The 71,516-nt window shown below is 44.9% G+C and overlaps 4 long non-coding RNA genes across 5 annotated transcripts in view; 2 read left to right on the top strand and 2 right to left on the bottom strand.

Moving 5' to 3' along the window:
• Gm40930 overlaps positions 1 to 1,320 on the bottom strand; it is a 4,078-nt gene extending 2,758 nt beyond the window's left edge. Inside the window, exons 1-2 of the long non-coding RNA XR_873338.2 lie at positions 1,250 to 1,320; positions 545 to 638 (exon numbers count right to left, since the gene is read on the bottom strand). This is a non-coding gene — a long non-coding RNA (predicted gene, 40930). The remainder of the gene's footprint in view (positions 1 to 544; positions 639 to 1,249) is intronic.
• Positions 1,321 to 25,620: 24,300 nt separating this feature from the next.
• On the top strand, positions 25,621 to 33,525 carry Gm34084 (predicted gene, 34084). Its single transcript, NR_167749.1, has 2 exons — positions 25,621 to 25,816; positions 33,174 to 33,525. It is a non-coding gene; the product is annotated as a predicted gene, 34084 (long non-coding RNA).
• A 1,695-nt stretch (positions 33,526 to 35,220) lies between these two features.
• Gm34020 lies at positions 35,221 to 38,928 on the top strand. Of its 2 annotated transcripts, XR_873331.2 has the most exons (4): positions 35,221 to 35,878; positions 37,259 to 37,353; positions 38,285 to 38,447; positions 38,540 to 38,928. It is a non-coding gene; the product is annotated as a predicted gene, 34020 (long non-coding RNA). The 2 variants fall into 2 exon arrangements; XR_382292.3 differs by having other exon boundaries at positions 35,221 to 37,353.
• Positions 38,929 to 48,380: 9,452 nt separating this feature from the next.
• Positions 48,381 to 66,221, bottom strand: 1700029N11Rik (RIKEN cDNA 1700029N11 gene). The gene is made up of 4 exons (NR_045489.1): positions 66,087 to 66,221; positions 50,657 to 50,736; positions 49,438 to 49,660; positions 48,381 to 48,507 (listed from the first exon to the last, which is right to left on the bottom strand). It is a non-coding gene; the product is annotated as an RIKEN cDNA 1700029N11 gene (long non-coding RNA).
• Positions 66,222 to 71,516: the final 5,295 nt, after the last annotated feature.

The raw sequence follows: 71,516 nt of genomic DNA, 5'->3' as shown, positions 1-71,516 counted from the left end.
GGAGTCCTAAGTGACTAAGTCAAATGAGGTGGGAAGCTCCATCATAAATGTGGGTGGCATTATCCCATGGGCTGGTGTCCCAGGCTGAATCAAAAGGGCAAAGTTACTGTTGCTGTCACCATATCCTAGCAAGTTACCTAATATCCTAATATCTAATCTAAACATTAAAAATCCAAAATTCTCTAAAGTCCCCCCTACAAACCCCCTTTGAGCATCCACTTGGTGTAGAAACTTTCACACTTAGCCTCAGGCTATCTGTTGTAGTCCAGGTGTAAGCACACCGGGGAAAACTGTATAAAAATACCTACAGGCTATGCATAAAAGGTTTATAGAAAACCGAAGTGGCCAAGTGTGGTGGTGCACAGCTGTGACTAACTCAGGCCTCAAGCAGCAGAGCTAGGAAAGCATTTTTTTGCCATTCCGTGCATCTGTCTATTGTGTTCTCTGTGGCGGAACAATTCTTCACTTTTATTAAGTTCAATTTGTGTATCTGTCCCCCCCCCCCCCCCCCGCCCCTTCCCTTGGCTATGTTTTGGTGACGTACCTAAGAAATCAACTTCAAGTCAAGGTTTAGAAGATGTCTTCTTTTCTTCTGCAAGTTGTTGTTTTACAATTCTTACAAGTGGAGCTTTGACCTGCTTTGAGTTAAATTTTTTTTTTTTAAGAGACAAGGTTTCTCTGTATAGCCCTGGCTGTTCTGGAACTCACTCTGTAGAGCAGGTTGGCCTTAAACCCACAAAGATCTGCCTGCCTCTGCCTCCCAAGTGCTGTGGGATTAAAGGTACAGGCCACCACCACTCGTCTTGAGTTAACTTTTACATATGATGTCAAGGGTCCAACTTCATTCTTATGTGTATATTTAATTGTTCTAAAGCCCGTTATTGTCCTTTTGCTATTGAATGGTCTTAACACTTTGCCGAAAACTATCCGACAAGGGTTTATTTCTGGCTCTGGTCTGTTTTATTGTCGGGTCTTTATGTCTGGAGCCAGCACCATGATGGTCTGGTTACAGAACTGTGACAAACCTTTGAAGGAGAAAGTTTGAAACCTCTAAGTTGGTTCTCCTTTTTTCAAGATCCTTTTGTTAGTCACTGCTGTTCTAAGACCCTGGTGACCCATCAGCCATAAAAATAAAGATATTTGAGCTTTTAATATTTCAAAGCTTAGGCCTTTCCTGGGCCGACTCTCAACTAGCTTATTTAAGTTAACCTGACCACGTTGTCCCATCCAGCCTCGTGACTAGTTGTACCTTCAGACCCAGAGTCACATTTGTCTCCTCTTATGTCTCCTGGTGAAAGCCCTTCCTCTTTCTTCTTCTTCTTCTCAGAGTTCTGTTCTCCCTGCCAGGAAGTCCCGCCTTCCACTTCCTTCCCCTTCCAGCTATTAGCCGTTAGCCTTTATTCTATAAAAAGCCACCATCCAGTCTGAATCAATCATTAGCAGGAGAGCTCCCAGTCCATCTCTTTGGGTTACCCTTCGGCTGGAATGAGGGCTACTTGGTAACTTTCATGACAGCTTGCTTTTTAACGTGATAATCTCAGAGAATCATCTTTTGGGCAGGTGAGGAAGGACAAACATTCACATATAGAAAGCTGGTAATGGGTTTCTGAGAGGAGAGAATATCAGGTATTCTGCCAGCTTTTCATTGCCAGATCAGCAATTAACAATTGAATATACAGAGGCACGCCTTAATAGGATAAGAATGAATGTCATCTCTACACATGGCCTCTTGAGAGTCTATATAAATTTTAGGACGGATTTTATGTTTCTGAAAAACAAAAGCCACTGGGGGGGGGGGGCAGGAGGGGGGGGGTTGATGGAGACAGCGTCCAACCCATAGACCATTTTAGATAGTGTTCCTAGCTTAACAGAACTGTCATACGATTCATGAAAATGAATGTCTATTTCTGCATTCTTTAGTTTCTTTTTAGTAATGTTTGCTTGTTTTCATTTTATACACCATTTTCCTTTTTGGTTAAGATCTTTTCTAAGTAGTTTACTCTTCTTGATGCAATTGTAAATGGATTTGTTTCTGTAATCAGCCCTGACATCTTGGCCTTCCATGATGGCCAAGTCTCCCTTTTCCAGAGCCTGGATGACACTAATTAGGACAAGAATCCAGGCCACCCAGAGGGTCACGTTTGTCTTAAGTCGGGACTGCTACTCTGAATCTGCCGAAGGGAGGAGTCAGGGCTAGTTTAGAGCACATCTGGGGTTGCTCAAGGACTTTGAGCTTTATAGACTCATTATTTAGTATGTTTTACGGGAGCCTAAGGACAAACAGCTTCCTCCCAAGTACTACAGTCAAATCAATGAGAAATGTCACAGCTGTTGGGAGGTCAGTAGGGTGGGTTGGTTTTTGTCTGTTTTTAAACTTTATGTATTATTATTATTATTATTAATTACTTAGTACTCACAAGTTCAAGAGTTCAAGGGCAACTCTCCATCACTGTAGACCCGTGGTTACCTGAGGCCGCTTGGATGGGGAATGGCCAGCGGTGGGGCCGTGCGAGTGTGATGTCTGCAGGCCATCCTCGTAGGCCATGACTGTGGACGTATGTCAGAAGCCATCCCTGTGACCACGATAGTAGGGATCAGACCCGGTTGATAATCTCGTCTACTGGGGAAGGCATGGAAGGCACGGGAAGCACAGAAGGCTAGGCCCTCACCTTTCTCCAGCACTATGGTTGGTGAGGGGAGGCTGGCAAACCTCAGGACCCGAGTTTCCGTTTTGTGTCCGGCAGCTCTGTAGAGCTGTCTGAGAAGAGAATTGGATACAAAGTCTACAAACACTGCCCTGGAAAAGGCACATTTGTATCTCTTTCTCCAGAAGCTCCCAGAGAGCCAAGCTTGGTGGCTTGCCAAACGGACTTTACTCCTTCTGTGTGATGTAGAGAATACATTGTAGGCTAGCATCCTTCTGTCCTTGTGATCCCGGTGGGGAGGAGAGGGGGCTAGAGGAGAAAGATTGGCCAAGCGCCCATTAGACAATGGGCTAGGAACACAAATAGACTTAGGTAGAGCAGAGGATGAAAAGAAAAACAAACAAACAAACAAACATAAAAACCCCAAAGGTAAACGCTTCTTCCTACTTCCTGTTTCTTCCTGTGTACCGAGTCTGTGTGGGAAGAGAAGCCGGGAGCTGATTACTGTTTGGGGGCCTCTGATTACAAACCCACACGTGGAAAGATTAGGATCAAGGGACTCTGAAGCTACTAAACCTTTCCTCCTGCCTTGCCACCTGCTCCTCTTCCCCTAGCTGGTGGGGTCCAGGGAGTTCTCTTCTTTAATCTTTGTTGACTGCTAATCCCTGTTTCATTAGGGTGGAGGGCTCCCTCTGCAAATTATGGGTTGGGGACAAAATTCCTTAGCATCCTGTCTCTGAGTAGGGACGGTCGGTCCTAAAATGTCACCTACCCAACGATCAGATCTTTCTATATTCCCTCCCACACCTAATTTTTTCTGCCACACAACAGCTGTCACATTTCACGGCCACCCTTGAACTGCTGGGTCTTTGGCTCTGTGTGTGTGTGTGTGTGTGTGAGAAAGAGAGAGAGAGAGAGAGAGAGAGAGAGAGAGAGAGAGAGAGAGAGAGAGAGAGAGAGAGAGAGAGATTGAGTGACATGAGCATCTAGCTCACTTCCAACTAATCCCAGAAACCTCCCCTTCGGAGTATTTTTAGCACTCTGACATCATCTTGCTGACTTCATCCCGATGTGCAGCCAGGCCCCCTAAGGGCATGGCAGGCACTAATACAAGGTTACCATTACCACCCTCCAGGGGTATTCAAAGTGACTGTCTTAAGGGTTTCTGGCCAAGAGTCAACAGACCTCCTCAATTGATACCCAGAGGCAGACAATACAGAGGCCACAGTACCACCCAAACTCTGACAGGAGAGCCCAACTGCTAAGCTCTGATAATAGGCTGAACAGAGGATGTGGCAGCTCCCACTTCCTGACTGGAGCCTCCAGCATTGTTGTGCCAGGCAACAGCTGCTTGGTATCAAGGCAAGGCCAGACTCCAGCTGGGGAGGGGAGTGTGCCTTGGCTTGCCATTTAGATGTATAGGGGCAACTTCTCCTGCTGGAGCAGGCTCATCCAACACTCACAGGCTGTCTCAAGGCGAGCGCAGGTGTTAAGAACGATAGAGCTCAGGAGTGTGAGATGGCCCAGTGGGTAGAAGGCTCTACACACACAGTGGAAGGAGAGAACTGTGCCCTTTGACCTTCACATATGCACCTTGGCATGCCTCCCAAGCCTAAAGATAAATAAAATGAAATTAAAATGTTAGCGTGGGAAGGAAGCAGAGCCTGATTTTAATTTTGCAGGTGAGGCATGGATGTTATTGTGGATAGACTTATTTGGCACGTCTTACCATCTGTCACACACTGCATGTGCTTTCTGGTTCTTTTTGCCAGAACCATGTATGTGTATATATACACACATACATGAATGTAATATTCATGTATATATACACACATACATGAATGTAATAATTCATTGTGGTGCTAGGAATTGCACCTAGTGCCTCTTTTTTCTTTTTTAAAAAAGATTTAATTATTTAAGTACACTGTACCTGCCACACAAGAAGAGGGCATCAGATCCCATTACAGATGGTTGTGAGCCACCACGTGGTTGCTGGGATTTGAACTCAGGACCTCTGGAAGAGCAGTCAGTGCTCTTAACCACTGAGTCATCTCTCTAGCCCTGCACTTAATGCCTTATGCATGACAAGCACGCATTTTACAGCAAACCTGTTTCTCTGATTTCTATACTGGACACTTACGATATCAGTTTCTCTCGTTATTGGTTCTTAATTTTAATGATGCTCTTGTATCTGTCTGCCAAATTTCTCGTTTGTGAAGCTGGGGTTTTCTTTTTTCTTTTTCTTTTCTTTCTTTCTTTCTTTCTTTTTTTTTTTTTTTTTTTTTTTTTTTTTTTTTTTTTTTTTTTTTTTTTTTTTTTTTTGAGGCAGGTTTCTCTGTATAGCCCTGGCTGTCCTGGAACTCACTTTGTAGACCAGGCTGGCCTCAAACTCTAAAATCCGCCTGCCTCTGCCTCCCGAGTGCTGGGATTAAAGGCATGCACCACCACCACGCCTGGCTTGGGGTTTTCAACGGTGCTTTGCTTGCTCAGAATTCGTGTGGCCCTGGGCTCCATCCTCGGCCACCAAAATGAACATGTTTGTATAATGAGTGGTTATCGTGTAAAGTCATACGGCAAGCTCTGCAGTTTCCTACAAACTTCTATCCGTCTGTTTTTGCGTCTTTAGGTGGCTCTCGAGTTATTACCACAGTGAAAATCATGTGCTTGTTTTCTGACTTTATTATTCACATGTATGGTCATCTTCTTGTCAGCATGAACCTTCTTGTCTCATTTGTTTATTTCTGTCAGTAGAGAGTTAGGGGTTACCTTTCCTTCAATGGTTTATAATCGGTAACTCCCTTTATTTATTTGGTTGTTCAAATTATCCATACTCCATAGATATGACTCCCATCCAGGTGGTTCCTGCTGAGTTTTCATAAGTCTATAGGCCTTGTGATCATTTGCATCCAGAAGGATCTGTACTTTTGAAGACAATGGCTGGCTGTTTGGACAAATAGTCATGAGTGTGTAACCGCCATGACCATAGCCAAGATGGGGAATGAGTCTATCGGCTGAGAGACTGTCCCTGAGTCTCAGGAAGACCAGTCTCCTCCGTGGAAATCCTGGTTCTGGTTGTCAGTGCTTCCACTCTTGTCTCCAGCTTTACCCTTTCAGAGTGGTTTTGATGACATTTTAGCTCAGTGCTAGAGCCCTTGGCATAGCGTGCTGAAAGAAAGGCGCAGATTCGATCGCTCCTCAGCACTGAGAAAAAAATGGGAAGAGAAGGGAGGTGGGAGTGGGGTTAGGGTTAGGGTTAGGGTTGGGGTTGGGGGTGAGGATATGATTGGGTGCCAAGATCCAACATACTTCACTTAAACATCGGAACTGCACGATACACAGTTGCTGTAGCATGATATGGATATGTGTTCTCTGGACCCTGCTGTCTGGGGATGCTCTGTCACAGGACACAGGTCGGCAGAGGAAAGTGTTCTTCCCAGTCCCTATTCCTGGGCATTTGGTGGTGGTTCCTAGCGGCTTCTGGACCCCACCTGCCCTTCAGAATCTCCAGGGTGGGCTGGCTTATACTCTTCTAATTAGAAAGGATTTCTTTCCCCAGGTATGGCAGAAGGAGGTAGTAAGAGCTACTGGGAGACTTATCTTAGTGAAGAGATAAGAACAATCTCAAATTACTACATTGACTTCCTGTAAATAGATGCTTCTAAAGGGCTGACAATAGCTTCAAAAGTTAAAAAGTAGCTAAAAAACGCCCCTTTGTAAGCCCTCTCCCCAAACTTAAGCAAGCTCCTACTGAGTTTCTTCTTTCTTTTCTACAAAGGTGTTTATCAAATTACTTTTCACATATTCTGAAAAACAACCAAACCAAATCAAATCAAACTACCACCAAGAACAAAAAGAAACTTGAGAATGTCCTCTGTTGGACTTAAAAAAAAATGTAGCAATTCCTGGACTCTTAAGTTAAAGAGTGAAAAGCATTGCTAAAGTCAAGCCGTTACCATTATTCACAAGGATATGTGACTCAACCCGTCATACCTTTCATGGATAAAAGATTTAAACAAAGATCTGGCTGTGATACTGGGGGAGTCATAGTTTTGAAGGGCTCTAGTTTTTGTAGAACTTTGACTGATATCTTTTGATAACCCCACTTTTCTCTGACAGTTGATACAGCTCTTTTTTGGACGGGGGGAATGTTGTTTTTGTAATTTGCATGTTGACAGGACTGCTGGAATACAGACTATGCAATTCTGTTTGCAATGCAAAAGTATATTAGGCAACATTAGGAAATCATAAAACAATGTCTTGCAAATTGCCTTAGAACTAAGATAGGGACTCTGTGATATGTTGATGTATGACGTTCATATATAATATAAAGTATATAGTATATAATTATAGCATATATATGTGCATATATGCCATACATATACATATGTTGGGGAGAGGGTCAGTGAGAACAAGGTGTGTGTACTGACTGGTTTTGTGTGTTAATTTGACACGGGCTGGAGTTATCATAGAGAAAGGAGCTTCAGTTGGGAAAGAGCCTCTAGGAGATCCAGCTATAAGGCATTTTCTTGGTTGGTGATCATGGGGGAGGGCCCACTGTGGGTCCCTGGGCTGGTAGTCTTGGGTTCTATAAGAAAGCAAGCTGAGCAAGCCAGGGGAAGCAAGCCAGTAAGAAACATCCCTCTGTGGCCTCTGTATCAGCTCCTGCTTCCTGATCTGCTTGAGTTACAGTCCCGACTCCTTTGATTAAACAGCAATGTGGAAGTGTAAGCTGACTAAACCCTTTCCTCTCAACTTGCTTCTTGGTCATGATGTTTTATGCAGGAATAGAAACCCTGACTAAGACAGTGTGAAAATACCATAATAATTTCCATGACTTTGTACACTAATTTTAAAAACTAATTAAAAATTCCTCCTGTTATTTTCTTAGTCTTTTGGGGTGGACATATCAGAATATGTGAAAGTGGAAGCTTTGTTCATTTATTCTTTAGTGTGAGTCTGTGTGTGTGTGTGTGTGTGTGCACACTCATGCATGCGGGCATGCACATGCGTGTAGGGGGTGGGGCTAGAGGGGCAACCTTTCGAGTCATTCCTCAGGCATCAAGCCATTCCTCTTGCTTGATTTTTGAGGTCTCATTGGCTTGGGCTCCATGGCTAGGCTAGGTTTGTCTGCAATTCCTTAGCACAGGGCTTCTAAATGTGGGTTCTGGGGTTGAACTTGGATCCTCATGTCTTCTTGGTAAGCACTGTACCGACTGAGCCATTTCCCCAGCACAAAACTGTGTGACAGATTTTTTTTTTTCACTGCTTTGGGGCTGGGAAGTCTGGGGCCTTGCTTATCTGATCTCTGGTGATGGTGCCTGGTTGCTATACAGAGCTGTCCCCTAACAAGGAAGAAGAACGAAGGGCAGAAGGAGCCTAGGAAGGGGTGCCACTCTGCTCACAGGACATCATCACTTCTTAAAGTGCCCCATGGATAAAGACGTTCCAACACAGAATGCTGACATTCAGACCATAACTTGCGACTACTAGGAAACCCAATGACAACTTTTGATGCCATCTTGGGCCTGGCCAAGCAAGCTCTCCAGAAGGTTCATCTTTTGCATTCCACGCTTTTCGTGTTGTCGGTTAGCTTGAAGATGCGGTGATGTAACGTATTCACATGGAAACTTTTGGTCATTAGAGACACAGATGGTTTCTGGCGTGTGGAAAAGAGCACCAGGGAGTGTGTACCTTTACAACCTCTGGCTCACTACCCAGTGTGACTTCTACCAGAGGAAACTTTGCACACCTGCTTTGACTGACGGCACACTTTGGGACTTTGGATTCTCCTCTGAAACAGCTCTACCATTGTGACTGCTTCCTTTCGGATAAGTACCACACATTCATTTATTTATTCCTTTAGAGTCAAGGCTTTCCTGTGTAGCCCCAGCTGGCCTCAGAGCAGAGCTTTCCAGTCTCCCCGGATCCATGGTATCGTCATCGGCGTGTATCAATGTATTAGCATGCCTGGTTCCCATTAACTTTAATCCATGCTTTGCCCCGTCAAATGTTAGCTTTTAAAACTTTTTGAAATGCTATGTCTTGTTTATTTCATCTTCAGTATTTAGATAACTGTGCTGGTTTTGATTATAAGAGACTTTTGACCCGAGAGTTTATTTTTGAGACAGGTCCTTGCTCTGTATACCCCACTGGCTTCCAGCTTGCAGCCCCCTTGCCTCTGCTTTCTGAGTGCTGGGATTATAGGCATGCATAGCTATTTCCAGCTTTCTGGTCTCTCCTTACTGCAATTGCAAACCCTATGAGTTAAATACTCTTTTCATATGTGACCATAGGTTTTCAAGCTGCTCTTTACTGTAGGCCATGCTATTCTACATGAATAATGTGTATAAACTCTTCTAATCCTACTTATGATCGCCATGATGAAATGGCAAAAGTAAGGCACAAATAATTTAACTAAAGTCTAGCCACACAGTAGGTGGCGAAACGGCGTCCAAAAGTGACCGATCCGGAGCCAGCCTCTTCACCGTGTAACATATGTCTCTAATTGAGCCAGCTCCCTGCCAGAGCCCTAACACACCCTGGGCAGGAGAATCGAGGGTGAAAATAGAGTGCTTTATTACTGGAAACATAATAAACTCTCCAGGGAAAGCTTTCTCAAGGGCTTGGCAGTAAGACTGAAGTCACTGTAGCCTTTGAGGCTCCTTTCTTTCTGTCGAAAGAGCTGAGCCTCTAGTGCACAAGGGGCTTCTCTGTAGTGGATGCTAAGAAAATGCAGGAGAACAACAGGCAGGGAACAGGGGGCTTCCTGGAAGCAGGAAGAGCTGGGGTGGAAGGACTCAGGGATGGCTAGGGGCGCAGATAGTACAGGTGCTCGTCTTGGTCCTTTAAGTTTAGGGGCTTTTGAGACTTAACGCAGCAAGATGGCACATCCTCTACCCATCTTTTAACTCTCTGCATTGATGGGGCGTAAGGAAGGAAGATGAAAATACATATGCCAAAAATGCATAGGCCAATAAACACCGTGCTTGACCCACGGCCAGGATGGAGAACCAAAGCAAGCGTCGGTCTGGGGAGAGGACTCAGTGGGTACAGGGTCTTGCCCCCAAGCCTGGATATTAAATGTGAGCTCCTTCTTCTTGTTTCCTCTTTTCTTTGTCACTCTCAGGATCTCCTGTTTTGTTTAGCTTTGTGACAAGGTCTCACCCAAGCTTGTCTCAGAGTGACGATCCTCTGGACTCAGCCTTGGGTAGGACAGGATTACAAATGCGAGCCATCTTCCCGGAGTTCTGCACTTTCTCTTACATCTCACATCTTTCACAGTCTCAATCTCAAGGTTTTTATCTCTCCCCTTGTAGGGAGGTGACAGTCCTTCATTTGTTGTGGCATGATGTTCCCAGGGAAATAACATTGCCCTGTCGCTCATAAGCACTGGGGTATTTTCCAGTTTGGGGCCTCTCTCTGGAGGACTCTTAAAGACACAGGGTGAGACTTGAGGGCCTTATACTGATGGGCGAAAGGCAGAGCACTGTAAAATGTGGGCAAAACACCGACTGACGCGTGAGGGGCTGGTTGTAAATCTGCTTTTATTTTTCCCTCACTGCCTGGAGAGATCTGGGAACTGTGGGTTAAAAGGTTTGGGAACAATATATGAAACACCTAACCTGGCACCACACTGGCATTCCATAAGTGGAAAGCTAGCCACATACCGTGTAGCCGTTAACTTTAACTTTATTTTATTTTATGTATTATTATTGCAGGGGGTGGGGGAAGTGCACACAGCGTGCGGCGTGTCTGGAAGCCAGAGGAGGAGTTTGTGGAGTCTGTTCTCTTCTACGTTTATTTGGGTTCTGTGGATTGAACTCTGGGCATCAGGTTTGGGCATCAAGCTTGTTTACTTACTGAGCCGTCTCGCCGGCCCACAATTAGCTTTAAGATTCAGTCTTTACATTGGACACAAATGGAGCACAGTTATGAGCAAGAGGAAAATGGAGGAAAAAGTTACCCAGAGCACAGCTGTGTGCTGTTAAGTGTTCTTCCTGGATACCACAAAGGCTTGATCCTAGTGCATTTAACTGCTGTAAGGCAGTGGCTCACGGAGGACAGAAACGTATTTTTCATAGCTAGAACAGCAAGGTCAAAATGCTAGCAGGTTTGGCGTCTGGTAAGAACTCGCTTTGTAGTTCATCTGTGGAGTTTCCCATGATGCTCTGACACGGTGGAGGGGGCGGGAGCTCCCTTTCTTCCTCGTACCAGCTGCAGCTGCATCCCATGTCCCCATCACATGTCCCCATCACCTCAAAAAGTCCCCCTTTCCTGGAATTATCACTTGGGGGACAGCATAGGAATTCGATATGTCAATGTTGGGTTCAAATGCTTAACTCATAGCAGGCCCACGGCAGATCTGAGACCTTCAAGTACAGGAGAAAGGCAAGGAGAACCCTGGGGAAAGTTCCAGCCACTCCCTTTGCTTCCAAGACACTTACATGGAAGCTTTCGGTTAGAAAGGTAGGACCAGGCCTCCGGGACAGAGAAGAGAAGAGATACACCTCATCCAAGGATGCTGGTGAGGATGGGAACACTTCAGGGTATGCATCAACTAAAAGGGTTGTGCTGGAATCAGGGCCAGGGATGTCCTGCGACTTTTGGTTCCCTTCTTAGATAGATGACTTTGTTCACCAAGTTGGAAGGAGAGTTGCGTGTGACTCTGGCATTTCAGTTCACTGCCAGAGAGGGACAGTCCCTCATCCATTGTTCCAAAAACCCAGGGGAAGATGCTCATTGGTCTGGTTGGGCTATATACTCCTCTTAGAAGGGATGGTAGTGTCTGTTTTTAATATTCTTTAGAATTATATTTCTCTTTTGAGTGAGATGAACAGTTGAGGAAGAGAGGGATGGAGGGAGGGAGGGAGGGAGGGAGAGAGAGAGAGAGAGAGAGAGAGAGAGAGAAGGGCCACAGAGGAAGCTACTAGCTATCCACTGTTTGTGCATATACTCTGGGTTATAAGTAACACATTCAGACTTAAACTGATCTAAACACTGGAGGCAAACTGCTGATCATAGCCCTTAAAAAGTTCAAGGGACACTCTGGCTTCAGGAGCATTTGATCTGGGTTCAAGTTCCTTTCCCCTGTGATTTGCGTCTGCTGGATAACTCCTGTCGGTTGTGTTGTGTTCAGCCTCAGGCTAGCTTCCAGAACAGGAAATAGTATTTATGCCTTCAGTGGACATTCTGAGACTTGTTTTGCCTGACTGGATTGGTTGAAGTGCAGCCTGGCTGTGTGCCTGCCATTCCTCTTTCCTTGTGGCCCAGGTCTCTAGGAATGAGCATTCTAAAAGGAGGAGCCACTGTGTGCTTCATCATGGACACGTTTCACCAGATATGACCAGACAGAGAGCTAAACCTAAAGTCACTGTGGTGTGGGTCTGGCAAGGTGGTCAGAATGGGAGGAAGCAGGTCAGGGGGCTGCTCAGGACACCCACCACAGTGACACAGGTCAGGGGCTGCTCAGGACACCCACCACAGTGACACAGGTCAGGGTCTGCTCAGGACATCCACCACAGTGACACAGGTCAGGGTCTGCTCAGGACATCCACCACAGTGACACAGGTCAGGGGGCTGCTCAGCACCACCACAGTGGCACAGGTCAGGGGGCTGCTCAGGACAGCCACCACAGTGGCACAGGTGAGGGGGCTGCTCAGGACACCCACCACAGTGACACAGGTCAGGGGGCTACTCAGCACCATCACAGTGACACAGGTCAGGGGGCTGCTCAGGACATCCACCACAGTGACACAGGTCAGGGGGCTACTCAGGACACCCACCACAGTGACATGCTCCTGTCTTCTTCACCAGAGCGTTTTATTTTATATATGGCCTTCCTCCTCCTCCTCTTCCTCATCCTCCTCACTGTTGTCCTCCCCCTCCCCCACCCCCATTCCCCCCACCCCCACCCCTCTGTTTCTCTCTGTGTCTGTGTGTGTATGTATACAGGTATGCTTTGAGGCCCAGGAAAACCTTGGGTGCTACTCTTCTTCAGATGGGATCCACATTGTTCTTTGAGCCTAGCTTGGAGCTTGCCCAGTGGGCCAGGTTGGATCTATTTGGTTTTGCCTCCTCGGTCTGGTATTGCAGACATGCTCCATCATGCCTGTTTTTGGAATTGTTTTGTTTTGAGACAGGGTCTCCTTATGTGGCTTTGGGTATTCTGAAACTCCCCTTTAAGACTAGACGGGCCTTGAACTTACAGAAGATTGTGTCTTGTCTCTGTCTCCTGAATGCTGGAGTAAAGGTACGGGCCGCCCATTTGAGCCATTTGATTATTTTTTAATGTGGGCTACATAGCCTAAGTGGGTCTGGAACTGCCTATGTAGTCAAAGTTGGCTTTAAATTCTTGGTCCTCCTGCCTCAGCCTCCTGGCTCAGAAGTCTCTTTTTAAACGGTTTCCTCATCCTTATCACCATTATCCTCTTCCTCCTCTTCCTCCTCCTCCTCCTCCTCCTCCTCCTCTTCCTCCTCCTCAATGTTGTCCTCCCCCCAACTCCTTCTCCCATTTCCTCCACCCCCACTCCTTGGACTCTGGTAAGCACTTTACCAGCAGAGCTATCTCCCAGGTACCTGATTTTTCTCTTCAAGGAAATTACTGTTCACAATTGGTCCACCCCCTGGATACAGTGTCGCAGGAGAGGTCTCTTCCATGAAGGGTCTGGGGAGCTGTGAGTCGGACAACTACAGAGTTGTTGATGGGGAGGGGTCTCCTGGCTAGGGGCAATTGCAACTTTTATTACCAATTGGTTTTCACAAACCATCCCAGTTGTATGCTTTGTAGCACAGGGTTTTATTGTTTAAACCCAGGCCGAATGCGGGATGGGCAGACTTGGTAAATAAATCCCACTTGGGCTTTACTTTGAGAACATCAGAGTTTGAAGTCATGGTAGGATGCCACGCGTTTTATCATTTTTCTAGACATCTAAAGTCTATGTTTATTTTTGGGTATTTTATTGAAGGGAGGGAGGGAGAGGAAGGAAAGGGAGGCGGAGGGACTGAGAGGAAGGGAAAGAGAGAGGGGAGAGATACTACCCAACCCACTCCACCCCCCACCAAGGTTATTTATGCTGTCAAATGTCTGACTTTGCTTTCCAAAGGACCAGCATTATCTACCGTCTTTGACTCGTTTGGTTATTCTTTTCCATTCTGTTGGTAAATTTAGCTGCTTTAAAATTAGCATCTTTCCCCTATAAAATGTATCGCCTTTGTTCTATGACTCTCCCCCTCTCCTTCTGTGGCAGGCTTTTAAACATATTCACAGTTCTAAGCCCCAAGGTTAAGAATTGTCAAACCCAACCTTCTTAGCCATCATCTAAATCTTGTTTGAGGGATGGGAAAGCTTTTGTTTTTATTTTCTGTTTCCTTTAGCTCCACTCAGCTCCACACATGAATGCTGTTTAGAGAAGAGTATCCCCTCCCCCCTTTCTTTTTTACTATCTTTTTTTTTAACCTCAACTCTCAGTCTGGGCTCTGTTCAGATTCTTTTATCTTCTGGCTTGGCATTTGGGAGGAGATTGTTCTGTTGCTGGGTAGCTGTTTTTCTGATTCTCATTTCATGGCTCAGATAGGAGAAGCAGTGTTGGAGTGTGGAACGCCTGGTGAAGCCTTGTGGTAAATGTTGTGTGCAAATACACTTGGTGGCTGGAGGACAAGTTTGGTGTCATTATTGGTACCAGAAGGCTAAGGTGGCATCTGTGTTTTTGCCAAAGTTTGTTTTGTTTTGTTTATTTATTTTTTGTTTTGTTTTGAGACTGGCCTAGAACTTGCTAGTCCCAAACAAAAATAACTATTAACAAGTCGTAAGTCAAATTTCTGTCTCCGTCTAGAAGTTACACATTGGGTACCTTGGGTACTGCCCCCTTTGGAGCACTGAAGCTGGAAAGCTACTAGGACATTTCTGGTAGCTTTCAGCATCTCTGGGTCTACAGAATGGCTCTCCCAAAGACTCCTAGAGAATTTGGCGTACCAGAAAGGCAGGTCCCTATCAGTCTCGCTGATGATTCTCCTTCTGTTTCATTTCTAAACACCCTGGACCGATGCCAGATTCTCTCTAACCTGGGCCTAAAACAAAGTCTCTACCTTGTGACTGCCTGCTGTCCTCTGCGTGTAAGTAGCAGGCATTTAGGAAGTCCCTGACATCTGTCTAGCTCTAGGCTGAGACAATGAAGGACATGGTTTCTCTTCTCTAAGAGTTTGTAAATTGAGGAACCAGAAATTCTAAACAATATCAAATAGAGGATCTAAATTAGTCTCCTGTAAACAGACTCCATGGGAATTCAGCAAAGGGGAGGTTTTAGGTGCCTCTGACTGGTGAGAGAAGCTACTAGGAGGGTAAGTGTTCTCCCAGGCCTTGGAGGGAGTGTGAGCACCAGAGTAAGAAAATACCCAATGCAAAGCCACTTAGTCCAAAACAATTTGTCCCTTTCTCTTTGGAGCAGGGACTTAGCTATGGTCCAGTGAGGCTGGGATTCCCAGGGGACTAGAAAGGGCCAGAATCAAGGACAGTAAGAGTGAAATTTGGGGATGTAGGGAGAATCTGGGGTGTGGGATGGTTCAGTCCCCTTCTTCCTGCCTTCTGGGAGGGCTGCTTCCCTGGCAGCACCGATTCTTCATCCATCCATGGAGTACTGGGGCTAACTCATATTGGCTTAAGAGAGCCAACTGGTACATTTTCAGGAATTTTGGGATCTGGCTATTAAATATGCCTATCCCTATAGATAAAATTCTGAAAGCCTTATGTGGTCTTATCATTTGCTTTCATTTGGATAAACAGCCCCTGAGGCCCATATAGTAGAGGCTGGGTCCTCATGGCTGAGGAAGACAGGGCTTTCCTGGAGCAAGCTGGCTAGCCAGACTAGCTGAAATGGAGAGTCCCTGGAGTTCAGCAGGAGACTCTAACTCAATATACAAGGGTAGAGAGGGGTCAAGGAAGATGTCAAGTGTTGTTGACCTGGCACCTGCTATATATCTTTCTACACACACACACACACACACACACACACACACACACACCACATGAGCACATGTGAGCAAACACTGAATATGAAGAGTTTAGACTGAGAAAGACCTAGTGAGAGGGAAGAAGCAAGAGATGAGGGGACTTAGTAGGATCCATGATTCCTTGAATATCATCAGCCAATCACAAGGAAATAAGAGAGATCACAGACCAGAGTGAATTGTGGCATTTGACACTCCCAGGAAAAGCTAGGCAGCCCTTACTCCCTGTCTTAGTCAGGGTTTCTATTCCTGCACAAACATCATGACCAAGAAGCAAGTTGGGGAGGAAAGGGTTTATTCGGCTTACATTTCCATACTGCTGTTGATCACCAAAGGATGCAGGACTGGAACTCAAGCAGGTCAGAAAGCAGGAGCTGATGCAGAGGCCATGGAGGGATGTTCTCTACTGGCTTGCTCAGCCTGCTCTCTTATAGAACCCAAGACAACCAGCCCAGAGATGGTCCCACCCACAAGGGGCCTTGCCCCCTTGATCACTAATTGAGAAAATGCCTTACAGTTGGATCTCATGGAGGCATTTCCTCAACTGAAGCTCCTTTCTCTGTGATAACTCCAGCTGTGTCAAGTTGACACAAAACTAGCCAATACAGCTGACCCCTTGTCAACTTGACACACAAACACATCACTAGTAAGCCTCAACCCTTACATTCTTATTCATCCCCAAGGTCTAAATAACTTTAAATGTCCCACAGTCTTTACATATTCTTAAAATTTCAATCTCTTTAAAATATCCATCTCTTTTAAAAATCCAAAGTCTTTTTAAATTAAAAGTCTCTTAACTGTGGGCATCACTAAAACAGTTTCTTCCTTCAAGAGGGAAAATATCAGGGCACAGTCACAATCAAAAGCAAAAATCAATCTCCAACCGTCCAATGTCTGGGATCCAACTCACGATCTTCTGGGCTCCTCCAAGGGCTTGGGTCACTTCTCCAGCCATGCCCTTTGTAGCACACGCGTCATCCTCTAGGCTCCAGATGCCTCTACTCCACTGCTGCTGCTGCTCTTGGTGGTCATCTCATGGTACTGGCATCTCCAAAACACTGCATGACCCCTTCAGTCCTGGGCCATCAATTGCAACTGAGGCTGCACTTTCACCAATGGCCTTCCATGGCCTCTCACAGTGCCAAGCCTCAGCTGCTCTGCTCAACTCCTTTATGCCTTCAAAACCAGTACCACCTGGGTGACCCTTACACGTTACCAAGTCCAGCCAGAGCACAAGGTACAACTTTGGCTATATCTGGAACGCAGCCACTGTGCTCTCAGAAAACACTTCCCAGAAGATGTCACCTCAATGATGCTGGTCTCTTCTTAATCACCGCTAATTTCTTAGCTCCAGCTAACCAGCATCAAAAGTCCCAGTAATGCAAAGTTTTTGCTTTAGTAGTTCTGGTATCTTGTTAATCACAGCTGATTCTTCAGCCCCAGCTAACCAGAACTACAGAATCTTCACAATCAAAACAGCAATGGCCCTGAAAAGAGTCTTTAATTTTCCCTCTGAAATTTCACAAACCAGACCTCCATCTTCTGCAGTGTTCTCAACATTATCTTCCAAGCTCCTACACAACATCTGACAGAGCTCTTAACAATGGATGGATCTTCAAGCCCAAAGTTCCAAAGTCCTTCCACAGTCCTCCCCAGAACATGGTCAGGTTGTCACAGGAATACCCCACTCTGCTGGTACCAATTTGTCTTAGTCAGGGTTTCTATTCCTGCACAAACATCATGACCAAGAAGCAAGTTGGGGAGGAAAGGGTTTATTCGGCTTACATTTCCATACTGCTGTTGATCACCAAAGGATGCAGGACTGGAACTCAAGCAGGTCAGAAAGCAGGAGCTGATGCAGAGGCCATGGAGGGATGTTCTCTACTGGCTTGCTCAGCCTGCTCTCTTATAGAACCCAAGACAACCAGCCCAGAGATGGTCCCACCCACAAGGGGCCTTGCCCCCTTGATCACTAATTGAGAAAATGCCTTACAGTTGGATCTCATGGAGGCATTTCCTCAACTGAAGCTCCTTTCTCTGTGATAACTCCAGCTGTGTCAAGTTGACACAAAACTAGCCAATACACTCCCCATCCAAGTAATTTCCCATTGTTGATGGTTTTGAATAGCACAGCGGATGATCTGTAAACAAACATTACACATCAGGACTTGATTCATGGCTCTGTCGGGTGTTCAGACAGTAGATTAGCAAGCTTCAGTCTGGGAGCCAACTCTGGGCTCCTGCCTGTTTTCATAAAAGTTTTATTAAGATGTGGTTACGGACAGTCTTTCATTTAACTGATGTTTGTGACTGATTTCTCACTACATTGTAAAGCTGAGTGCTTGTGACAAGCCTGCATGGCTCACAAAGTTAATGATACCCTCTTTCTCTCTGCTCCTTTACAGCCGAAGCTTGCTGAATCTTTAATCTAGAGTTAAAGCATGGGACAGTCAGCTGAGATCACAGAATGGGAGAACACCTTTGACTGCCAGACTTATAGTTGGAATCTCTAAACAACTCTAAAAATGAAACGCTGAAATCGTCGAATCAACACATGGGCAAACAGAGTTCATAGGTAATTCTCCAAAGAAGGAATGCAAATGGTCAACAAATGCTTGAAAAACAGTTCAATAGTTTCAGCCACTGGGAGATACAAATTAAAACTGCATTGAAATTTGATTTTGGGTTGGAGAGATGACTCAGTGGTTAAGAGCAGTGACTGCTCTTCCAGAGGTCCTGAGTTCAATTCCCAGCAAACACATGGTGACTCACAACCACCTGTAATGGGATCCAATGCCCTCTTCTGGTGTGTCTGCAGACAGTTTTGATGTACTCTTATTAAATAAACAAACACACACACACACACACACACACACACACACACATATGCACACATACATATATATTATTAAAAAATTGGTCTCACTTACTTAGGGGAACAACCTCATTGTCATCAAGGAAATAAGTGGGAAAAAGTGCTGGTGGGATTGGAAGCGGGATAAGGACCACTTATCCCAGGCTCGTGTAATGTGAACTAATATTAGTCCTATGGGAATCTGCACAGACGTTCCACAACCACTGTATAATCCAGGCGACCATGCCTGGGTGCCCATCTGACAGACTCGAAGTCACATGGAACCTTGTGCATCTGCGCTCACTATTGCTCTATTCACAAGAGTCAGGAAACAGAACCTGGATTAGATGTCAATCAACAAATGAGTGAATAAAGAAAATGTGCTACAAGGGGATTTCATTCAGTCACAGAGAAGACAGATATTTACTGGAAAGGACAGAAGAATGTCATTTACCGAAAAATGGACGGGTCTGCGGGTCATCATGTTAGGCAGAATAAGCCGAATACAAACAGACAGGTATCTGATGTGAGCATGTGAGCTCTCTTTCTCTCTCTCTCTCTCTCTCTCTCTCTCTCTCTCTCTCTCTCTGAAGAAGGAGGAAGAGAACTGATGGAAAGAGAAGGGGAATAACAGAGGCTATTCAAGGCAAGAAATAAAAAGTATTTTGTTTTCTGTCATCTGAATAAAAATTTAACTGTATGTTATATATATACACACACACACAGGACATGAAAGCAGAAGGCTATTTGAAGGTAGGGAGGGGATCAGGGAGAGGAGGAAAGGGGAGGAGGGCCTGAGTAAGCAAGGTATGATGCAGGACACATGTGCACAAGATGCCATAGAGAGGGAGGGCCAGCAAGATGGCTCAGTGACTCAAAGTGGCACAATTGTGAGCTCCTGAGTCAGACTCCTCAGAACCCACCCACAGACAGGCAAGGCAAAGAGCATCTATGATCCTAGCTCTCCTACTTGATATGGAAGGTGGAGATAGGATTTCCAGGAGTCTGTGGGCTAGCTTGCCTGGTGTGTACAAAGCTGTAGAACAAGACACCCTTCACTCAAGGTAAAGGGTAAAGACTGATTCTCAAGGTGGAAGGTGAGAAGCCGCACCCAAGATTGTCCTCTGATCCCCAAGGTTCTGCTGTAGCACATGTACACACACACACACACACACACACACACACACACACGTTAAAAAAATGAAATACGATAATGTAACATATATTTTTCACATTCCATAAAAAAAATAATAAAGAAGGAAAGATGGCTCAGGGATAAAGAACACTAGCTGTTCTTCAAGAGGAGACAGACTCAATTCCCAGTACCCACATAGTGGCTCACACTTGTAACTCCAATTCCAGGGGTCTGACACCCCCTTCTATCTCCAATGGCATCAGGCAGGCAAATAATACACAATCATAATTCAGGCAGAACACTCATAAACATAAAATTAAATTTAAAAAATCAATAAAGAAAAATAATAAATATTTTAAAGAGAAAGATATGGAGATAAGGTTAAAAATACACCTAAAATGTTGAAATGAGCACACGACTGTGTATACACACAACACACACACACACAGACACACAAAACACGTACAGGGAGGAGGAAATAATCCTCCAGGTTTTGAAAACTCTAATTCAGCAAAGTTGTGTTTGTCATTAACAGATGAGTGAAATATTAGCGTGGATCTTCTGAGCTTACATAAATAACTATCAGGGCTGGGGTGTAGTTTAATGGTAGGTCGATTGTTTATCAAGTGTGAGTGCCTGGATTCTTTCCTCATTACTACTGAAATAAAAAAGAGAGAGAAAAGAAAATATCAATCAATTATGCCATATTGAAGCTACACTTGTTCATTACTTGACACTGCAGGCTGGCCACAGATGGAATCTGTCAAAAGTCAATGCAAGCTTATATAACAGTCGGTGGCTATATGGGCTTTCCAGACTGTGTGTATCTGTAACAACAGTAAAACATATAGTTAACAAATATGTGCATATACCCACATTTCCCCCCTGCAGAAAGCACACCACTCCTCTGATGTCCATGCCACAAGCACCCACAGCTGGGCAGAGGGAGCCCCGAACGTCCATGGCTCTATGCTGCTGCTGCGGTATGACTTTGACCTTGATTTGCTTTCAGCATCTTGTAGATTTGGCTCATCTACGGAAGTATTCTCAGCAGGAACAAGTTCATTAGAAAAGCCCAGGGACGCCAAGGAACTGGACATGCCCGAAACCCCATTCTGGGTAAATGGGGCAGCTTACACCCAGCTTTTGCCTGCGGAGCAGGCCATCTGACAAAGAGGGCTGAATGCAAATGCAGTTTGGACTTGTTCCCACCAGCCACGGAAGCCCTTGAGCGAGGGAGCAACCGGAGTAATAGCAAAAGCGCTGATTTAAGAAGATGGGTTTGGAAACTACGGGAATGACAGAGTGGAATGGGAACACCCAGCTCTGGGCTGTTCCAATCTGTGCTTTAGAAAACAGAGCTCAGAAAGTCAATGACTCTGCCCCTCAGCCTGCTGTCTGGTAGTGTAAGGATGTCTTGCAAAATGTGCAGGCCCCGATCTCTGCTTGATATGGAAGCCTCCAGGGGACCCCAGAGCCTACAAAACAGAATAGCAGTCTGGAAAATGTTGTCGAATGGCTCCCATGGTGTCTCAGTCTCTCCAACCTGGTTTTGATCACCTCATCTGGACAGGAAACAGAGGCAAGCAGACGGTTTCACTCTGCAACCAAAGCCACGTGTGCCTTTGAAGTACGTTGTCAAGTCCATGGTTCTGTGGGGTCTGTTGGGGGTAAAGCCTCCCTGTATCCTTTGGCTTGGAAGGACAGATGCCAGTAAAGTTCCCTGCTATGTAGCAAAAAGCCCATCTGTGGCATTGCTGGCCCCTCTTCGCCCAATAAGGCAGAACCTTCCGTCAGCATTTTCGCAGACTAATAGCTTCCTCTTGTAGCTTCCTTCCAGATCACGCCTACCTTTAGGAGGAAAATGTCATGGTCTTCTAATAGGATAATCTGCCCAGTAGCCCCCTGTAAAGTCAGCTGGGGTGAGTGCCTTTTTTTCCAATATGGAGTGGCGCAGCCCTGTCCCTGGGGTCCCAACTCACTGCTACGGACCTCTGACAACTGGGTAGAGATCTTCTTTACACAAGTCCTGTGGCTTATAGTAATGCACCCTCATGCCCAGCTCCTAGCCCATTAGCCTTGTAACCTGCTGACAGACTCCCCTGCTAGGATAGTAGCCTACGATTGCCTCCCCATGTTCCATAGTGTCTTAGTTAGGTTTTTTTTTTTTTTTTTTTTTTTTTTTTTTTTTTTTTATTGCTGTGATGAAACACCGTGACCAAAAAGCAAGTTGGAGAGGAAGGGATTTATTTGGCTTACACTTCCACATCATAATCAGTCATCGAAGGGAGTCAGGACAGGAGCTCACACAGGGCAGGAACCTGGAGGCAGGAGCTGATGCAGAGACCACAGAGGAGTGCTGCTTACTGGCTTGCTTACAGTTTCAGAGGCTTAGTCTATTATTATCATGTCAGGGAGCATGGTAGCAGGCAGGTGTGGTGCTAGAGAAGTAGGTGAGTTACAGCCTGGTCCAGAAACAGAGGGAGGGAAAGGGGAAACAGAGGGAGACAGAGGGGAGAGAGAGAGAGAGAGAGAGAGAGAGAGAGAGAGAGAGCGAGAGAGAGAGAGAGAGAGAGAGAGAGAGAGAGAGAGAGAGAACACATACATGTGCACAAGTGCCTGAGTGAGCTTGGGTTAACCCAGAAACACACTTCCTCTAACAACTGCCAGACCACCTAATCCTATTCAGTCACTCCCTGAGCATTCAGCTCTATGAGCCTCTGGGAGCCATTCTTACTCAGACTACCACAGCCAGCGTGGTTTGCAGCTGGACTTTCCTTGTATTCTTTCGATGGGCTTTAGTTGGGCTTTAGATATGCAGTGAGAAGGACAAGCACCTTGAAGTCAGCCGATGGCATGTTTGGCTGCTGCTTCTTCTTCTTCTTCTTCTTCTTCTTCTTCTTCTTCTTCTTCTTCTTCTTCTTCTTCTTCTTCTTCTTTTGGCTTTTCGAGACAGGGTTTCTCTGTGTAGCCCTGGCTGTCCTGGAACTCACTTTGTAGACCAGTTGGCTTCTCTGAGGTCAGTAAGGTGGCTTCTATCCATAATCCCCGTGCTGGGAAGGTGTAGGCAGGAAGATTGGAAACTCGAGGCCATTTATCTATCTATCTATCTATCTATCTATCTATCTATCTATCTATCTATCTGGCTTTTCAACCAGTTCAAGGTCATCCTGGGTTATTTGAAAGCCTGTCTCCAAAACAAACAAATTTTGATGAATTATAGGTTAAATTTTATTTTTATTTTTATTTTTTTGTTGCTGAGATTTAAATGTTAAATATCCCCCAGACTTATTTATGAAAAGTTTGATCCCTAGCTTGTGGTGACACTGGGAGGCGATTGAGCTATTGGGAGGTTGGGCTCACATGAAAGGAAGTTAAGTCACGGGGTTTGTGGCCCTCAAATGGATATTGCGATGCTGGCCCTCTCCTTCGTCCTGACTCCTGTGAAGTGAGCAGACTTCCTCTTCCGCATTCTCTCACACAGTCACAACGTGCCTTGTTGGCTCAGACTCAAAGCAACTGTTCTGCGTGACCACAAACTACAACCTTTAGGCCCATAAGTGCACAGCCCCCATTTTCCCCTCTGAAGTTGATTCTCCTGTTATTTTGTTATTATGATAAAGGTCTATCACCTCTGTAATAAGAAGGTCAGAGTACTTGTGGCAGGTGGTTCTGAAGTTAGCTATGTTAGTTGGTATAGATATTAGACAGCCTCTTTGATGTAAGTCTAGCTTCCTCGTAGGATACTGTTTAAATACATCATCTGAGCCCATCACTGATGCTGGGATGCTGCATGTTTAACAAGCCCTCAGGTGATGCTGATGCTGGATCCTGACCACGCACAGCACAGGGAGATATGACATTGGTGTTGTCTATCTTCCATGTGCCTGCAGCCTCCAAACTTCGCTTATCCCAGAGGGAGGCTCCGATTTTAGATCAGAGACCCCGTGGTCCTTGCCCTGATCCCTCATCTAGCCTTGTCAGGGGATGATTTCCATGCCCCAGGGAACACATGTCAGAGGAGGAAGGGATGAAACAGGGCCGTGCGAGGCAGAGAATTGAAAATGAGAGCAGCGGACAGGAGAGCTGTGGTCACAGGTGTGTGGTTGGTAGGTCTCCGCGGAGACACTGAGTACAATGGCCTTGATTCAGAATGTCTTAGGAACTTTAGAGGCTTTTTGAAATTTAGGATTCATGAACGCCAGACGGCTAACATGTGGGAAGAAACTGGAGGGAGGTCAAGGTTTGTCCTGGAGCAGACACAAAACACGGAAAGATTACCAGCAGGAAGGCCAAAACTAACATGCTGCTTATGTGTGTCTGTCTGTCTGTGTTCTAACTGGCCTTCACGCCTGCAAATGTATCCTTCCTCTATTTTCTTTGCCTTTGGATGCTTCTGTGTGAGGCTTGGATGTGAGTCCCTCCTTCTCCCAGATGCCCCCTTTGCCAAGTTGTCCTTGTGGCTCTAGGTTAAGCCACAGGCAATGTGTAATGGGTTTTTCTCCTCTGCTCTGGGCCCAACATAAGAAGGTACATGCCTCTCTGTCTCCGCCAGTGGCTCTCCTGATGGACTATTGCCTTCTGCCAGCCTTGCCTTCCGTGTGGAGGGACGAGGATCACTAGTGTGCCCAGCAGTGTTTGTGGCTGAAGGCGATGACAGTGATTTCATTGTGGCTACCTGACACCTGGGCTTGGCTTCTATGGTTGGTACTCTGTCTGCATCAAGGAGTCTTCAGGGATGCCGAACCGCAAAAGAGTTTTATGAACAAGAAGCTATACAGCTCTTTTAAAACATTTTTTCTTCTTTAAAAATTTCAATTCATTCCTTGAGAATTTCATAGGGTGTCGTTTGTATTTTGATCTTGTTCAGCCCAACTCCTCCTCCTCCTTTCTCCCTATTTACCCACTTCCCTACCCCTGCCCTCTTTGTATTCTCTCTCTGTCTCTGTCTCTCTGTCTCTCTCTTTCTGTCTCTCTGTCTCTCTCTGTCTCTGTCTCTCTCTGTCTCTCTGTCTCTGTCTCTTTTTCTATCTCTCTATCTCTCTGTCTCTCTGTCTCTCTTTGTCTCTCTCTGTCTTTGTCTCTGTCTCTCTCTTTGTCTCTGTCTCTCTGTCTCTCTCTGTCTCTCTGTCTCTCTCTGTCTCTCTGTCTCTCTCCTGTCTGCCTTTTTAAATGGAATAGCTCACTGCCTCCAATTTGTATGGTCCATGTACTTCTGGAGTATAGGCCAAGCCTTACCAGAAACTGTATTCTTAAAAAAAAAAAAAAGATGGACCCTCCATCCATCTGTTTACTCCGTACTCTGCACATACATACCTTCTGCACTCTTGACATCATGGCTAGGCACCCAAGAACACCTCCCCAACCTAGATGCTCTGCAAAAAGTTGTTATATTGTATTGTTTTGGGGACTGTGACAAGGAGAGATGTTTGTAAGTGTTTGTTACAGGTGCCTTTTTCCCAAATATTTTTCTATCAATGGTTGGTGGAAGCCGTGAATTTGGAGCCTGTGGCTATGGAGGGATATTCACACAGGGTAGGGGAATTCAGCATGCCTTTGGACCATACCAGTCTCACAAAGCCCATCTCTTTCATGTGTCTTTATCACATTCTGTGAAGTAATGGGCAGACTCACCACTTTCTGTATCTCACAGACCCCAGGAATACAACCAAAAGCCATTTAATATCTGTGTACATATCTGAGCACTCATTTTTAACACTCTCCAAGCATGGTGATGGATATTCACGTTTTCTTCACTTTGGAAATAATTCCACTATATTGAAAGGTCAACCTGGCCTGGCCTGAGGAGTGGTCTTTTTCTATCTAGCAATGGTGGCGGGGCTGAGTGGTCTGGTGTTGTAACATGTGGGCCTTTGGTACAGCAGTTAAAAAAAAAAGTCACCAGTGACTCCAGAGGGAGAAAAAGTGGGAGGAAGTTAATTTGGCTCTTAGGTCATAAATACACACAGCTTTTCAGCTTCCTTCCCTCTTCGGCTCTCAGCCAGCTTGCCTTCAAGATCCTCATCTAGACAAGGCTTAAATTTGGCTTAACTGTTGGCTCCAGCATTACCGTTTCACAAGGACGGAGGTGCAGCCTGTGTGGTGATCCTTGCCAGGCGAAGGCACCAGGAAGAATCCTTATCCAATGACGGGGACCCTAAAACTTGCCCGCACTCTTTTGTGAGTTGGGTTGGGTGGGGTGACTGCTGTCCTGCTGCAGAAGGTGTGGCTGTCTACTGTCTACCTTTTCTACCTCTGAAATTTCACTTTGATGGAGTTGCAGCGGCAGGTATAACTGGCGGCTGTTCCCATGGGACATTTCTGTAGCCATATTTGGATCATAGTTCTCCCTCGGTGCCTCTCAGACCCTTGCTTCATTTCAATTGACTAATTAAGCATTTGGAGATATTGTCTAGGTAGCCCAAGCTAGACTTCAACTCACTTAAGTAGCCCAGGCTAGCCTTGACCTGGCTGCATGTTTTTCTCGGACTCAGTTTCCAAGTGCCGGAACTATAGGCATGTACCACCATGCCTGGTCCAAATACTCATTTAAAATAAATGCTTGTTGATCTTTCTGGCCCCATGCAGGAAGACTGGAGATGTGGTGTGGGCCTGTGCATACTTGTGTCAGTTACTGAAATCTTTGGCCTCAGCCTTAAAAAGTACAACCCCATGTTGTGGAGTGGGGAAAGAATTTTTTTTAATCTCTCTGATTTTGCAGGCTAATTTTTGCTGAGCAACCTATATTCTTCAGCTCAAAAGCTGCTCAGTTTCCTGAGGGGCAGGGAAATAGGAGCATTTTATTTTTTCCCCCCAGCCATACCTCCGGGACCCTGTAGCCACCTCAGAATTCATGTTTCCCATGGGAGGCACCTTATTGATTCTCATTCCTAAAGCTACAGTTCCATAGTAATGTTACTTTAGACGGAGGGCGGAGTGATGGGATTCTCTCGGTAGTTATCCATGTGTGGACTTGAAAGAGTAGTAAACTCAGTGCTCCAAGGTATGCTAATCATAAAACAGATAGCGACATTCCTCCACCCACCCGCTTCCTGTGTTCAAGGAGTATTCATTCAAAGAAAGTCACCCTGACCCACCCTGACCATTGCTGGAACCCACTATGCAAAGGTGCTATTGCAAGGGGCTCTTAGATTGTTAGGGGCTCTTAGAAACTGTCTTGAGAGATAACCTGACACTTGTGACTTTGTACTTCCTTGTGACTCTTAACTGGTATTTTTGGTATTTTCCAACAACGCCCTTCCCACCTCCTTGAGTTGTGGTTCCTTCCTTTAAATACCCCCTTATCCAGCTACTGGGGGCGCCACGGTCCTCTACCCCTGCGTGGTGTATGACCATGGGCCCGAGAGCGCTCTTGAATAAAAATCCTCTTGCAATTTGCAGCAAGTCCGTTTCTCGTTGGTGGTTTTGGGGTGTCGCCTCTCCTGAGTCAGAACGTGGGCGAGTCCTCACGTTATGGGTCTTTCAGACTAATGTTGACGAGATTCCTAGTATGTGCCCTGTGCCCTGTACTGAGACCACAGACTCAAGGATGCTTCTGTGTGCGCATGTGTGACATTCAGGGACCTGCCAGGGAGACCGTCATTCCAACTGCGGATTGTCATGAAGTGTAGGAAGAGTGGTGGTTGTGTTTGCAATGGGAGCTATTTCTAGGTCTTGCCAGCCCGTGGGTACAGAAAAGGTCGAACACACCTTTAGAAATTAAACCTTACTGGCCTGTGTTGTCCTTCTTGCTGAGCCCCCAGGCAGCTATTTTCTAGAGTCCCTAGAGTTATGTGCCAGCTAGTTTTCTGTCAACTTGACACAAGCTAGAGTCACCTGAAAGGAGGGAAACTCAGTTGAGGAAATGCCTCCATAAGATACGGTTAGAGGGCATTTTTTTTTTACTTAGTGATTGATGGGTGAGGGCCCAGCCCACTGTACTTGCTGTTCTCCCTGGGCTGGTGGTCCTGGGTTCTCTAAGAAAGCAGACTGAGCAAGCTGTGATATGCAACCCAGTAAGCAGCACTCCTCCCTGTCCCCTGCATCAGCTCCCGCCTCTGGTTCCTGCCCTGCATGAGTTCCTGTCCTGACTTCCTTCAGTGGTGGACTATGATGTGCAAATGTAAGCCAAATAAACCCTCCCCCCCCCCCCGCCCCAAACTTACTTGATCACAGCATCAGAAACCCTAAGACAAGTCATTTGTGTGTGTACTTTAGTTTCTGGCCCTTATGCGGTGTTTTGCTCTGAGATCCACTCCGGAACAGCATTCTCTAGCATGGCCCTAAGTTTCTGCCACAGGCTTCTCCAGGCTGGTGTGTGTCTCTGCCCTCAATATGCCTGAGCCGGAGGCACTCTCTCTGTTTTGGATGTGAGAGAGGAGAGCAGCTCACCTTTCTGTGGGTCACCTGGGTACAATACCAAGACCATGTGCTATATAGTCTTGAGAAAACATCTTCCTCCTGGCTTCCGTCCACCGCTCTTCTTTCTGCATTCCCTGGGACGGGTCTCAGATCCAGCATCTCCCACAAACGCACTAAGCACTTGCTTGGTGACAGCACACTTGCTTGGTGACAGTGCACCTGCGAGTGACTTTGAGACTTCTCACAGTTTCTTGACCTCACATCTTGGGCGGATGCCTTCTCTGCCAGCCGAGGGTCAGCTTGTCAGACACGCTCAGCCATAGGGTTCTGTGTCCTTTCCTCCTGTTGGGGTCATTTTATTTCCGGCCTCCCTGACCTTACTTAAACAGTTACCATAGTTTCCTTGTGGTCCTGTTGTTTCTTGTCTGTTTCCCTTCACCCTGTACTTACAGTCACTTCAAAAAGCGACCATCCTCCGATGGGGTCTAGTTTAAATCTCCCTGGCACACTTTTATTTTCGCTAGCAAGGGTGTTAGGGTCTCCTTAAGATGATATTGCCTCTTATTGGATTATTTTTAGATAGGGAAGCATGTGTCCCAGTATGACTTTATACACGGCTGAGCATGGCCTTGGATTTTGGATTTTCCTGGCTCTATCTTCCTGGTGCTGGGACCGTGTGTGCCACCACACCCCAGTTTTATGCTGTGCTGCGGTTCCAGTTTGGGACTTCATTTTTGCTAGGCAAACACTCTTAGCAATGGAGCTACACCCTCAGCTCAGTTTCATTGTTTTATACTTACTGTACTTTGTGGTAAGGCAAAGGCTGTCTGGAGGGATTCCAGTGGGCTGGGTCAGGCAAGGAAATCTCTGTGAGGGAAAGGGAAATTGCTTGTCTTTAACAAATGGACAGGCTCTAGACAGCCAGCGGCAAGCTGGCTCTCAATGGGGGCAAGCGTAGGAGACTGGGGTTGAGGCTGATGGGACCCTCAGACCGGAGGTCCGGAGCCTCACTACTGAAGAGGCTGCGTGCCGGGAAGGGGGTGGGGGGGGGGAATAGGAGCAGGAGCAGAAGCTTGAAGGCAGAGAAGGAAGCTTATTATGAGGGGCTGTGAAAAGCCAGAAAGGAGGTCTAGCTTTAACTCTGCAGGAAGCTGGAGGCCATGGAAACTTTTTCAATGGCAATGAAAGATTCAGAAAGGGAAGGCCTGACTTGCTTTGACTTGGGGGTGGGGAGTTGGTGGGGGTGAGGTGGGGGCGGGGCTTCTACTTCGAGGTATGAAGGGAAACCCAGGGATTGTGGTTTCGTTGAAAAGGGGTATGTGCAAGTGGTAACCTTCACAGGTTTAGGAAGGAAGGAAAGAAGAAAGGAAGGAAGGAAGGAAGGAAGGAAGGAAGGAAGGAAGGAAGGGAGGAAGGAAGGAAGGGAGGAAGGTTTTGGGATGTAGCTTTCCTTAGCATTCAAGAAGGCTTGGGTTTGACCCCCAGCATAGCTTAAAACTGGGGATGGTGGTGCATGTCTGTAATACCAGCACCCTGGAGGTGGAGGCAAGATCAGAAGTTCAAGGCCACCCTCAGATGCAGAGCAAGGCCAGGTAGGCTTGTGTGAGACACTGTCTCCAGAAAAAAGAAAGAAAGAAAGAAAGAAAGAAAGAAAGAAAGAAAGAAAGAAAGAGAGAAAGAGCAAAAAGAAAAAGTTGAAGCATGGAAGTTGATTTGCTACAGGAAGAGAGAAGAGGATGGGGTCCATCAAGACCAGCGCTGCCAAAGAGATGAGGGGGAGCCGTGGAGGGGGAGCTGTGGAGGGGGGTCTGCTGTGGAGGGGGAGCTGTGGAGGGGGTTCTGCTATGGAGGGGGAGCTGTGGAGGGGGTTCTGCTGTGGAGGGGGAGCTGTGGAGGGGGTTCTGCTGTGGAGGGGGAGCTGTGGAGGGGGTTCTGCTGTGGAGGGGGAGCTGTGGAGGGGGAGCTGTGGAGGGGGTTCTGCTGTGGAGGGGGAGCTGTGGAGGGGGTTCTGCTGTGGAGGGGGAGCTGTGGAGGGGGTTCTGCTGTGGAGGGGGAGCTGTGGAGGGGGTTCTGCTGTGGAGGGGGAGCTGTGGAGGGGGTTCTGCTATGGAGGGGGAGCTGTGGAGGGGGTTCTGCTGTGGAGGGGGAGCTGTGGAGGGGGTTCTGCTGTGGAGGGGGAGCTGTGGAGGGGGTTCTGCTGTGGAGGGGGAGCTGTGGAGGGGGTTCTGCTGTGGAGGGGGAGCTGTGGAGGGGGTTCTGCTGTGGAGGGGGAGCTGTGGAGGGGGTTCTGCTGTGGAGGGGGAGCTGTGGAGGGGGTTCTGCTATGGAGGGGGAGCTGTGGAGGGGGTTCTGCTGTGGAGGGGGAGCTCTGGAGGGGGCTCGGCTGTGGAGGGAGCTCTGCTTTTGGCTGTTTAAGAGAATGGTGAGACACTCACGGGGATCTCAGAGGCAGAGCTGCTATCTGAGGCCCTTAGAGGCGGTGAGGTGAGGGGTGTGGGGACTCGGGGGTGGGATTTCTCCTCAGAGCTAAGGACAAGGATGTCATCTGAGAGGGGGCGGGTGGGAGGGAGGGAGAGAGAGAGAGAGAGAGAGAAAGAGAGAGAAGAAGAGCTAGGATTCAGGAATGGGTGTCAATTGAAGAGGAACTTGATTAGGATGCAAGAACCACTTCCGGCCAAGGAGCCCCTGGTCAGGCAGCCCTTGGCTGAGGCATAGCATCTCTTCTTGCCATGGCAGTGCCAGCAAGGACACCTATTTGCTGCTGTGCAAAGCAGGGCGGGGCTGGAAGAAATAGGACCATCTGCTCCGTTGTTTGGCTGCTCAGCTCGGTGTGTAACTCAGGTTGTGATTTCAACCACGGCTCCCTCCATCAGCTCAGTGGCCATGTTATCAATCTCTTAAGCTGATGCACGCGCACATCCTCACATGTGTATATAAGTAATGAGGGCACATGTGAGGGCAGAGGTCTGTGTCCCGTGGGTTCTCTTATTATTTCTCCACTTTTTGTTCTGTTTTTTTGAGGCAAGGTCTCTCAACGAACCTGACCAGACCTTACCATTTAGCTATACTGACTGGCCTGTGTGCTCCGGGATCTTCCTGTCTCAGCTTCCCTCACTGGGATTCCAGGCCCATGCTGCCACACCCAGCCGTATATGTGTCAATCCTCCAGCTCTTGTGTCAAGTAAGCTCTTTACTGAATGGACCATCTCCCAGGCCCAGCCCCACTCCCATGATAACCAGGCTGGCCTGGAGCTTGTTATGTAGCTTCAAACGCCAACTATCTCAGACCTCCGAGGGCAGGCATGACCAGTATGAGCCACCACACCAGGCCATGATCATGTCTCACCTCGCCTGAGAGGCCGCTTCCTAAGAAACATCTCATTCACCATTTTCCTTCCCTCTCATTGACGGCTTGGATCGCGCTATTTAGATCCAAGAGGCAATTGTTCCACACCTACCATATGCTTGAGGGGACACAAAGCTTTTCACACTTGCAGTATCAGCAGCCTGCAGCTTGTTCAGGGGATACAGCACTTGAAATAAGGTGCTTTTGGCAGAATGTCATGAATTTGAAACAATTTTGCCAACGATCTAAACAGTATGATGATATTTTCAGGCACGCAGTAAAACAGTGTGGTGGAAAACCACCTATAGCCAAAATAGAGCCTTTATGTTAAATCCTTCCATTACTATATTGGAGAGAGAAAAAAAATTATTGAATGTTTACTTTTATTCTCTCTGTCTCACCTTCCTCATTTGGGGAAAACCAAGTCTTTGTGTTCCCTGGACAAAGCACAAGTTGTTGGTACCCAAAAGATAAGCCCTTCCGATGCTTTGTTTAAAAGATCCTCTGGGTAGGGCTTAGCTGGTGTTTCAGAAAAAGGAAAGGGATGAAGGGAAATCCTGCTCGCCCAGAAAAAGTTGAACTGGTTTGGCGGCTGGCTGGTGAGTGGCCATTTGGAGATTCTGTAATGCTGAGAGGAGCTGTGGTCTCTCGGTTTCCAAGCATGGGCAGACCGAGGCTGAGAGAAAGAGTCTAGAAAAAGCCTCGGTGGTCTACAAAAGTTATTTTGAGCTGAAGGCATTTGGATTCCCATAATGTCTTATCTGCCTAAAAGCAGAGCTTCTACCCTCCAATTGTCATAAATCCCTGCCCTAGAAGCAATTCTAATCTCTTTTTGGAGAGCAGAAATCAGCACCACGCTCTGATATTATCACAGCCACATTACATCTCCCATCTCTCCTCCGAAGGGTCCATTTATCTTTCCAAAAGGTCTTTTGCTTTTCTCTAAGTGTCTCTCCTCTTCTCCCCCTTCTCACAGAAGTGCCCCTCTTCCCAGTCCCTATTAAGATGGTAAATAAACCCAGATTCTAACTACCCCCCTGAGACCCAGTTCTTTGTGAATTCCAGCGCATTTATACCTAATTAAATCAGTTTCCCCCACTCCTCTGGGCTAATCTATCTTTTGCCAGTTGAATTTGCACACCCTCCAATTATTGAACCTGAGGACAGAGGAAGGATTTTCCTCCCTGACAGCCCCTCTTGTGCCCAGTGCCTCTGAGGATTATGGCAAGTTACTTATGGCATAGGGGATCAGGGACCTACGGGTGGCCCGGAGACAAAGAAACTACAGAAGGGGCCGGGAGAAGAGGAGCACGGCCACGTTGTGCTTCCCATGGCCCAGCTCCTGGCACCTTCTTTTGTCTGCTTGCTTTTCCATAACTTTGTACTTCCCAGGACTTTGGGAGCTGAACAGCCGCCCCAGTCAGTGGTGACTGACAGCTAGACTCTAGGCACAGGAAACAAAGTAACTTTAAGGGGAGACAATGAAAACGATTACTCTCCCTGTTCCTCCTTGCTCCTTAGAACTTCTCTTTCCCCTCCTTCCTTTCCTCCTTCTGTCTTCTTCCTCCTATTTCTCTATCGCTTCATCTCTTTTTTTTTTTTTGAAACAGGGTCTCATGTAGCTCAAAAAAGCCTTGAACTTGCTGTGAAACCAAGGCTGGCTTTAATCACCTAGTCATCCTGCCTCCATCTCCAGAGTGCTGGGATTACAGTTGTGTGCCCAACATGCCTGACTCCATTCTAACTTCTTTGTGTTACAGACTAACATTTCATTTCTTAATCTCTCTCTCTCTCTCTCTCTCTCTCTCTCTCTCTCTCTCTCTCATTCAGAACATTTCTTACTTCAGGAGGTGTCCGGCCTCAGAAAATGCTGCTCCAAAGTCCTTTGGATGGAATTGAATGAGACCTAGAGGATTCACAAGGAATCTCCATTTTGAAGATGGTGGCAGATTCAAGATCAGAAGTCTCACAGAGAGGGCTCCTGCTGAACGCCTGGGAGAAGAATAGACCAGAAGGAGGCTGGACACAGAGGCTGTGTGGGGCCACTCCAGCCTATCACCAGGACACCTAAGCCTTCTGTCCAGTTGTGCTTTACACTGTCCTCCAGGCTTCCAAACAGTTTTCATTGAGTCTTTGGATGCTCATTTCTGAAGCCACATTAAATCGAGGCTACTTCCTCTTATTAACCTTTCTTTTTGTTGTTTGGAGACAGGGTATGATTATGTAGCTTTGGCTGGCTTAGAATTTATCATATAGACCAGGATACCCTTGAGTCCCTCCTTCCTCTGACTCCTAAATCTGAGTGCTGAGACAAAAGATGTGTGTCACCGCGCATGGCAGCCTGTCTTTTGTTATTAGGCATGCTGGCTCTGCCTTTATGGGGAGCAAGAAGTATCAAACCTTCCTACTACAGAAGTCCCACGTTAAGGGAAATCTAGAGTAAGCCTAGATCAGAGAACGTACTAATTACTAGCATAGTTCTTTGACTCCAGGGATATGAAAATGTCACCATTTAAAACCTCAGTAGGGGACCACCTCAGTTTAACATCAGGGAAGTGAATGAAATCTCATACCGTAGGGTCAGGCACAGGATGCTCATATTCAAGAACCCAGGACACAATCACATTATTTATAGACCAGCAAGAGCACAGGAAGAAAGAAAAAGAAGGAAGGGGCGAGGCATGAAAGTAGTGAATGGAGGCTGAACGGAGGAGGAAACACCTAGCATAGGTCTTAGTTGCTCAGGGCTCCATTAGCTGCGAGGTAGCATGGCTTGCCATGTCCTGAAGCTCTTGTGCTGAGATTCTATTTATTCCCTCCCAGGTTTCTAAAGCCCTGATTTGTATTAAAAAAAACCAAAAAACAAAAAACAAAATTGCACAGCCTATCAAAGAATTACTATGGTCTATTTCCTTCAGAAGTCTATTATCAAAAAGTACACTGGGATTGTTCTACATGTCTAAACTTGACTGGGGCCTCTGTAGAACGATTTTATCTTGAGGGTGCTAACCCTTTGAAGGGGAGTGCCCAACTGTAGCTGAGGGCACCGTTTGAGGGACAGCATCCTTCGAAGGGAGTGTCCTGAGGAGAAAGCCTTGTGTGAGGAGAGGACACAGTGCTAGTGGAGGGCATCATCAGAGGGGAGTGCACCATGTGAAGAGAGGACATTCTGTGAGGAAAGAGGGAGGATACAATGAGGAGAGGGCTCCATGTAAGGGCAAAGGCTATGTGAGGTGAGAGTGCTGGATGAGAAGGGAGCCCCTCACGAGGAGAGAATACTATTGAAGGGAGTATTCTTATATAAGGTGAAGAGAAGTTACCATGTGGAATCCCTATGTGACGTGAATGCTCCACATGGGGAGAGTGTTCCACATGAGGAGAAGGTACCATGTGGATCCCTATGTGAGGTGAGTGTTCCACATGAGGGTAGTAAGGAACCATATGGTATCCCTGTGTGAGGTAAGTGCTCCACATGAGGGTAGTGCTCCATATGAGGAGAAGACACCATGTGGATCCCTGTGTGAGGGAGGGTTCCACAAGAAGAGAGTGTCTGTGCTAAGCTTGCATGGGTTTTGTTGTTTTCATATCTCCTTGAAAAACTTAGAAGGAAAAACAAATGTGTGTGTGAGAGAGTCCCTGACTTCGTGGAAGTGTCAGCAAGACACTCTCCTCTCTCTTTCCTGTTTTACCCTTTTCCTAATGGCCACTCACTTGGGGCCTGCAATTCCATTCATAGATGGGCCTTCATTTCTGTTTTACCACAAACCATTAAGAATTTTTGAAAATTTATCCCCCCGCCCCCCCTGCCCGGTGTGTGTGTGTGTGTGTGTGTGTGTGTGTGCGCATGCCTGTAGGTCAGAAGACAATATATAGGAGTCAGTTCTTTCCTTTCACCATGTAAATCCTGAAGATTGAACTCTGATGGTCAGGTTGGTGACAAGTGTCTTTACCACCTCTCTTAGCTAAACAATTGTTGTTTAACACTGAAGTGACATGTCCCAACACACCGAGCCAGACATCTGTCCAAGATGGCTGTGGTAATCAGAGGAGGGATTCAGGAGACGTACAAGTGTGTGGTCCCATCAGAGAGCGTGGGATTCCGTGCTCTGGGTTCAAGGAAGGTGAGCTGAGATCATTCGGAAATGAGTCTCTGGAAATGAGTCTCCATTTGGTTTTCATGTCTTCGGCCATTATAACTTGTATTGAGAAGGTGAATTTAAAAAATCAGTCTAAACTGGATTTTCTCCACCTAAGCTTTCACGACATCTCAGGAGACAGGATACCACAGCAATCAAACTTGGAATTCACCTCTAACCAAAAACTGAGATGAACATATGTCCGATAAATTCATAGAAGCAACAGTAACAACGACCTAACTCCCTGTTTTTCACCCGACCTGACAAATACTTTTTACTCTTTTCTCCTTTCTGTATACCTGGATGTTTGTCAGCATTAGCTCAAGAGCTGGCCCCGGGGCCATTCCTGTGGGGCTGTTGCTTAGAAGAGTTCAGTGGCCAAGTTCTGGTAAAAGACTGGTAAATAATTCTGCCCAGGTGTAAGGGGCTTTCCTTGGAGGTGATAGGTTTTGGGGCCCGCTTTCCTGGGAGGTGACAGGTCTTGGGGCCCAGCGTGTCATTACTTAGCCTGTAGATCTGATTTTCTTTGAAAACAAAACAAAACCCCTCAAAAACCCTGTGTTTGGAACTTCCCGTGCTGAGCCCACGCCAGTCTTGAGGTTTCCTAAGACTTGCTGAGTAAAAACAGTACTCACTATGAGTGTCTTCCTCTGCCTTCCTCTCCGGGAAGACTGGGGATACAGTGACCTTGTGGTACCGTGGTGATGTTTCTCTGCACCTTGATTTTTTTTCTTTCCATCAGAGTCCTTGTGGCTCAATAGGTATGAGAGGGGTGTGTTTTATGGAAGAACATGGGTACAGCCCGACTGTTTCCCCGGTCATCTGCTATGTATTTACTAACTTCCTCAAGCCAGGCCAGGGAAACACAAACTCTCTAATGCTTCTCAGTGGATTGTGCAAATAAAAACAAGCCGGTCAGCTCTAGAAGTCTCCAAAGAGCTTGGATTCATATCCCTGAGAACTCAGAGACCATCCCCTGCCAAAGAGAGTGTCTGACGTGGAGGGAAGGGTGACTGGATACAGCTATGCCGCAGAGACACGGCCTTGTGACTGCCTCCTTCAGACAGCCTTTTGTGGCCTGGTGTCTTAGGGCCTATTTCACAAACTGCTCACCATCTCTGCTTTGGCCCTCTGATTTAAGTGCGGTAATTAGTACATGGGTAAGAGAGAGAAAGGTCCAGGGATTTGGAAGCAAAAAGGAGCTTTCTCCCCGAGCTTGGCCCTCCTGGCTCAGCCCCACTCAGAGGCTCAGCTCTGAGGCCTCCCTGGAGTTTTGCATCAGCGCTTGGTTCAGCCCTAAGAGAAGTTGCGTCAGGCATGGCAACTTTTGCCTGCTTTGTTTGTATTCTCTGCGGTGACTGAAGTATTAATAAATGACTCCCCCGGGGAAGTCAGTGAGACTCACGCTAGAAAACAAATTGATATGTAAAACTCTTGGAACAGTGTGGACACAGCGTTTTTATTCACTAGTGGATATCAGCTTTCCTTCCCAGAATTTTAGAAGAAGACCAAGGGAAACGTGGTTTTCTCTCGTTTTCCACATGGCCTGTACTCTCTGCTTTCAAACAGTTGGTGAAGCTGCGGGTAGACATTTCAATGAGTAGACAGTCCTCTTTCCAGAGAACAGAGGACAGTCGAAAGAATCGTCCATCGTCTGAGATGACCCAGGGGAGGGAAAGGGTTACCCAGGTCATTTCTTCAGCTGTTAGTCACTGCTATGGGAGACAAGGCTAGGCCACTGAAATATAAAGGGTTCTTTCTTTTCTGTTACTACTATAGGAGACCAGGCTAGGCCACTGAAATGCAAAGGGTTTCTGAGCTGAGGCCTTCATGAAGATGAGCTCTGCTGCCCTGGGTTCTCCCAACTACTGAAGGTGACTTTGGGGCTTAGAGGTGGTCCTAGAGAGAGTTACATCCTTAAGCTTTAACTCGCTCTATCCGTCATTCATTTGCATATCTCCAAGTTGTGATTTTCCTTTGTCCTGTCTCTGCCTTAAAAGTTAGCTGCTCTTCCTTGAAGATGCGGCAGAAGCCAAAACTCAAAACCACTTGCTTGAGAGGCGGCTCCTCATCCACTGAGCCGGCCAGGCCAAAGGGAAGGCTTTGTCACACCATCCACCCATGCTTGCTTCCTTTTATTTGTTTTGTTACAGAAATCTGTTCCAACCAAGATGTATGCTTCGTTCCTTATTGTGCCTCTCACCCTATTAAACTGTTGTCTTTTATTGTCTGAGAATATGTGTGTGTGTGTGTAGGCCAGAGCTCAAGGTTGCTGTGTCTTTCTCTATTACTTCTCACCATATTTTTCCGACTGGTTCTCTCCCTGATCAGTCAGATGACCAGCAAGCTTCAGACATCCTCCTGTCTCTGCCTCATACTCCTGGGATTGTGGGCACACAGAGCTACGTTTAGCATTTTTCAGGGGGTGCTGGAGATTTGAACTCGGGTCCTTATGTTTGTGTGGGGGAATGCTTTATTGTCTGAGTCCTCTTCCAGGCTCATTTGCTACCTTTTAGTTGGGAAGGATGGGTGACCTTCCATGCGTGCCTCGGCTTCAGAACAGGCACAGGCAGGCCCTGGCATAGTAGTCTTTGTCTTCTAGGTTCAAAGTGCGTAACAGACAAATCTAGAGAAAGGAAGTCAACCAATACCCTGGCATAAAACTTCTCCCTTGTGTTTCCCTCTTAAACATGCGTGAGGTTTTTCTTAAACCATTATCTCTGAGCAGAAGCTTGTGGGAGGGAGAAAGGAGCTTGAGATGGGCTGTACTTACTTTACTGATTTGCATCTGGTCTCATTCCAAAGTCGTCATCAGAGGCACACATCCTTAACTGTCTCCGACGGCTGTGGACCCCACTCCGAGGCTTCTGTGTTACAGCTTCATTGATGATCCTGGCATATCCAGAGATACATGAAGACTGATCTAAGTCCTTCCTGCTAAGTAAAGAGCCTCCAGGTAGCAGCTTGGGTAAGGAAGACCGATCCTCAGACGAATAGAAATATCACTATAGTTATAGTGTGACAGGCGAGCTATTATACTATTATGTTAAACAATTTTAGCGTTCAAGACACACTAAACTGTGGAACATCCATGGAATGTGAAAAACAGCAGAAGGTCGCTTTCACAACTCCTGTCCTCACCTCAAGCAGGACTCAGACCTAGGAAGGCTTCTCTGACCTCCCTCTGAAGCAGTTGAACGAACCCTGGAGAAAGGCACGCAACCTTGGACCAAAAGAAACGCCTCGTGTCGGAACACAAAGGGGCACGGTGAGAGAATCCCAGCACAGCTCTGCTAAGCTACCCTGAGTTTATTACCTTGAGTTTGCGACGGAGAAGTGTGGTGAAATGCAGGGTGGTGTGATCTGATGGTGGGATGGAAACAGTAAACATAAATATTCAAAACATAAATATTCAAAACAAATACAGGATTACTTCATTATTTTGGCTCCCATGTCACCCAAAACTTAAGTCAACCTCTCTTCTCGCTTTTTCTTCTTCTCGCTTTTTCTCCCTTTTCTTCCTCCAAGTCTCTCCCCCCCGCCCCCCTTCTCAAAAATTTCCTGCTATGTAGCCTAAGCTGGCCTGAAACTCGCGGTGATCCTTCTGCCTCAGCTCTCAAACACTGGAATTATAGGTTAATGCCACCACACCCAATCCTGCATTTCTCTTATTAATCTGTCTTTTCATAGATGGGTCTTAGTCATAGACCTAGAAATGGGTGATACTGAGAACAATTTCCTACTGTGAAACATTAGTCACCAAATATTCTCTAGGGTACTGGGCTCCCCTACAGTGTTATTAATCAAGGAACACGGAGAAGGAAGATGAGGGGCTATAACACCATCAGTTTATGTGGCCAACTGGAGCTGGCTGGCTTCAAGCTGTTCCCGGATCTCAGGAACGCTACCTAGGGGCTACATCTATGGGCTGGTATTTTGAGGATGCCCCTCATCCCTAAATATAATGAAGTGTTCTAGTCCTGACAAACAGTTGTAGGTCATCACACATCCTAGAAGGTGCGTGCATCTCAGGGCTGCAAAGGCTGTGCAGATGTCAGGGCAAGTTATGGCTGACAAATCTGGTGGTTCAGCCTCCCCCTTTCTCTAAATTCTTGGTTTGTTTTCCTTCCATCATCTATCTACTCTTTGTCAAAAAGATTTTTTTTTTTTTTTTGCTTTGGGGTGCAATGGGGATTTTTGAAACTTTCCTGACCTGTCTTTTATTTCTCTTTCATCAGTTGTAGATAAAATGTGGGATTTTCTTCCTCCTCTTTTAAGACTATGGGGTGGAAAAGCAATAACGGGAAGTGTCACACACACAACACACACACACACACACACACACACACACACACACACACACACACACACAGCTGACAAGTGTTGTCAGAAATCTTTTTCCCTGGGCAGCCTTGGTGATCCTTATATATATATTTCTCTCTCCAGGACACTTGACTCATTTACTGACCTCATTCCTGGTGATGAAAGTAGCTAAGGGTTACTGGAGGGTGAGGTGCCGGGGTGGGGGTGGTGGTGGTGGATTGGAGGTGGTGAGAGGCCAGGTCCCTGACTGCAGTATTTATTTGCAGTGAAAGGGTAACTCCGAGCAGCAGAACCATGCGAGGCTCTAAGAAGGAACTGGTGGACAGATGGCAAAATAGACTCAGAGTCACACTGTCCACAGGGGTCTCCTATAGCCAGAGGGTCTGCGCTCAGGGTGCTATGAACACATCGCTTTGTGTTATCTTCATCCTTGTCTACACAGCGGTAACTCCTGACTACGGTTTTTCTCTCCTTGTGTCCCTACAGAAGCAGCCCAATGTTGAGAAAAACAAGGGATGCTCCTTCACTTTGGGCTTGATCTGGTTTCTTAGGTTTTTGTTGCTGTTATTGTTGGTTTTGTTTTGTTTTTGTCTTGTTTTTGTTTTGTTTTTGTCTTGTTTTTGTTCTTTCTTAGGTTCCTGCTCACAAGCCTTGCATCTCGGCACTGAGTAGAGGCTGGGGGATATGTTTCACAGATGATTGTATGTATCTAGGGTGCAGCTTCTCTTTCATCCTAATCCTTTTTTCAAAGGTCTTCACTTTTTCTTTGGCCTAAAGCAGCTTTCGCCTTCATGGGGGCTGATGTTGGTTGACCAGACAGATCCTCAAGTGTCACATTTTCTCCTTTCTCCTCGACACTGTCAGCAAGTTTGGGCTCCTGTGACTAATGAGACTATGGGGGGAACTTTCCCACGTCTTTCTTCTTTGGTAACATTAGAAACATATTCCCTTTTATCCTTTGAGAGTTGGAGTGGATGTTTGCAATAAAGTCAGATTGTAAAGAGAAATAGCCTTTTGTAAGTGTGTGTGTGTGTGTGTGTGTGTGCGTGTGTATGTATGTGTGTGAGCATAGGTGTATGTGGAAATGCAAAGACCAAAGTGAGATATCAGGAGTGCTGCCTAGCTACTCTCTTACTTTATTTGTTGAGACAGTCTCTCATTGAACTCAAAGAGCTGACCTCTTTGGCTAGATTGGCTGGCCAGGGATCTGCCTGTCTTCACCTTCTCAGCCTTGCGATGATCTGCGTGCACTACCATGCTCAGGTTTTTAAATGTGAGTTTTGGGGTCAAACCTGGGTTCTTATGTTCGTGTGGCAAATACTTTGCCAATTAGGCCATCTCCCTAGCTCCTGAAATATCTTAATGTGTATGTAGATTTTACGAATGCATGGCAGACACTTAGAGACTCAGCAAATCTCAAGGAAGTATCTTTATATATGATTTGCAATAAAAAAAACAGTACATTCTCAAAAAAAGTGATAAGATAAAGGAAAAGGGCTGTGGAAGTCTAGAGTTAAGAACGTGACAGAAGGCAAACAAATGCCAGGTAAATAATATAAACTTCTGGTATCCTCTCCAGGCTGAGCCCCAAGTAGTCCAATGGCTCTGCTCTGTTCTGCCTAAAATAAAAGCATTGCCTGAAAGTCTTCTGGTTTGAGGCAGATAGAGAGAAGGCAGAAAGGTTTCTGTATCACTGAATTGCCTTCACTGTAACAACCATGTTTATGTATGTGCGTGTGTGTGTGTGTGTGTGTGTGTGTGTGTGTGTGTGTATGCATGTATGTGTATAATATATCCCTATATATTTTCTTGTGCTTGTGGAGGCCAGAGATGCTGTCCAACCGTTTCTCTTCAATATCTCCTTGGATTGGAACTTGACAGGTAGGGCCCAGTTGTGTGGCCAGTGAGCCCAGGCATCCACCTATCTGCCTTCCCAGTTCTAGAACTACAAGTATGCACCACCATGTCTGTACATTTTAAAGAAACTGAGTTTTGGGTGATCAAACTCTGGTCTGGATGCCCACAAGTCAAACACTTTACTGATAGCCATCATCCTAGCCCTCGGTCAATAATCTTACGTGTTCTTGGGTGCCGTATTCTAGTCTCTCTGAGCTGATTGGTGTTAGAGAAAGAAGAGGCAGGCTTGTTATCTTTTAAAGGGTGATATTCATACATGTGTCACAGAGACCATATTTTGCTAACTCCTTTCACCGCATGAGCAGGTGGCCTTGCTGTGGGGGCACAACCGCAAGTCTCTAATCATTGATCACATATGAAATGCCTGGGTGACTGACAGGAACAGAGCCAGCAGCAGTGACAAAGCTGGGACAGCCTGAGCAAACTGAGATACTGAGTGAAAAAAGAAGGCTCTGCTCAGAGCCCTGGGGAAAGCAAGGTCAGGGGAGGCCCACAAGTGTGCTGAGGTGGACAGAATGCAAGAGCTTAGAAACCCTGGAGGACCTTCTCTTCTCTTTCTCTTCTCTCTTCTCTTCTCTTCTCTTCTCTTCTCTTCTCTTCTCCCTCCCTCCCTCCCTCCCTCCCTCCCTCCCTCCCTCTCTCTCTCTCTTTCTTTCTTTCTTTCTTTCTTTCTTGCAAAAGGGGAACCCCTGAAAGATTTAAAGTTGGATTGACCATACCATATATGTATTTAAGAAAGATAATGTGTTAGCCGGGCGTGGTGGTGCATGCCTTTAATCCTAGCACTTGGGAGGCAGAGGCAGGTGGATTTCTGAGTTCGAGGTCAGCCTGGTCTACAAAGTGAGTTCCAGGACAGCTGGGGCTATACAGAGAAACCCTGCCTTGAAAAAACCAAGGGGGAAAAAAAAAGATAATGTGGAGTCATAGTGAGTTATGGGCAGCAAAGATGACGGCCAGTTGATCCGATTGGGATGCAACTGGGCAGAAATGTGGAGGGTCTGAACTGGGCATGCTGGGAGCTTGAGTCTGAAAGATGTTAAGGAAGTAAAGTGAACGACACCAGTTGCTGTCTTGCCTTCCAGTGAGCTGTTCTGTTGTTGCTGTCAACGAACAGGCCTTATGCTACAGAGAGAAGTGAAGGGACCACATGAAGGTTTACATTTCTGCAGCTCCCATGAAATATTTCTAATGAGATAATGTACTAAATGTCATGGGTGCTCAAGGAGGACTCTTAAGGGAGGCTCACTCAGATGGAGAGGCCCTTGTGGCCGCTCCTCTCTTGTATTCCTGGAAATTAGAATGTCTTATGTCTGTGATGTACCCTAAATAGTGGGGCCTTTGGAAAACATGGCAGAGCAGTGGTCCAGGAGTTCAGGGTCTAAGGGTACAGTGAGTCCAGCAGCCAACCTTGGACATCTACCTTCTGAACCTTACACTAGGCAAGACACGGTATACTTTTTTCCTTGAGCACACTGTGATCGTCATCTGTCTTTGCCTAGCAACCAAACTCAATTCTTGATGGAGACAGATGTTGGCAAATAATGTATAGGATGCAAACAGAAGGATATGAACATGATGGGTAGATGAGAATGCTCTCAGGACAAGACACAGAAGGAGGACTTAAAAGGAAGGCTGATGTACTTTGTCTTGTATGCATTAAGCTTGAGGGTTCTACACAACAGTCGATCTATGGAGCCATCAATAGAATGTAGGCCAGGACTAGAGATACACATCTGGGGACTCTCTCCCCACAGATTTAACTCATGGGAGTATATGAGCTCCTGTAGAACAACCAATTTAAACTTATTCCTGAATAGCTTACCAATAAATGAGACCCAGACTATGGTTATTTTATTTAACATTGACAATTACTGGGGAGTAACCCCTAATCTACTCTTCTAACTGCCAGTCTGGCTACCTCTCCCATGCTATAGGCCAGATTCATGCTGTTTCTCCTGGCCATGTGCTCATAGTCCTTCTCCCCTCATGGTGGTTTTTTCCTCTCCTCTCCTCTCTCCTCATCTCCCCCTCTTCTTCTTCCTTCTCTTCCTTGTCTCTCCTTACTCCTCTCTCTTCTCCAACCCCAACCAGATAACTTAAAACCCACCTACCTCTAATCCTTCCAGTAATTGACTCTACCCAGTTTTATTTAACCAATGGTTTTAAATTGAGGAACAAGGCATGCACAACAAAAGCTTGTAAATGTGAGAATTCACTGGTAGGTCTAGATCTTCAGGGATAGAATTTAGCATTACAAAACATAGCAATGGGTCAAACCTCAACTATTCCCTCTCCACCTTTTTTGTTTAAATAAAAAGGCTCTTTCTCTTATAATAATAAACAACATACCATAGGAACAATTATGAAATTATTTTGAAAATTATTAGGTAAGCGTTACATTCAAAAAGTCCACTCTGTTCATATTTGGCAACTCAGAGAAAGTATTCTATTATCTGTCCTGTCCTGGTGAGTTCAGAGCTCTGTATCAAAATCAGTTTCTATCCTAACTTGTATTACCATCCTAAAATTACCTTCTTAGACCTAGAATATCCTTTTAAATCCTAAACAACTTAAGCTTATAGTAAGACTATGACTATCTAGTCTTTAACCCTATCAGAGACCTGAGAAGAAATAAATATTACTTGAGTATATAGGATACACAGGAACGCAGCTTCCAAAAAATTATAGAAATAACACAGAAAGCTGACTACCTAGACAGTCCCCAATGTTGCCCCTATAATCTTTGAGCGTCCATCTTCAGTCCTCTGGCCCAGAATATCTGACAGACCTTAAATGAAGCAGGGATTATGAAGGACTTGCTTACTCCATCTTGGCAGAGTTTGGTAGTTGGTTACTCTGCATCTGTTTGTCCTTTCAGGACAGCATTCTGTCTGCAGATAAAGTTAGGTAATTTTCCTAGTTTGCCCAGTGGTTAGCTTGCCACAATTGAAGCAATTCCATCTTTCAATGCTCATCATCCAAGTTGAATGGGCAGCTGCCAGGAGCTGACAGGCCTCAATGTCAAAAAGGCCTTAATTAATAAAACATCTTTACATTCCATATTCTGTGAGTCTCTGAGATCTTTGAAGACCATCCATCTACTCATAGCATATCTGAACAAGCAAATGTTGCCTGTCTCCAGATTGCATATTATCTGTACAACCCAGGATGCATATTTTTGTGATAATCCAGACCATTATCTGACAAAACTATGACTTTGATTGACCGACTCTTAACTTGTATTACTTAATTATCCTAAACAGTTTTTTGTTTTTTTGGTTTTTTTGAGACAGGGTTTCTCTGTGTAGCCCTGGCTGTCTTGGAACTCAATCTGTAGACCAGGCTGGCCTCAGACTCTGAAATCTGCCTGCCTCTGCCTCCCAAGTGCTGGGATTAAAGGTGTGTGCCACCACTGCCTGGCTCCTAAACAGTTTGTAATAGCAGCTATTAAAATGACTGAGTCTAAACCTTGTGTTTTAAAATGAGTATGTAGGCATGTATATATTATATTGTATTATATATATTATATTGTAACAAAATTAATCTTAAATTTTTTATCAATATACAACAATTTATACCAATGAAAACCTTAAACCTGTATCAATATACAAAATTCTGTACCAATGTTACAAAATATAACCTTATTTTTATATCAATATACAAAATTCTGTACCAATGTAACATTATGCTTATAAAATGTTTTTTGCTTTAAGTGGATTCAATAATCTAGCCCTATTTGTCTAATTTCTTATGATATTTCTATATCCCCCTATTTTCTTTTAAACCTCCTTTCCCTTACCAAGAGTAGAAAGATAGAAATCCCTGAGTATGCATACCTTATACTTTTCATAATCGTTTCATAATTGTATTCAATTTACATTTGAAAGAGAAGGAGCCTTTTATTGGACTTAAAAGGGGACATATAGAAAGAATGTCTTGTGTATTATATGAAAAAAATCAATTAAAAAGCCTCTGACCTATGGCTTAGGCAGGAAATAGAAATAGGACATCCTACAGAAAGAAAGGATTCTGGGAGAGAGCCAGGCAGGAAATTCACCAGGAAGATGTGATGAGACAGACACATGGTACCCAAGCGCATGTAGGCAGTCATGTGGTAGAATATAGGCTAGAATAAACGGGATATTTTAAGTTATATCTAGTCAGAGAAGAACCCAGCTATATGGCCAAGGTATTTGTAAATATGGTTTGAGTCTGAATTTTATTTCTAGAGGCATGGGGCTAGGAGAAAGAACCAAGGTCTAAGTTCTACAAGCTGCCGTGGGCTGGGTCTGTCTTGTGTCTCTGAAGTCAATGGGTGAGGTTTAAAGCTTCCAGGCGAGCATTTGAAACAAGGCCGGGTATGGGGCCCGAGGAGTACAACACTCAGGAATGGTTTGCCTGTGAGTAGATAATGGAAAAGCATCCAGAGCGCTAGGAACAGACGCTAGAAGAGTGCCATGTACATCGGGGGCTAGATAGGGACAGAGTGGTCATAAATGCCACAGTTAAGGAGGTCCTCATAAACAGAGAACTCTCTAGAAGGCAACTGGCCAAAGGGATTCATTTTTCCCACAAAACAGATTAGCGCAGATCAGGGAACCACAGGTGCAATTTGACACCAGGATGTTTGTGATTTGTCCAGACTTTTGTATTACCTGTTACTCCTTTTTTTTTTTTTTTTTTTTTTTTAACCATTCTCTTCTCCAACAACAGATCCATCTCCTCAAATATGTCAAGTGGTAGATTTTGTTTAAGATCAAAGCGAGCTCACAGGAGTTCGTAGTCATTTTAAGTAATTTCATTGTAATGAGTTTCCAAGGGTCCCCATTGTGCACAGGGTAAAGCCCAGCTGAGGTTGGAGTCTGAGCCCTGCTAATTAAACATGTTGTTAGAGAGTTGAAGGATGCTGATGTTGGGGGGGGGGGGAGGCCTTTTATAGGAGGCTTTAAAACTAAACAAAAGACAAGGTAGAGAGCAAGAATGCTTTGGTGTGCCCTGTGTGCTCATGGTAGGGTGCCCACAAAAGGCTCGGGTCTTCCAGAGTGGATTCCCTGTGTTCATAGGTTCTTTGTTAATTTCGGGATGTTAAGCTGGCTTATCATGGGCTCAGTCTGTGTCTCATTCCTAAAACTGAAGCAAAGCACAGTTTAGGGTTGTTTTTCCTAAACTTCTTAATTTATTATCTTGAGCTCAGACATGAGGAGTATGTCTACTGGGGAAATGTCCTCATATTGCATCAGGCAGGACCTCTTGGGCCCAGCTCCCCTCCATCCCCAGCCCCCGGTCCTGGTCCCTCAAGGATGCTTAGAGAACCTGTTTTGGCTCTGGGCAACTTCCTGCTGAGGATGATGAAAATAATTGTTTTCCCATTTAAAGGGCAGTAGAGTGGGAAGCTGAGAGACAAATGCATTACTTTTAGCTCTCGAGCAGCCAGTGCCCTCCCTGGGGAATACGTCATGGACTTCATCTGGAACATTTTAATTGGGAAGAGCTCTTACTTGGTGTCTTCAAGAGGGACCCCAGGCACCACTTGGATAAGAAGTGCCTTGTCACTTAGGAGCTGCAGTTGTTCTGTGGCCCATTAGCCAGCTCCAGGAGAACCAGCAGCAGCAGGAATGTTAATGGACAGTGAACACTTATTCAGAACGTAGTCCTCAAGATGCCACACAGTGACGAACGGAAGAGATGACACCTGCTATCGGGTTGCTTAAGCTCTCAACTTGGATGAAGGCTAGAGCAGAGAGGGAGAAATAGTCTCTTTTGCACTCATCATTCGTAGGTTATCCATCTGGAAGCATATACATGTATTTTATACATTCACGTGTCACATTCACATGTGTGGAGATACTGTGAATGTTCAGGATATCAGCTATACACAAAAGCTGGAGTATCTCAACTATGATCCTATAGCTCATGTGGACATATAAGTGTATCTGTATAACTATGTTACACGTGCCTGTATGCACGTGCATGTGCGCGTGCGCACGCACACACACACGTACAGTTTTTGAGAGTCTGGCTTCCAACTTGAGATCCTCCTGCTTCATCCTCTGAAGTATTGGGATTCTATGCACACTTCAGTCTGTACATGTATTTTGTTTGTTCTATCCCAATTTCATTTTCTAGTACTTGGGAGGTGGAGGCAGGAGGATGAAGAGTTGGAGGCCAGCTCCATCTACTTAGTAAGGTTGAGGCCAATCAGAGGCATAGGAAATCCTGTCTCTAAAAACACAAGCAAAGGGCTGCAGAAATGTCTCAGTGGATAAGAGCACTTGTTTTGGCAAAGGACCAGGGCTCTGTTCCCAGCACCCACGTGGTGATTCACAACCATCACTAACTTTAGTTCCAGGGGATCTGATGCTCTCTTTCGAACTTCATGGCCATCATTCATAAATATGGTGCATACCCATATGTGTAGGCAAAACACTTATCCACATAAGTAAGTCTAAAAATAAAAACAAAACCTACGAACACAAACAAAAACAGAGAGATGCTCCCAACTTTCATTTGTTGATCCTTAGCATCACACAGCCTCAGCTCTTTCAAGCTCTGCGATTGGAGCAGAGGATGCTCTAAGCTCTGCTCCCCTACCTGGATTTCAGACATTTCCCCTCCTTGTACAGATATGTGGGAAGAAACATAAAAGAGGAAGCAGAAGTCTCACAGATATTGTTTATGAAAGATGCTTGCTAGAAAAAAAGGGTGGGTACTATAATATAAACTGGTGATAGATCAGCATGTAGATTTTCTTGTTGATAGATGACATTTTAATGAGCTTGCTTGGAAGCCTGAAAAGAGATACACAAACATTGTCTAGGCATGATGGTGCACACCTTTGATCCTAGCACTTGAGAAGAGAGGCACACAAATCTCTGCAAGTTCAAGGCCAGCCTGATCTTCATGGTAAATTCTAGCACAGCCAGGGTTACATAGTGAGATCTTGTCTGAGACTGACCACCCACCCACACACCCAAGCAACTTAAAAATCTTCAAACATTAGCACTGGTTACTGTTTGAATGGCCAAATACGGGTGCCCCATGGCCAGCCTTTCAAAGGAAGCGGATAGATTTTCTAACTAAAAACAAAACAAAGAAAAAGATGTTCTTTTATTAATGTATTCTTTGAAGTAAGAACCAGGGCAAGACTTTATTGTCTTCATAATAAAACAGAAGATGAAACTGGAAATGGGATGTCTTGCCCCTCTCTCTCCTTAGCCCCTTTCAGTTCTGGATGCTTCTGGTTTTCAGTTGCTCAAATTCTCTCAGATCTGTGGTTGGTCTCATTCCACTCAACATAGCCTTCTTTATACTTTTAGCTCTGGTCTTCTCCCCCAACCCTCTTCCCCAAACTCCAACCCCAGAAAATTGGCTTAGTCTGTCCCTGAGGCCATTCTGCGCCACGTCCTGAAGCTGCTCTCTGGGCATTCACTGCCTGGTACTTCTTGCACTGCCTTACTTAGGGCACTGGTGATTGGCACACTTCTTACTGGGCATAGGACCACCTATCATGTTCGGGATGGGGAAGCAACGTTCTTCTTTTTAACCAGCATGTCCCAAACGATGCCATTAGCCAATACAAATATTTTGGAATTTATTCACCCCTTTCTGTGATGGTTGATATTGATTGTCAAATTGACAGGGTCTAGCTTCCCTGGGAGACAAACCTCTGGGAAGGCTATGAGTTTCTAGAGTGGGTTAATTGAACTTGGAATACTCACCTTAAATGTGTGTGGTGCCATTCTATGGCCCGAGATCCCAGACTGAATAAAAAGGAGGAGAATAGCATCATTCATCTCTCCCTGACTGTGGATGTAACAAGACCAGACACTCTGGGATCTTCTCTCTGTGGCATCTGGCCGCCATGATGGATTGTAAAAACAATCCCTCCTGCTTCCACCAGGTATTTTCTTGAAGCAACCAGAGAAGTACCAAGTGCAGTCTCTGCTTAGAAAAGTAGACAGACAAAGCCATGTTAGCAAGATCCATCTAACAAAATCAGCAAGATAAGTTCAGATATAAATTCTCCACCCCTAAGAGGCCCGTGTGTATTTCTTGACCCAGGGAATGAATGCCTTCTTTAGTTATTTTCTCTCGTTTGTATAAAATCTCTGTGTTGTAGCACAGTGTTCATCATGCGGTAAATAAATGCTCAACAAATATCGGTTGGTTGAATGAATTAAATAGTGGTGTTTTAAGGCAGGACTTTAGCTTTCTAGAAAATTCTGCTCGTTCCTCTAAATGAGTAGGACGAAGAAGATAACTTTAAAAAGTGTCAACACAGACCAAAGTCAGGTGTCAAGTTCACACCTTGAAAACAAAGGGACTCATCATAGACTAGCTCAGACTTCAGTGGGACTCTGAGAAATCAATCGAAACTCTACAGAAAGGAATGAGGCACAGCACAGAGGTTAGCTGGTGCCAAGATCCAAGGGCTGAAGGAAGGAGAGCCTTGCGGATGGCCAGGTGGTTAATGGGAGCAGATGTTGTGGGGGAGGAGCTCTTGGCAGGCCTGCTGTTAGAAAGAGCAGGCTTAAGGTAAGAAGTTTATCCATAAGAAGGTGAGATTCTGGGTGTTTGTGAAGCAGCTCCTTTGCAAGATTTGGGAAAGGGGGTTCCTATGGACGCTATTGTCCTTCATCCCAGGGCAAAGAAAGAGAATCTTTACCCAAGGAGGAAGCTGGCCTCTCCTGAGTGACTGTCCCCATTTTGCTGTCACTCAGCATCCCAGGCAGTCTTAGAAGAGTGGAATGTGGTAGGACAAGCTTGAATGAACAAGCCCCAAACATTATGAAGCTGTAGCACAGCCTTGAGCTCTATTTACACAAGGGCGGGGAGACTGACGCTCTCTGTGGTTAGTTGACCAGCCCCCTTCTTCCTTAGCTGGTCTCCACTGGACTTTCCCCTACACTGATCTCAAGTTTTGTCCCGCATGCTCACGACTTGGCTTCTCTGCTCCATCTTCATCTCTGCCTGAATCTGCCATGTTCTTGTGTCTGCTGCTTTTCTTGACGTAATTCCTAAAAGGAAGAAACTTGAGGTAGGAAGGGTTTACTTCAGATGACAGTTGCAGAAGATCTGGTCCACCCTAGCGGGGAAGGCAGCAGGCAGATGGTCCCAGTTAGAAAGCAGAGAGGTTGAAAAGACCCTGTGTTAAAGGTTTGGGCCTCAGCTTTTGGTTCTTTAAGGGGTGGAACCTATTGGGAAAGTTTAGGTTAGTGGAGGTTTGATCTCAAAGTTCACCGGATGCCTGTCTCTTCCTCTCTTTTTCTAGTCGCTTCCTGGCTATCAGGGGGTGAGCGGATTGGTCTAGTGTGTGCAGATGTGTCAGATGCCTATGGAATCACCGTACTTTTTATTATTATTATTATTATTACTTTTGTGTTCACATCTTTCTTAACCTCTTTCTCTTGGACCCACCGTATTAATCCTAACTGTTAGGTTCTTTGACTTTCCATCCTTCCCCTCCCCTCCTCCCTTCCGTCCTCCCTCCCCTCCTCCCTCCCCTCCTCCCTCCCCTCCTCCCTCCCCTCCTCCCTCCCCTATCTCCTTTGTTGCCACAGTAACCTTTCTGAAACAAGTAGAATCACTGTGGTTTTGCTGAAAAAACAAAACAAAACAGAACAAAACGAAAAACCTCCCTATTGCCTGGTCACCACCAGGCAGGAATTGTCTCCCTGTTTCACCCTATCTCCATCAGACCCTTCCTCCCTGTGCTAGTTTTATGTCAACTTGACATCAGAGAGGAGGGAACCTCGATTAAAGAAATTCCTCCTTAAGAGGAGGCTGCAGGCAGACAAGCCTGGAGGGCATCTTCTTAATTAGTGACTGACGGGCGGCTCAGCCCATTGTGGGTGGGGCCATCCCTGGGCTGATGGTTCTGGATCTTATAAGCTGAGCACGCAGTGGCGAGCAAGCCAAGTCAGCAGCCCCTGCCACCAGGTTCCTGCCCGGCTTGAGTTCCTGTCCCGCTTTCCTTTGATGATGAACAGGGACGTGGAACTGTGACCAGATAACCCCTTTCCTCCCCAAGTTACTTCAGTTGTGGGGTTTCCTTACAGCAACCGGAATCCTAACTAGACACCCCCACCTTCTGCTCAGAGCTCCACGCAGACATATCTTCTGTACCCGACAAAGCACCCCAGTCCACTCTCTGTATTTATAATTGTTTTTGCTCATTTGTTTTGTTCTGGTTTGGCCTTCCTCTTCTGCAAAACTGTTACACAGGAGATTGCCCACTGCCCAACTCACCCTTCCTAGCCCAGCTCAGAAGCCCTTCCCCATTCTTTTAACATGTTTTAAGTCCACCCACATCTGGATAAGGACGCTTAGTGGGCATAGGTATCGTCTACAATGTCTCTCTTTGTAGCGCCTGGTCCCAGCCCGGAGCTCGGCATCTCTATGATGAATCCTCACTCAGAATGTGTTGGTGGCTGAATGAATACAGACCTCATTCTTCTGAACATTTTGTTCCCTCCCCGAAGACCCCATCTTCATAATAACTTTGCCCTCTAAGGTCAAACAATTAGTGGAGTATTCCCTTCTCTTTCTCTGCTGGGAGGGTGACAACTTCCTTATTTCAAGAGGGAGAGATAGCAGGGAACAAAATAGATGCCCCTGGCCTTGCTGCCCGGCTCCTTTGTCAGCCCTCAGCAATATGTTCATGCTGGGAGGACATTATAGCCAGAGTCTGCTATGCTTTCTTTCTTCTGGGCCAGGTGATGCGACCTCAGACATGCTCCTCTCAGACCCTGTAATCATGGCCACCACTATGGTAGAGGAGTGGTGGGCTAACCCTCTCTGTGATTGGGAGTGAGTGTGGATTTAATCAGGTTTTTGTCTGGGTAGAGGCAGATATTAGAATACCATCTGTTTCCAAGTCTTAGCTTCAGACTGCAATCGGCTTTACACCGAGATAATGCAGATATTTTATCCTCATCTCTCTGACTCAGACTCTTTTAACCGGTCTCAACGCGGAGCTGGATTGGCAGAGCCTGGGCAGGAAAATCACTTGCTTTTCTAAAACCTAATACCTAATTTATGAGTCTACCAGTGAGGGGTCGGGAGTTACACAAGTCTCAGCTATCTGAAGGAAGGGACCATGAGCCACAAGAGCCATGAGAAAAGCTCTTGCTGTATAGAGCAAAGGGGTACCCGGGACTGAGCCCCGTGGATGTTAAATGCCTTGTGCTGTTTAAGTGAGTCTAGTTTAAACTAATGGATTCAGAGAAGGGACCTGGAAAGAAATGGGTTTTTCATCTTCATCTATCACATGGGCAAGGGCCAAAAGTTTAGTAGCTTTCTGTTGAAGAAGATTTGGGAAACAAGTAACCTCTTACACTGGGTGGGCGAAGCCTTGAAAATGAAAATAATGTATGCTGGCAATTTGGCAGCATCTATTTAAATATGTATGAACTTGGCCTTTGACCCAGCAATTTTGTTTTTAGGAGTCTATAGCATGGATGTACTCGTATGTGAAAATGATATTATGCATGATATATTCACTACCGTGGCATTAGAAGTCCTCGAATTGTCCGACAGTTGGGAAAGTCATCAAAACGATGGTGACACTGCTTTAATTAATGTTTTACTCTCAAGAAAAAAGAGACTCGAGCTGGAGAGATGGCCCAGCGGTTAAGAGCACTGACTGCTCTTCCAGAGGTTCTGAGTTCAATTCCTAGCAACCACATGGTGGCTCACAAACATCTGTAATGGGATCTGATGCCTTCTTCTGGTGTGTCTGAAGACAGCTACAGTGTACTCATAATAACTAACTAACTAACTAAATAAATAAATAAATCTTTTAAAAAAAGAAAAAAGAAAAAGAGACTGTTTCTTAGATGTCAATAAAGAACACTTTCCCAAACATATGATACATGAAACAATGAAGTGAACCACCAAAGTGGACAACGTTCAGTATGTTGTGTTGACATTTGAGGGGGAGGGACACTAGTGTAGTGGCACACGCCTGTCTTTTCATCCCCACGCTTGAGGGATTGAAACAAGAGAACAGTGAATTGAGGGCTAGCCTAGGCAACACAGTGAATTTCAGCTCACTGTGGGCCACAGAGTGAGAAGTTGGCCCAAACAAACAAACAAACAAACAGAAAAACAAGAATTTAAAAAGGAAAAAAACAAACAACCTAGGAAGGAAAACAAAAGCATTTTCTGGGAATGCTTTCATCTACAAATACACACTGGAAACGTTATCAGGTGGAAACTTGACATGCCTTTCCCAGCCAGCAGTCTCAGAATACATTCCAGGAGGTGGACATTATCAAGAGAGAAGCTGAAGGGAACAACAGATGTAGTACAGTGGTCAGCACACACTCTGTGGTCCCCCTGGTCAGATGTTGACCGCATGAGAAAGAACAGTAGGCTAGCCTGCGGAAGCCAGCTTGCGTTTCCAAGAAAGCTCAGGGTGCAGCTTTCTGTGAAAAGCAGTTAAACTATTTACTGTAGTTTCTTTCAAAGATCCCAAGGGGTCATATATGCTTGGGAAATAGCGAAACTTTTAAAAATGTCTTGGCTTTGAGGCTAGGGTGTAGGTCAGTAGTTGTGTGTTTGTTTATCAAGTGTGCAAGAGGCTCTGGATTTGAAAACAAAAAAACAAACAAATAAATAAACCGAAAGCAAAAGGTTTGTTGGCCTTCAACTTATCCAGCCTTCACCGTCAACAGTGGATAGCTACCATTGGAGCCCTCTCCTCCAGCCGTTCTAAACTTTGTGCTCACCTCACCTGCTATGCCTTCTTGCGGTTAATCATTATGTTCTGCAAGGCAATTTTCCATTGCAATTATAAATCACCTTACTGCCCAGGCTTACTGAAGCTCCACCCTTCTAAGTGGATTAAGGCCCCTGAGCTGAGGCTGTGGGGAAATGCCAAGTGAACCAAGTCAGAATTTTATAGGTAGTCACGAGAGTAGACAGACATAGGAGAGGATGGAAAAAGGGTGTAAAAAGACTTTATAACTAAGCCTCAGCACCTGTTACACATGTAAGGCATGTAGAACATTGCCTGGCACATAAGAAGCAGCCTATAAATCATAGCCATTAGTGTTCATAACTAACCCTTGCTCATAACCTGATGGTAACAATGACAGCTGACTTTAACTGAGAGTCTATTATATGTCAGCTCTAGGACTTCAAGTGAATTAGTCCTGTAACTTCCCAGCACGGCCCATGCAGCCGGTCCATTCATCCCTCATTTTACAGAAGAGGGAAGCTGGGCTTCTGGAAGGCAGGGGATTCTTGGTCAGGGACCAGAGGAAGACCTCGTCCCAGAAGACCTCAGTTAATGCCTTAGTCTCCAACTGCCTGTCTATCGGGGAAAATCATGCTAACTAGATAAATAGAATGCCCATGAATGTTTTGGAATATTTGTCTCATGGAGTATCAGACACCATGCTTTTGACATATCAATGCCAAGATATGTTTTGTTGTCCTGGATCTGAATCCAGCTTAGAGATTCAATAGAAACCATCACCCAGAATACAGGTTTGGGCTTAACATTGGAATTGCTATGTGCAAAGTGAGTCCTCAGATCCATGGGTTGGTGAGGAGAAGCAAGCTCCCAGCTCCAAGAAGCATTTGAAGGGAAGACTTTAGATGTCTAAAGCATAATTAATCTAACATATAGACATTTCTCTAACTGCTAGAAACAGAAAATCTTTCCAGTTTGGGGAAGAAGAACTGAGAAGATTTAGTGGTGGTGGTGGTGGGGTATATGTGAATTCTCGTTTCTTTTCTGAGTTCACACCTCTTGGTAGAAGGGGGATTTGTGAGGTCAGGTGGTGAGAGACAAAGAACATATCCCAGAGAAGCTGGGAGGAGCAGCTCACACCAAGGGGGCGGGACTCTCACTCTGCATGCAGAACTGAAAAGGGGAGAAGAACACCTCGTGATGGCGTCCCAAGCTGATACAGGATCTCGGCATTGCCACATGGAGTTTTCTTTATCTTGAATATGTTTCCGTAGTTCAGGTGCTGAAAACTTAATCCTCAAATTTACACATTGATGACATTAGAAATGGGACCTTTGAGAGGAAATTAGGGTTGGGTGAGATCATGAACACAGGGCCCCTGTGGTGATGTTAGTGACTTTTATAAGAAGAGGGAGACCTGAGGGAGGCAGCACATCTCTCTTTCCATGGGATGCTCTCTACAGTGTTAGGATACAGCAGCCAGGCCCTTTCCAGATGCTGGTACCAAGCTTTTGGGCTTCCTGGACACCAGAATCATGATCTAAATAAACCTCTACTCTCTACAAATTACTTTCTTATAGCACAGAAAGGTAATTGAAATATTATTTTAGTGGGAGATACAGACAAAAGCTTACAGGTGGCATTGGAGAGTTTCCTGGGCTGGTCACCAAGGGAAAGGCAAAGTACTCCTGAGAAGGAAAAATTGGAGGGTAATGGTTGGACTTGGAACTGGGGTGGGGGCTAGGGAGTGGGGGTGTGGGGTCAAGGTGGTAACAGCAATTCTTGGGAGTACCTGGAGGGCCAGGGAAAACTAAGGAAATTTTGCCTTTAGAGGAGAAAGATCAAAGTCCCTAGAGCAATGGCCTGGAGCAGGGGGTAGTTCCATGCCAGGAAGCAAATGCTGACTCACACTGGTCTTGGAACTTCAACAGTCTCAGCAGAGGCCAAAGGCTGATGATGTCTGGACTTAGGCCAGAGACACAGGGACTAGAGAATATGACCCGGGGCCTCCTTTCCTCTGTTTTGAGGAAAGCTAGTACCTTTTCCCTTGGGAAAATGGTAGCAGGACCAGACATTCCACAAAGCTTACAGAAAGACCCTGGGTTTACTTCAGAGGCACTCTTTTGAATTGGATGAAACACACTCCCAGACCCCTAAGCTTTCAACAAAGCCAGACCTTCTATGCTCATCTATGTAAATGTTGGCTTTAGTGATGCTGATAGAGAGAGTATTATAGGATGGATTGCATCCTCTGAATTCAGTTGACACTCTTGTCCCTAATGCATTTATGTTTGAGGATGGCATCCTTACAGATGGAAGGAAGGGGTAATGAAGTCACTGACTTAGTTTGATCTGACCAATGTCCTTAAGAGTAGGGTACAACCACACATGAGAGAAGCCACATAAGGACACAGGGACGGACAGCTATCCACAAGCCAATTAGAAAGGCCTTGGGAGACTCAGCCCTGTAGACATTTTCTGTCTGGACTTGAAGCCTCCAAAACTAAGAGAGAATACATTTCTGCTGGTTGGACAATCCAGCCTGTGGCCTTTTGTCATGGCTGGCCTCCACACATAGATATAGCCAGAAAAAGTTCTGCCAATAACTAAACTTTAGGATGAAGCCACAATCACAGAGATTTAGAAATGAGTTATTGGGGCAATGTGGATTATTAGTGTGGAGTGGTATTGGTATATTAAAAACAAATGAAGCTACATGATACGGTGAAGAGGCCAGGATTATTAAATAATATTGGACGTGCATCAAAGAGTCAGCCTTAAATATACACCACTTGATTGATTTATTAATAAACTTGGAATTTATTCTTCATGATCTCCACAAATCTAAATGTACAGTGCCAACGTAATAGGAACCAGGCATTTCTGCATTAGTCATTTTCCTCTCGTTGCCGTGACAATAAATTTGACAAAAGCAATTTAAAGAAAGATGCACTTATTTTGGTTCGCAGTGTGAGGGTACAGTCCATTATGTTGGAGAACTCATGGAGGCAGTAGCTTGGGACAGCTGGGAATGTTGTACCCACAGTCAGGAAGCAAAGAGACATGAATGCTAGGCTGCTGCTCAGTTTATCCTCCTTAAGACATCAGCTTAAGGGCAATTGTTGGCTTTGGAGACCAGTAGGGGAGCTAGAGCCAATCCTTTGGTAGCTTCGGGACTGGGGAAAACGGAGGGAGATGCTATCAGGAGAGTAAAACCAAAGTCCTTAGAGCAATGGACAAGGATACTCTGTAGGAATCAAATCCTGAGTCACATTGGTTTTTCCACTTTAGCAACAGTGAGGACAAGGCTGATATCTGGAGGAGACACAGCAATGAGAGAAAGATTGACCCAAGACGGCTAATACCATTACATCCAGAGCCAGGAAGCAGAGAGAGGGGAATGCTAGCGTTCAACTTGCTGTCTCCTTTTCCCTCAGTCTAGGATGCCCACCCATGCAATGGTGCCACTCACACTCAGGATTGGGCCTTCACACTTCAATTAGTGAAAACCATAACATCCCTCACAGTCAGGTACCAAGTGTCCTTTGTTTCCATGGCTAACAGTCAAGACCAACCATCAGACCTTGACCTTACACCCCTGTACTTCTTCAGAGTAATCATTCCTGTTGGATAAAATAGGAATGACGTTGATTTCAACGTAAGTGGTTGCTGTCTGCGTTCCTACAAAAGGGCTCTAGGTAAAGGATGTCCTGCTATTCTTCTGGGAAGAGTAGAAGAAACGGTGGTTGGGGAAGACCACAACGCTTTCACCTCTGCTCCAGGGAGAAAGCCAATACTGAGAGAGGGTAGGGTCACTTCCTCTAGTAAGCTGTTTACTTCAAGGTACTTTTATAAATGGTCTTTAAAAAAAAATCCGTTTTTAAGATGCTAGTGACTCTGGTCTCTTAGCCGTGACAGAACTACTTGACTAACAACATATCATGATTGATGATCTTCATAAATCACAGAACCTAACAGTGTGATTAAATCTCATATAACTAAGATATCAAAGCAGACTGGTAATCATCTTAAATATAAGATGATAGTAGGTTTTATGTAAAAAAAAAGTATGACCTTCCTCTGGAGATGGGAAGGCAGCTCTGTTGATACAGTTATTAGTAAGCAGACAAGCATGAGGACTTGAGTTCAGATCCCAAGCAGCCACAGAAAAAGCCTCGTACAAGGAATGCATGCATTTATGGTCTCTGCACTGGGAGGTGGGGGTAGGAGGCTCTTTGCAGCTAACTAGCTAGTCAGAGAGCTCCAGGCTCATTGAGAGACCCTGTTTCAAAAACATAAGGTAGGGAGTATTCAAGGGGATTCCCAACACTAAATTCACATGCTTTCACACAATGGATTCCACATATTTTCACACACATACTTGTGCTTGCAACCTCCCCAGTACAACACACACATGCATGCAAACCCCAACACAGCACACACATACACATGCATGCACCCCTCAATACAGTACACACAAATACATGCATGCAACCCCCAATACACACACACAGACAGACACACAGACAGACACACACACACACAGAGTATGATTTTTGTATAATTTTAGGCCAGTTGGATACACTATTAACATCACACATTGTACCTGTATATCACTCCGAAAGCACTACTGAATTGGGCTGTGTGTCCTTGGGCCTGTGGTGGGGATGGTTCTTAGAAGAGCTCAAGGAATATTTCTATCTCCTTAGGATTTTCTTCTTCTTCTTCACTATCTTCTAAGTGGGGCCATCTGGATGAAGCAAATATCATGGCTGTACAGAGTAGCTTGGAGCAGTTGACCAGTCAAGAGGTCATTGTTCTTTGCTCTAGAGGAAAATGTCATCTCAAGAGTTGACTAATTGAAATTTCATCTGTTTTATGGTAATCCTCCCCCACCCTCTCATTTTCTTTCCCTGTCCCTGGAATATCAACATGATGCTTTGGTGGAGATGCCCCCACTAGTTAATTCCTCCTGAAATCAATGTGACCTTTGACTAGTGAGGTATATTTTTTAAATTCTAAAAGACTCCAAATACAGCATTCCATCTGTTCCTAGTGTACTGGGGGGCTCCATCAATGGTTTTTCTATTCCCTCCCTACCCCCAACCCCCCAAGAGAAGCAACAGAGGTTCGTCAGACAGTGTTTCCTCTTTGAATATATATCCCGTGCTTTTCTTTTTTCTGTTCCTTTTAAATAATGGAATCTTAATTCCGCTCCCAAGGGTCAAGCTCTGTTCTGCTGCCATTTCTAATCCACCGTGTCTCTTTACTTGGATTTTATCTGTCAATTGATAGCATTTGAATGGCCGGTGTGAATATAAACCCATTTATACTAGGAGTGTTTGAGGAGCCATGATCACACCCTGAGCTTACTTTTCCTCCCTAAGGGTTCAGCTCAAATTGGCAAGTATTTATTCAGCAGTGCTGAACTGGATGGTAAGAGGGGCAAACAGGGAGAAGCTGAGAGTGTTCCTGCCTTTCTTGGACGTATACTGGACTCTGCCAATTGTCACTTGAAACAAGGTGTTCAATACTTCAAGGGTTTGTCCTGTGCTAGAGACCATGCCAGGTACAAGGCTTCAGAGAAAGGCAGTTCCCAGGAATTGCCTTAGCTAGGGAAGGCTTAGCAGTATCAAGAATAGGCTTGATAACCAAGAATAAAACCCTTTCATTGGAGGATAAATACTTTGAGCTAATCATTTTCTCTCTAACTCTGAATTACTTGGAAAGGTCCCTATTTCTTTGGCTAAGTGGTAGCTGGTTATTATTTAATCTCTTGTGAAGACTGACACGGAATTATCAGAGCAGAAGAAACCGTACCTATGCTTGGTGTCTGTCTTAGTCAGGGTTTCTATTCCTGCACAAACATCATGACCAAGAAGCAAGTTGGGGAGGAAAGGGTTTAGTCAGCTTACACTTCCACATTGCTGTTCATCACCAGAGGAAGTCAGGACTGGGACTCAAGCAGGTCAGGAAGCAGGAGCTGATGCAGAGGCCATGGAGGGATGTTACTTACTGGCTTGTTTCCCCTCATTTGCTCAGCCTGCTTTCTTATAGAACCCAAGACTACTAGCCCAGAGATGGCACCACCCACAATGGCTTCTCCCACCCTTGATCACTAATTGAGAAAATGCCTTACAGCTGGATCTCATGGAGGCATTTCCTCAAGGGAGGCTTCTTTCTCTGTGATAACTCCAGCCTGTGTCAAGTTGACACACACAACCAGCCAGTACAGGGTCTGATAATTACATTTTCCCTCAAACACAAATTTTTTAAAACTGATTTCCCTTGAACTTCATTCTTCATTAGCTTTCTTATATGGAGAAAATAATGAAATATTGTTTCCATTTAATAGATAGAGGTATGTCCATATGAAGTGACCTTCTGTCTCTAAATTAAAAAACTCCTTCTTCCTCCTCTCCCTCCCCATTTCTCCTCTTCTCCCTCCTCCTCCTTCCTCCTCCTCTTCCTCCTTCATCTCCTCCTCCTTCCTCTTCCTCTTCCTCCTCCTCCTTCCTCTTCCTCCTCCTCTTCCTCCTCTCCCTCCCCATTTCTCCTCTTCTCCCTCCTCATTCTTCCTCCTCCTTCCTCTTCCTCCTCCTCCTTCCTCTTCCTCTTCCTCCTCCTCCTCTTCCTCCTCCTCCTCCTTTCTTTTCTTTTTTTCCTCCTTCTCCTCATCTTCCTGTGCTGATGGGCTGGTTTCCTTTGCAGTTCCTGTTTGTGAAAACAATAATCATTCAAAAGCAACTTAGGTGAGTATCCTGCAAGTCCGAGCTGTTCTCCGGTCTCTTCTCCCTATAGTGCTGGGGGGTCACAAGGACACGCTGCTTATCAAGCTTTTTATGTAGGTGCTGGGGATTCAAATTCAGGTTCTCATGTGTGCACAGCAAGCACTCTCACCTACTAAGTCATTGTCCCACCCAACCCCCAAGCTTCTCATTACTGTTGTGAAGTTCAGACATTCTTATAAGCAATTTGCTAAACAAGGCAGAAGAGATAATTGTTTCCTAAAGTCAAGATAATATAACCAAGCAGGATTGATATTAAGACATAAAACTCAACTTTCTTTTGATATAGAAATTAATGAACATTTGGAAAATCTGAACCTGTTTAAGGGAAAGGATCCATTAAGTAGCCTAGGAACCTGGCCAGTAATTTTATAGGCCAGGTTCCTAGGCTATTTAGTGGATCCTTCTCCACTTATAGCTATGAATGGAAAAATATCACTTAGGTTTCTCTAAGATTTGAGATCACTGAGTGATTTATTTTATTTTATTTCATGTGCATTGGTGGTTTGCCTGCATGTATATCTCTATGAGGATGTTGGATCCTCTGGAACTAGAGCTACAGAAAGTTATGAGCTGCCATACGGGTGCTTGGGGTTGAACCTGAGTCCTTCAGAAGAGCACCCAGTGCTCTTAACCACTGAGCCATCTCTCCAGAGAATTTTATGAAGGAAATTTCCCTATTCCCTGTCTTATTTATGAAACGGACAAGTGTGTATGTGTATGTGTGTGTGTGTGTGTGTGTGTGTGTGTGTGTGTGTGTGTGTGTATGTGTGTGTGTATGCATGCGCTCGAGTGCTGAGATTTGAAATTATTCTCACAACATATACTAGTCTATATCCATTTATTACCAGTGTTTTTTGGTCAAGAATTCACAGTAGTCTTTTGAGAAACTAATTTCCAATTACATAATAATTACCCTTGACATGTACATAGCTATGAGTTGGATAAATGTTCCCCAAAGGTCCATGTGTCAAAGCCATGGTCATCAGCTTATAGTGCTACTGGGAGGTAGTAGGACCTGTAGAGGTGGGACTTATATGGTGGAATGTAAGTCGATGGGGGCGTGCCTTAGAAGGGGATAGTGGTATTCCAGCCCCTTCTTCTTCTCCCTTTTTGTTTTTCAGCTGCCAGGAGCTGAGTAAACCTTTCATAATGTGCTCCAGGCTCAAAAGCAATGGGACCAAGTGACCATGAACTCTTAAAAACCGTGAACCAAAATAAACCTTTCCTCTTTGTAAGTCAATTGCATTGCATTTGTCATAGTCGTGGAAAGCTGGCTAAAACACATAGTATGTTTTCCTCAGTCATTTCTGTGTCAGCAGATATCTATTTCTTTCACACTTTTTTTGTTGTTGTTGTTGTTGTTGTTTAAAAATAGTAAAGTAGTGAGAAAAATACTCGCTTGTCTGACATGTTCTCATGAGGAACTTTTTAAAGAAACAAAGTCTCTAAAAGTAGAAAAATTGGGATGTATTCAAGGCTGTGGGTATGAATCAACAAGTTTCCCACAGAGACACTCATCCAGTGTGTGCTTGCTGAGGCGTTAGGTGACATGAGAGCACACCCTTGGCTGTGTTGTCGTCAAAGCTAGGTCTTCGATATATATTCTGTTTTATAAGAGGGAGATGCCACTAACCTGGTCAATAAGAATAACTTTAAGTGTGCTCTAATCTATTTGTGTATCTTTTGAATGTATAGATCATGACCTGATTAGCTAGGGCATTTTTTTTTTCATTTTGCTATAGCTAGGACATTTTTTTTTTCATTTTGCTATTGACATAATCTATGTAAGTACTCTTAACATAGTTTGGTATGTGCGCGCGCGCGTGCGCGCGCACACACACACACACACACACACACACACACACGCACACAGCTGGAAATGGATTCCATGACCTCTTCTGCAGTGTTCTACCACTGAGTTACATTCCCAGAAGACATTTGCTTTTCCATACTATTTTAGAGAGAAAAGCAGAAAGCAGAATGGATTTGTATGAAACCAATGTTTCCTAGTAACAGTCAATTTTATCTCTCTGAATGTCAGCCTCTACATTTAGAGGTCAGCTATATTTATACATCTTCGAAATGTCCTTTCCCCGGTTTTTTGGTAGCTAAGCCTTTATGCTACAGCTCACGGGCATGTCCAGTGGTATTCCTGTCTGCCATCTTTATGACTCAAATACATCCAGGGGTGTTTTTGTCTTCTATCTCTATGGTTCATACTGACCATGCAGGAAAGCATTCCTAGCTGCCATACAAGGTGAATGTGCCCGGAAGTGGAACTGCCTCCCATTTAACATTTTCAAGCATGCACTCCACAACCTAAGCTTGCTAAAAAGTATGTTCACCGTCTCTCTATTGAGCCGTGACTTTAAACTGAGCATACTCAAGAATGCACTTCCTTGACTGAGCATGCTCAGAAGTATTTTCCTCTGTAAAGTTAGTGTTTCCCATACTCTCCCTGGTTAATACATTCTTGCTTCCTTATTGCTTTGAAGATGTCTCCACACTCATGACCTGGTAATAGAGAGTGGCTCTTGTAGTTTCAGGTCACAGGTTTTCCATGCATGGCCCCTGGCTCTGGCTTGAGGTATATTCCAGAAGAGAGCACAGGTCTGGTTTCAGTAGGGGAAGTTCAGACTGTCCCTCAGTAAGCTTAGTGAGCTAAGTGAATGGGGAATGGAAGGTAAGTTGATTGACAGGGGAAATGCACACAAATGAATCAACATCTGCATACGTGCATTAAACCACACAAAATGCAAAACTAAAAGCAAGGTCAGATAGTTGAGGTTTCATAGGGAGAAGAGAAGTGAGGAGAGAGCTTTACAGTTGAAGGTAATGATTCTCGGAGACCTGGGTAATCCTGAAGAACAGACAATGGCCAGGAACAAAGTTTCTTTGGGTACTAGATGTGAAGACTGGCCTGCTCAGTCTCCTCCTCTGTGTTTTAAGGTTAATCTTTCATTCTAATAAGTCTCTCAGCGGGGAGACTGATTTTCATGGTCCTCCCTGTTTTGCAAATGCAAACTTTAGGTGGTAAGGGAACTTCCGAGGAAGCCCTTCTGTGTATTGAGATTTGGGTGTGGAGTGTGTAAAGGGAGGTGAGGAAAGAGTGACCTAGACTCTGAGGCAGTGTCTCACAGCTTCCCAGGTCCATGAATTCAAAGAGCTCAGCATGTCACATTTGGGCCTTCCTCTTTTGTTTGTTTGTTTGTTTCAACAACAAAGCTAATACATCTTAGTAGAGGCATATGTGATTCTGGGACAATCTCATGGGACAGGTCTCTGGAGAAGTGGGACTTGTGTCTTGTAGAGAAGTGAGACACGATCATGTGTGATTGTTATGTGTTATGAGACAGGAAAGGAAAAGTTGTGAAGGGGAATCAGGGATCAGGGGAAGTGGTGCTCACAGAAGGAAGGGAGCAGGTCAGAAAGCAAGCAAGCAGGGGCATTTGATCCTGCCATGAATGATGAGTAGGAATTGCCTATTCCAAGAAATAGTAACCATGTGACTCACCGCTTGACTAAAATTCAAAGCTAACTGGGCACCTTATATTTGATACATCTGGCCACAAGCCTAGTGGTAGATGGAAGTGCGACAGTCTCTGGGTGACCCATGACTCCTGGCCCATAGATGAGGCAAAGATACAGGGGAGTTGCTGGGGAGGGGGTGGGGGTCTCCAGAGGGAAAGAGCCAGTGTAGGACCCTAGTTGCCAAGGCTAAGAGCTGAATGTTTATACATTATGTGGATGAATTAAATCACACATCAAAGCCACTTAGGTTCATGCAGGCTATTTTTGTGGCTGTCTTCTAGGTGCAGTAACTGGTAAATTTACCTTCAGAGCTGAAAAAACAACCCCTTGGACCTTGAACCACCCAGAAAAGGATTTAAGAATTTATCATCTGTGAGTTGGAATTTGAATACACTGTGTGTAGATGCTTTTTAGAATTCTTCCCCCTCCTGTCATCTCTCTATTTTTCATTACACACTGCATGCCCTATGAGCTTTATGCTTAAAAATCTGAGCCTCAAGCTCCCCAACTTCACTGTCTGCATTCAATTGCTCAGTAATAAAGGGAGGAACAGGTGTGTTCAGCATCCTTATTCAAAGTCTGGGCTCCCTGGAGGGCCCCTGCTTTTGTTTTATGGAAGTCCACAACTTCATCTTTCTCAAATGTTTCATGAGTGTTGTAGGATTTGCATTACTCGATGCAGAAGGGCAGGGACTTGGCTTTGTTTCATGTTCTCCGGTATTCAGCTCCAAGGCTAGTGAGTTGCTGCTGTTTGCCAGTCCATAAATACTTGATAGACCAAGTAGCTCATCATGAGAGCTGAGCCTTCTTCTTGGGAGCTCTGCCTTTGTTAGCAACACAGGTTCTATCCGTGGGATGTGCACATTTGGATACCTGATTTTTACATTTACCTCATCTACCGTGAAATGTCAATTAACAAATAGATATTGAGCCATGTTGGAGATGCCCGAGTCCTGGGATACAATGATAGACTTTTTTTTTTTTTTTTTTTGCCTTTACAGGGCTTGTAGTCTAATTATATATATAATTAGAAGGAGGCACAGATCTGTACAGGGCAAAAACATACGAATAACCTTGGCAAAATAATTACATGTAACAGTCTTCAAACTGAAATTCCAGAAATATGTGTTCAATATATAGTCAATTTAGACACAATACATTCTCTACTGAGGAAAAAAAAAAAAAAAAACTTCACATCCTTGCTTCTTGTCTAAACAAAGAACTTAATTGATAGACAACGATATACAACAATTAACCTTATATTATTTAAATCTTTGAAAACAGCTTATTTGGGTGGAGGGAGACATATTAAAATGACTGAGATTTATATAATAATATCACCCACTTCCTTACAGATCTTCTCGTGCAATGCCAGCTGTATTCCTGAGACAGGATGGGGGAAGGTCAGAGTAATAGTTGTTGCCATATTAGGTACATGTTCCCCAGAGCTACCTTCATCCCTGGCAAAGTAGATATTGTTGCCATCAGTGACCACTTCATTGATCTCAACTACATGGTCTATATGTTCCGTCATAATAGCACCCACTTGAAAGTTCCATGGAACAATACCAAGAAACTTGTCATCAACGGGAAGGTTAATTCATCTTCCAGCATAGAGATTCTACCAATATCAAGTGGGGTGATGGTGTGGAGTATGTTGTAGATTCCTCTGGTACCTTCACTACCATGGAGTAAGCCAGGGCTCATTTGAAGGGTGGAGTTGAAAGGATCACCATCTTTGCTCTTCTGCTGATGCCATCACACTTGTGACGGTTATGAACTATGAGAAAAAACAACTCACTAAAAATTGTCTGTAATATCCTCTGCACCACCAACTGTTTAGCTCCCTGGCCAAGGTCATTCATGACAATTTCAGCATTGTTAAGGTACTTAGGACCATACTACATGCCATCAGTGCCACACAGACTGTGGTTGCCTCTCTGGGATATGATAGCTATGAGGCTATCAGAACACCATCTCTCTATCCACTGGTACTGCCAGGGCTGTGGGCAAGGTTCTTCCAGAACTGAAGCTCACTGTTAATCTTCGGTGTTCTCACCCCAATATGCATGTCATGGATCTGACTTGCTGCCTGGAGAAAGTCATATAGTAGCATAAAAAAGGTGGTGAAGTAGGCATTGGAGAGACACTACAAGGCATTCTGGGCTCTACTGAGGACCAGGTTGTTTCTGGTGACCTTAACAGAAACATCCACTCCTCTACTTTTGATACTGAGGCTGGCCCTGCCTTTAACGATCACTTTGTCAAACTCATTTCCTAGTTTGTCAAACTCATTCATTCCATACAATGAATATGGATATGGCAAAAGGAAGGATGGTGGGCCTCCTTCTCTATGTGGCCTCTGAGAAGTAAGAAACCTTGGGAACATCTATTCCAGCAAAAACATGAAAAGAAGGCGTCTTAGGTTGTTTGGAGAAGAGAGAGTCAGATCCCAAGAGTCCTCTAGCCAGCCAGCCTAACCAAATTGGCAAGCTATAGCTCCCAGTGTTACAGAATTTTTCTTTAAAGTTAGGGTGGTGAGTTTCTGAGGAATAATCTCCAAGGTTGGCTTCTGATCTCAACTCTGGTACCAGAGCAGGAACCCAAGGCAGGGGTACTCACTGTACTATTGGTGTTCTTCATTGCCACTAAGAAACATCAATTTCAACCAGTATCGTTCTTAAATTATTAAGTCTCAGTTTTGAAAGTAGGTTGTACTGGGGATGAAGCTATAAGTAATTATGTGGTTGTTAAGGTTACTAGCTAAACTAGCAGCCTTTCTATGGAGCAATAATTTTTACTTGAAAGAAAAATACCTATTATTTCCTAAGGTTTCTGTAGCAAGACAGCCTGTGATACTAAACAGAAGTGTATTTTCTCTGATTCTCTGGAAGCCAAAAGTCTAAAGTCAAGGGCTGACCAAGCTGTGTTCTCTCATTGGAGATCTGTGGGAAAATATGTCCCTTGTTTCTCCTAGCTTCACATCATGATGAACAGGCTTTAGCAATCTGTGACATATCACTCTGGTCTTTGCCCCTTTCTTCAAATGGTTTTCTTATCTTTGTATTTCTGTGTCTTCTCTTTTTTGGATCTCACTCTTGTCCCTCTTTATGAGGGACTTACCATTAGATGTAGAAATACCTGACCTGTCCAAAATAAGCTCATCCTTTGTGCTCCTTAAGATAATTAGTTCCCTCCCCCCTTTTAAAAACAGAGACATTCACATGTTCTTGCTGAATATGTCTTTAGGGTGGTGATGTGGTGGTGGTATGCTTTTTCTACTTAATGGCTGACCGATAAACTATGGTTATTCAGACTTGGATATTTGCCAAACAGTTTCTTGGAAATGAACAAAGAAGACTTATCAGTTCAAGGAAAACAACTGACATTTTGGTTACCCATTGAACAATTTTAGCTTTCAAGTGAAAAAGAATTCCTGGAAAACTTGTGTTCACCACCATAAGCTTGACAGTTCCTCAATGCCTGAATACTCTCCTGATAGGATTGTGGGTGAGATGGATGTATGGGATTTAATATATGTATATATGTATATGTGTATTCTGTAATCAGTGAGTCAATAGTTAGAAGTTCTGCATAACTCACTGAATCAATATTTTCTAAATGTTTTAGTGTTCAATATTATAAAGTCCTAAGTAGATAAAAACCCATTCAAAGTACAAGATAAATCAATAGATTTTAATGTAATTAACTATGAAATGTTTATTGATAAAAATTCAGATATCACATTGCAGGTGAGGCTTTATGAAATTGCAACTTTTGGTGAGCCCACTTGCTGCTCTTGGAGAGATTGGGGTTCAGTTCCCAGTACCTACATTGCAGCTCACAACTGTGCATACTTCAGTTTCAGAGATCCAATGCTCTCTCCTGGCCTCTATGGGCTTTGTGCAAATGTGGTATTCAGACTCATGTAGGGCAAACTTTCATAGATTTAAAATAAAATCTTTTAAAAATGGAGCTACCACTTTTAGTGGTATGAGAAGTTTTTTTGTAAAACAGAGAATATCTACAATTATAATTTTAAAATTCCATTAAAATTCTCCTTCTTTTACCTACTACAATGTTTGTGTGGCTGAACTCCTTTCTCTCTTCAACGGAAAAAGGACAAAGACAAAGACAAAACAAAGCAATCGTATGATATCACAACTGATTGAATGTAGAAATAGGTCTGAGAATTTAGCTACTTCTGTTAAACCAAACAGTAAAGAGATTTTCACACATGGAAAATGTTGCCAGTGTTACTATTTTTTCATTTGGGGAGATACAGTTATTTTTCATAAAAGTACTTTAATGATAACAAAAATATGCCTTATTTTCAATGAACAAGTAAATATTGAGAAATCTCATTAGTTTAACTTATGCTATAAAGTTTAATTACTGATACTTTATTGATAAGCATAATTATACTGGTAAAATTGATAACCCATTGGATAAAAGCTCTTTAGGTTCTTACTAGTTCTGATTCTGAAAACTAGTGAGTTTAAGAATTGTTCTAGAAATAAGATCAAGCAATGGGAGGTTGATGCTTTGTGACCTGATAGATTCTGGATAGGAGAGTGGGTTTCAAATACATAAGTGGCAGGCACAGCCGTAGAGGGCAGAGAAGGTTGGATAGGGGAATGGGTTTCAAATACATAATTGTCAGGCACAGGAATAGAGGGCAGAGAAGACTGTATTCTATAGAACTTCAATTAAGTCAGAGTTATAGTCAGCTTTACTTGTCAACCTTATACAGCCCAGGATCACCGAAAAGGAATTCTTAACTGAAGTATTGACCAAATCAGATGAATGGGTTTGTCTGTGGGATTGTCATAGTAACTAATTTATGTAGGAGGACCCAGCCCACCGTGGGCAGCACCATTCCCTGAGCAGGTGGTCATGGACTGTCTAAGGAAAATAGCTAAACATGAGCTTGTGCAAGCCAGCAAGCAGTTGTTTCTCCACGGTTCCTGCTTGAGCTCCTGCCCTGACTTCCCTCCACGATGAGAGATTGTGACCTGGAGTGTGAAGCAAATAGCCCCCCTTCTTTCTGCAGGTTACTTTGGTCAGAGTGTTTAATTGTAGCAGCAGAAAGGAAAGTAGAACAGTCCATGTGTCAGGACCAGATGATGACTGTTATAAATAATGGGAGCTCGAGGTTCTGCAGGAGGGTAGAGCCAGACTGAATCTGACACACGGGACTCCTGCTGAGGGGGTAGAAAAGCACAAGCAGCCGCACAGGGGATGCTGGTGAGATGCTGGTGAGATGCTGGTGAGATGCTTTGCATGCAGGAGTTGAGGCAACAGTTGGCTGCACCTCAGTTCAGGCCCAAGTCTATGGAGCTTCTGTGATGATGTCATGACTTAAGACATGGGCTATGATAAAGGGGAGAGGGGAGATCAACATAAAGTCATCGAATTCATCAGACATTGTTTTTGAAAAATTGTTTTCAAAAACCCTTTGACTAGAGGGGGAAAAAAAACCCCTTAATGCCTTCTCCTTCCAATCTATTTTGAATTCTATGGACAAATTTTGTTAAATTCACACGGATTGGCCAACTTTTTGGATATGGTAAGACTCTCATTCCTCAGAATATCAGCAGATTTAATTCTTGGTCACAAGGTAGAATTTACACTAGAATTCAGAGTAAATGATCATGTGAAATGGAAGCCCAGATGTGTTCAGTGAAGGAGGAAGGAGGTCTGGTGACCAATGTTGATGGGTGGCGGGGGGTGGGGATGGTGACATGGCTCACTGGTTAAAGACACTTGTCCCCAAGCCTGATGACCTAAGTTTGATCCCTGGAACTTACACGGGAGAAAAAAGAGAACTGCCTTCCATAAGGTGTACTCTATCTTCCACCCGTGTGCTGTGGTACGCATGTAAACCCCCATAAGTAAATAAATACCAGAACAAATAAGTGGGTGTATATAAAAAGAATTCAGACGGACAAGAGGAAAGTGGGGGTGCACAGCTTTCGACGAGGACCATTGTTATCATATAGAGGGATGTGACGAGGTTCACAAGCTATTTGTTCTTCCCCGTTCTTTGATTCTTTTTCCATCAAAGCGTTGCTACTGACCCAGTTCTTTACCCCGTGAGAACTTTGACCACCCTTGAAATCCTCCGTTCACTCCTGTGCCCCTATTTTCTCCTGGTTCTATTTTGTTTATTTTTGTTTCATTTTCTTGAGACACAGTCTCACATAGCCCAGTCTGGCCTCAGATGCTCTATGTAGGTGAGGATAGCTTTGAACCCCTGATCCTCCTGCCTCTACTTCTCAAGTGCTGGAATCACAGGCAGGCACCACTAGGCCCAGTTCTCTCTTGGTTTTTATTTTAGACATCCCTCAGAACAACGTTTTTCTTCTTTTTAAATTCTGTCCATTTTCTTTCCCAGTTATTCTTCCTAAGTGACCTCAACCACTTAGTGGTTTTAATTAAATAGAAAAAAAAAATTCCCTGGGGTGGATCTTCTCCATTGCTGTATTTGTCATGGTTGTTAGGAGTTTTTCAATGAAAGAGTGAGTTGCTATTTATAGACAAATTCCCCGTGCAATGTTTGTGAAACTTGGCTATCTAGGTCCAGTTTAACACAGTATATATACATGTATAAACTTGATTCGAGATAAAGTAGACTTGCAAGTGCTGTTGAACGAAGCCTTTTGGAAAGCACTGGTGCAGTCCTAGTTAAAGTGTATATGTAAACATGCTGCCCACACTTGCTTATTTGGTTGTGTCTACTAGCCAAAAAGATCTCACATGGATCCCTGAAAGA

This window comes from Mus musculus, chromosome 13 (genome assembly GCF_000001635.26).
Source record: "Mus musculus strain C57BL/6J chromosome 13, GRCm38.p6 C57BL/6J".
In the NCBI taxonomy this organism is placed as follows: Eukaryota; Metazoa; Chordata; class Mammalia; order Rodentia; family Muridae; genus Mus; species Mus musculus.
Note: the sequence above shows the minus strand (reverse complement) of the source record. Positions and strands in the feature narration are given on the sequence as shown.